Here is a 72,089-nt window from a genome sequence, read left to right as displayed (position 1 = left end):
GCCCCACTGCCCGAATTTGAGCCTGGGTGAGCAAATACTGGGAACCTGATTCTCACAAAGACCAGACCCCACACCCACACAGGATGGCTCCAGCCCCATTGCCTGAATATGAGCCTGGGCACGCAGACACTGGGAATCTGTTTCCTGCAGAGACCAGACTCCATGCCCACACAGGGTGGCAGTGCCACCTGACTTTGATTCTGGGCAAGCACACACTGAAGTCTGTTTTTCACAGTGAAGGAGTGGACCTCCTGCTGACACAGGGCGGCTGTGCAACCTGGTCCCCCAAGCAGACCATGGACCCCAACTCTATGAGTGAAAGGCAGCACTGAATACCAGTGATTTAACTCTGTTTATCATCACGTGCGCCTGGGATCCCTGATTCCCAGTACATGCATACTAAGAGCCAGTGGCTCCAACTCTGAGTGCATGCACACACAGGGACCCTGATTCTCAGTGCAAGGCCGCACCAAGCAACAGAGACTCTGATACTCAATTCTCGGTGCAGGCACAGGGGAACTCTGACTCCTGGCATGCACTAGGGGACTCTGATTTTCAGCACACACCAGTGGGGTCTCTTTATCAGCGCAGTGCAGGTGGGGTTCCTGATTCATGTGCATGCACGATGCTGCACTGAGTGCCAGTGAATCTGATCCTGGGCAAGCGTGGCTCCCATCAACCCATGGCAGCCACATGTCTTGGTATCAGAGCTCTTCAGTGACACTTGGGTGTCACAAAGCTCCCAATGTACACAGCCCAGGTCCCCTCAGCTCAGTGATTGAACCTTCTGGTGATAGTTAGAATGGGGAGACAACAAAACAATCCTCAGAGGAAAGAAAAAGAGTAATTGCCAAGAAAGGAAATAAGCCAAAACCGGTTTGGCTCAGTGGATGGAGCGTCGGCCTGCAGACTCAAGGGTCCCACGTTCGATTCCGGTCAAGGGCATGTACATTGGTTGCGGGCACATCCCAAGTGGGGGGTGTGCAAGAGGCAGCTGATCGATGTTTCTCTCTCATCGATGTTTCTAACTCTCTATCCCTCTCTCTTCCTCTCTGTGAAAAATCAATAAAATATATTTTTAAAAAGCATTTGAAAAAAAAAAAGAAAGGAAATAAGTGAAACTGAGGCATGCAACATGTCAGAAAAAGAATTCAGAGTAATGGTCTTACAGTTCATACACCGATGGATGAGAAAACTAACAATGTATGCAAAAATCAGGAAGAAATCAGAAGTGATATATCTATAATCAAAAACACCATGGAAGGTCTCAACAGTAGACTAGAAGAAGCAGAGGACCAAATAAGTGAGTTAGAAAATAAGGTAGAGAAACAAGCCCAATCTGAACAGCAATTGGAGAAAAATAAATAAAACACAGGAGAAGCGCCTAAGGGAGTTTGGGACAACACAAAACGAAGTAACATATGTATAAAAGGGCTGCCAGAAGTATAAGAAGAGCAGCAAGGATTAGAAAATCTATTTGAAGAAATAATTACAGAAAACTTCCCTGATATGGGGAAGAAAAAGTCACACAATCCCAGAGAGTCCCAAGTGAGATGAATCCCAAAATACCCACACCAAGACACATCATAATTACAATGGAAATGTTAACAGCAAAGAGGGAATCTTAAAGGCTGCAAGAGAGTCAGAGAGTTACCTGCAAAGGATCTCCCATCAGATTATCAAAGATTTCTCAACAGAAACACATCAAGCTAGAAGGGAATGGAAGGAAGTACACAAAGTGATGCAAAGCAAAGGACTGAGTCCAAGCATACTCTATCCAGCAAAACTATCAATCAAAATTGAAGGAGAAATCAGGAGCTTTGCAGATAAAAAAAGGCTAAGGGAGTTTATCACTACCAAGCCAGCAATGCAAGAAATGCTAAAGGGAATGCTGTAAAAAGAAGAAATAGAAAAGGAGGAAGAAACACAAGCACAAAGTACAGAAATGGCTACAAACAAGTGCCTATCAATAATAACATTAAACATGAATGGATTAAATGTTCCAATAAAAAGACATTGAGTGACTAAATGGGTAAGAAAACATGACCCATATATATGCCGTCTACAAGAGACCAACCTCAGAACAAGGGACTCCCACAGACTGAAAGTGAAGGGATGGAAAAATATCAATCAGGCAAATGAAAATGAAAAAAAAAGCTGGGGTAGCAATACTTATATCTGACAAAATAGACCTCAAAGTGAAGACGATAACAAGAGACAAGAAAGGCCATTTCCTAATTCTACAAGGATCTATACAACAAGAAGATATAACTCTGATAAACATTTATGCACCCAAATACATAAAAAAACCTTCTGGAAGATATCAGGGGAGACATTGACAGCAACACAATCATAGTAGGAAACTTTAATACCCCATTAACATCACTGGATAAATCCTCTAGAAAAAAATAGCAAAGAAATATCAATCCTAAAGGACTCACTAGATCAGATGGAATTTATTGACATCTTTAGCACATTCCACATCAAAATTACAGAATATACATTCTTCTCAAGTGCACATGGGACATTTTCAAAGATAGAACACATATTGGGACACAGGCAAAGTCTTGAAAATTCAAGAGGATTGAAATCATATCAAGCATCTCCTCATATTACAATGGCATAAAATTAGAAATCAACTACAGTAAAAACAAACACAAAAATTCAAACACTTGGAGGCTGAATAACATACTATTAAACAATGATTGGGTTACCAAAGAGATCAAAGAAGAAATTAAAAACATCCTGGAAAATAATGACAATGAAAGTACAACAATCCAAAATCTATGGGACACAGTGCAAGCAGTTGTGAGAGGGAAGTTTATAGCTCTACAGGCCTACTTCAAAAAACAGGAAAAAAATTGTAATAAATCATCTAACTCTAGAACTTGAAGAATGAGAAAGAGAGCAACAATAAAAGCCCAGAGTGAGCAGAAGGAAGGAGATAATAAAGATCAGAACAGAAATAAATGACATAGAGACAAAAAAAATGTACAAAAGATCAATGAAACAAAGACCTGGTTCTTTGAAAGGATAAACAAGATTGATGAAACTCTAGAAAGGCTCACCAAGAAGCAACGAGAGAGGACCTAAATAATCAAAATTAGAAATAAAAGAGGCAAAATAACAACAGACCCCACAGAAATACCAAAAGATTATTAAAAAATACTATGAACAACTCTATTCCTAAAACCTAGACAACCTAGAGGAAATGGACATATTCCTAGAAAAATATAACCTTCCAAAACTCAATCAGGAAGAAGCTAAAATTCTCAATAGGCTGATAACTATGGAAGAAATTGAAGCAGTCCTCAAAAAGCTTCCAGCAAACAAAAGTCCGGAGCCAGATGGCTTCACAGGGAAGTTTTCCCAAACATTCAAAGAACTAAAACTTATCCTCCTCAGACTATTCCAAAAAATTCAAGAGGAAGGAATACTTCCAAGCTCATTCTATGAAGCCAGCATTACCCTAATACCAAAACCAGATAAAGACAACACAATGAAAGAATTACAGGCTAATATCCCTCATGAACATAGATGCCAAAATCGTCAACAAAATTCTAGCAAATCAGATCCAGAATTACATCAGGAAGATCATACACCATGACCAAGTAGGATTTATCCTGGGGATGCAAGATATCAGCAAATCAATAAACGTGATACAACACAAATAAATTGAGAGATAAAAATCACATAGTCATATCAATTGATGCAGAAAAAGCATTTAATAAAATTCAACACCCTTTATTGATAAAAACCCTGAGAAAAATGGGAATACAGAGATCATACCTCAACATATAAAAGCTTTATACCACAAACCTACAGCCAACATCATATTCACTGTGCAAAAACTAAAACCATTTCAACTAAGAACAGGAATGAGACAGGGATTCCCACTTTCACCACTCCAGTTTGACATAGTACTGGAAGTGCTAGCCATAGCAATTAGACAAGAAGAAGAAATAAAAGGTATCCAAATTGGAAAAGGTGTAAAACTGTCATTATTTGCAGATGACATGATACTGTACATAGAAAAACAGAAAGACTCCATAAAAAATATTAGACTTAAATGAATTCGGCAATGTAGTAGGATACAAAATTAACAGCAAGAAATCTATGACATTTTTATACACCAATAGTGAACTTACAGAAAAATCTTACACCTATGAATGAAGACAGTGGCGGGGGGGTAAGGGCATGGGGTGGGGTGGGGAATCAGGTGGAGGGGAGCTATTGGGGGGGGGGAAGGAACACCTGTAATAATCTGAACAATAAAGATTTATTTAAAAAATAAATAAATAAAAAGACAATCCCACTGAAACCAGTTTGGCTCAGTGGATGGAGCGTCGGCCTGTGGACTGAAGGGTCCCAGGTTCGATTCCGGTCAAGAGCATGTACCTTGGTTGCGGGCACATGCCCAGTCGGGGGTGTGCAGGAGGCAGCTGTTTGATGTTCCTCTCTCATCGATGTTTCTAGCTCTCTATTCCTCTCTGTAAAAAATCAATAAAATATATATTTTTTAAAAATCCCATTTACCATAGCACCAAAAAAAAAAAAATTAGGATACCTAGGAATAAACTTTACAAAGGAGGTAAAATACCTGTACTCAGAAAACTACAAGACACTGAAAAAAGAGATAGAGGAAGACATAAACAGATGGAAGAACATACCGTGTTCATGAATTGGTAGAATCAACATCATTAAAATGTCCATACTACCCAAAGCTATGTATAAGTTCAATGCACTCCCCATTAAAATACCAATGGAATATTTCACAGACCTAGAACAAACTCTCCAAAAATCCATCTGGAATTAAAAAAGTCCCTGAAAAGCTGCAGCAATCCTGAGAAAGAAGAACAAAGTAGAAAAGATCTCAATACCAGATATCAAGCTGTATTACAAAGCCACTATTCTCAAAATTGCCTGGTACTGGCACAAGAACAGATATATAGACCAATGGAATAGAATAGAGAACCCAGAATTTGACCAAAACCACTATATTCAATTAATGTTTTAGAAAGGAGGCATGAATATACAATGGAGTCAAGACAGTCTCTTCAATAAATGGTGTTAGGGAAATTGGACAGATATATGCAAAAAAATGAAACTAGACCACAAACTTACACCATACATAAAAATAAACTCAAAATGGATAAAGAACTTAAACATAAGACGGGAAACCATAAAAATATTAGAGGAATCCACAGCAGCAAAATCTGAGACATATGCCGAAGGAATATCTTCACCGATACAGCTCCTAGGACAATGGAAACTAAAGAGAAAATAAACAAATGGGACTACATCAAAATAAAAAGCTTCTGTATAGCAAAAGAAACCATCAACAAAACAATAGGAATGCCTACTGCATGGCAGAACATATTTGCTAATGTCATCACTGATAACGGTTTAATCTCCAACATTTACAGGGAACTCATACAACTTAACATAAGGAAGATAAACAACCCAGTCAAAAAATGGGCAACAGACCTAAATAGATACTTTTCGAATGAGGACATAAGGAAGGCCAAGAGACATATGAAAACATGCTCAAAGTCACCAATCATCTGAGAGATGCAAATCAAAATGTCAATGAGGTACCATCTCACACCTGTCAGAATGGCTGTTATCAACAAATCAACAAATGTTAAGTGCTGGCAAGGATGCGGAGAAAAAGGAACCCTTGTGCATTACTGGTGGGAATGCAGACTGGTGCAGCCACTGTGGAGAACAGTATGGAGTTTCCTCAAAATACTAAAAATGGAACTCCCATTTGACCCAGCAATCCCACTCCTAGGAATATATCCCAAGAAACTAGAAACACCAATCAGAAAGGATATATGCACCCCTGTGTTCATAGAAGCACAATTTGCAGTAACTAAGATTTGGAAACAGCCTAAGTGCACATCAGCAGATCAGTGGATTTAAAAACTTTGGTACATCTACAAAATGGAATACTACTCTGTGGTTACAAAGAAGGAATTCTTACCATTTGCAACAGCATAGATGGAACTGGAGAGCATTATGTTAAGCAAAATAAGCCCATCATAGAAAGATAAATATCACATCATCTCACTCATTTGTGGAATATAATGAACAACATAAACTGATGGACAAAAAACAGAGACAGAGAAGCATCTATCAGACAGTCAAACCTCAGAGGGAAAGTAGAGGAGGGTGGGGGTAAGGGAGAGAGATCAACCAAGAGACTTTTATGCATGCATAGTAGCCTAACCAATGGACACAGACACCAGGGGGGTGAGGGCATGAGTGGGGGTGGAGGGGCAATGGGGGGATAAGGGCACATATGTAATACCTTAATTAATAAATAAAAAATGAAAAAAATAAAAAATAAATTAAAAAAAACCCGAATTGATAAAAAAAAAATGCCAAGGGCAAAAGACAAATATAGAATCTTATAATCAGCAATTGAAAAAGAGTTACTCACTTACACGGGATTTCCCATACAACTGTCAGCTGATTTCTCAACAGAAATTATGCAGGTCAGAAGGGAGTGGCAGGAAATATCCAAAGTGATGAATAGCGAGATCCTACAACCAAGATTACTCTACCCAGCAAAGCTATCCTTTAGAATTGAAGGTCAGATAAAGAGTTTTACAGACAAGAAAAAGCTAAAGGAGTTCATCACTACCAAACCAGTATTATAAGAAATGCTGAAGGGTATTCTTTAAGAAGAGAAAGAAGAAGAAAGAGGTAAAGATAAAAAATATGAACAACAAAGTGACAACAAATACATATCTATCAAGTGAATATAAAAATCAAATGAATAAAAAATCTGATGAACAGAATAAGCTGGTGAATGGAATAGAATCAGGTTAATGGAAATGGAACAGAATGACAATTCTCAGAGGGAAGGGCATGTGGGGGATGCTGGAAGATATTAGACTAAGATCTTATATGCATGTATGCATTACCTATGGACACAGACAATAGGGTGTCAAGGGCCTGGGGTGGGTTGGAACCAGGTGGAGGAGAGCTATGGGGGAGGAGGGGGGAAGAGGGACATCTGTAATAATCTCAACTATAAAATTAATTTTAAAAAATCAATGGAAAAATATCTTTTGGTGATGATTAACAAAAAACTAAAATAAAAATAAGGTGACACTCTGCCCTTAAGCTCCAAATGATAGTTTACTGGGTAGCAAGCCAACCACTTACTATTTTTGCAGAAAGGTTTTGTTTTTATTTTTAAGGCAAATAAGTATCATGCCATATTGTCCAATATGCCAGAGATTTGGTACTTGTTGAATGTATACTCTGTGGCAGGGCACTATGCTGCCTCCTTTACCTATGGCATCTCACTTAATCCTCAATGCATATTTGTGAGGTGGGCATTATTAACCCTGTTGGAGAGGGCAGAAACAAAACTACAGCTCAGAAAGATTAGGAGAATTGCTTAATGTCACATAGCCAGTAAGAGTTTTATCTGACTTCAAAGTCATAATCAATAGATTGTCAACTGTTGAGAAAAATCTACACTAATAAAAGAGAAAGATGTAAATTGACCATACCTTCGTGACGTCCACCAGCCAATCAGGAGTGAGTATGCAAATTAACCCAACAAAGATGGCGGGTTAATTTGCATACATAGGTGCTGAAGGGGGGTAGGGGTTGGGACACTTGCGTTGTCGCCATGGCATTCAGCACTGCCCCAGCCACTCTGGGCTTCAGGGCCGTGTCAGAAGGCGGAGAGGCGGCTCTAGGCAGAGCAAAGGCAGTGCCAGCAGCCAGGGGAAGGAAGGCCCATTCTTGCACGAATCTTCGTGAATCGGGACTCTAGTCTAATAAATAAAATAAAAATTGTTGAGTGAAAATAGAAGGATGTAGAAATTCCATCAACATTTCTTTGACTGCTACTCCTTCAGTAACAAATAGCTGACTCCTGATGAGTCATCTAAAAGCTCAGTCCTGCCCAGATTGAGAGTGGAAGATTCTCTCTTTGCCTCAAGAGCTATAACAGGGCTTGGCTCCAAAGTCAGTTGACTCTAGCCCAATGTGTTTCAGATCATCTGAGCTCTCTCCAGCAACAATCAGCCACATCCCCAAATAGAGGTTATAACTACAAGATAAATAATTGAACCAATTTGAAGGAGATGAATATTGGCTATTTTCTTGAGTTTCCTCAGTAACATGCTCAACTATGCCCACTCTGACCTTTCTGTGAGTTCACACTCTGTTGGCAGGTGCATGATTGGTGGGTGACAGAGATGACCAGTGGGAAGTAGGAGTGAAGCCTCTTCTCCCCTTTATGCCCACCAAAATACACTAATGTGTTTCTGAGTCCAAAGGGGTGATTAAATACTACTACACAGTTACTACTCTTTTTTTTTTGTCCCAAAGAAGCTGAAGACTTTAAAATTAGTAGTGGATTATTCTTCCTACTGCCTTGTAAGTAGTGGTTATGGTGGCTGTAATAATATCCCCATCTCCCTTTCCTAAGAATTAAGTCCAAAATAGGGTGAGGATTTTGGGTCTTAGCTCAGTTACCCTCAAGTACTGGGGAAGGTGAGGGCTAGGGTAGGGTATTAAATTTGTAACCTGGATGAGGAGGCAAGAAAAATTATAGTAAACAGCTCAAGAAACAAAGGAAAGGGGATTTTCTGTCAAATTTAGGAAAGCTCACTCCAATATATGCTGGAAGATAATTCCAGCATGTCATAATAAATGCAAGAAGTCCTCAAAAGGTTGAAGGGCTTCTATATTCAGCAGGGCTGAATCATATTGTTGCCTGCTGGAATGGCTGAAAGCATTTCCCGAAACCTGTTGCCAGACAGCTGAGGGCATTTCAATCTACATGTTATTACCTGCTGATGGCCAAACAGCTAAACAGCCTAGGGTAGTTCCTCCAATCTGACAATGCCTACTGTATACCAAATCTTGCCTTTGATATGTATATCTGCTTTGCCTTAGGGCAATTTGTGTTAAGAAAAATCTAGGGGTCCAGAGATTCAGAGAACTTGGTTGCTATAGCTAAGTCTTCTCAGGCTCCCCAAAATGCCTTCCAAATTTATATTTCATATCTAGTCTCTTAATTAATTTACACACAACCCCTTCTGCAGATTCCTGAACCCTTCTAGATGCTGAGAAACACTCCAGCAAATATCCTCTCCCTTAATTAAATGAGCAATTTAAAAAATGAGTCAACAGTAAAAATGATGGAATATCAGTTCAGCCCTATGCCCAGAACACTCAGTGTAAGATCCAAGGGAGATGTCTGTTGAATAGTGGTCGACTCTCATTTCTAGATATTTCTAAAGATAATATGTGGGTCCATTTGGGTCCATTAATCACCCAGTATCAGATAAACTCAGGCAGTGCCTATATGATGTGAAAACGTATAGGAATTGTTTCTAATTACCCCCAAAAATGAACTTAATAGAAATGAAAACATTTGAACAGCACTTCAATATCTATTAGTTTCTTTTATCTTCACAATAACTCTAAGATATACAGAGTAGTGACGCTAATTTGGATTTTACTAATGGAAAACTGAGGCCCAAAGAGACCTAACTTGCCTGCTATTTCCAGAGAGGTGATGGTAGGGCTCAGACTAGGATCCATATCTCCTGACTTCTGTGAAGATAACTGCTATAATCTCTTAGCTGAATGTATCTATGCTATTACCAACCTTAGCTGACATTTCTGGGCTTTATTACCTGTACTTTAACCTAAGTTACCTGCTTTCTGCTCCTTGTAATCTTTTTGGCATTCCATTGGTCCACCTGAATTACAATACTTACCAATCCCAAGCTCATCTACAGGGGCTTTTGATTCTATTTTTCCCCTGTCTTTTTGTCACTGATAATCTCAGTGGCATTTTCATCCCCATGTAATAATCAGAGATTGCTTTCAAGGAGGTTGTGGAATGCAGCAGTTAAGCATATATGCTGTGGAATCTGACTACCAGGGTTTAGCTCCTGGCCCTTCCACTGACTCCTCATATGACCTCAGGCAAGTCACATAACCCCTCTTAGTTTCAGTCTACTCATCTGTAAAATAAAAGGAATAACAATACTTACTTTATAGGGTTTTTGTATCACATGATTTAAGCCAAAATCCTTATCACAGTATTGTACATAATAGAATAAAAGATTTGACTCTTGAGCCAGGGAAAACTAGGTATAAAGGCCTACTTCTACCACTTATGACTGTGAGCAAGATATTTAACCTCTCTGTGTATCAGTTTGCTCAGCAGTAAAATCATATCTAATAAAGAGGGAATATGCTAATTGAACCTTACGCTGTTGCAAAAATGGCAGAGCCCACAGCCAATAAGGAGGGAATATGCTAATTGACTGCCACACCCTCAAAGATGGCAGTGCCCAGTCCCTTCAGACCCCCAGCTGCCCAGGGCCAGTCTGAGGTGCAGGCAAGCCTCATATGGCAGCTTCCCAGCCACCCAGGGCCACCAGAGGCTCAGCTAACCAGGGCTGGCCGAGGCTTGCGCTTCTGGTAGTGGCAGCACCAGAGGTGTGATGAGGTATCGCCTTTCCCTGATGGCCAGGTCACCTCCCGCTCCTGAGGGCTCCCAGACTGTGAGAGGGGGCAGGCCTGGCTGAGGGACCCCCCTCCAGTGCATGAATTTTCATGCACTGGGCCTCTAATGGGGATAATAATAGTCCCTATCTGCATAGGGCTATTGGGACTTTTTAAGAGAAAATATGTCTAAAGTATTTGGCACATATTCAGTTATCAATAAATTGTAATGATTATAACTATTTATACTTTTAGCCTCAGTGCTTGACATGATGCATGACACATCATAGATGCTCAGTAAATATTTACTAAATGGGACTGAATGGCTTAGCACTTGCAATAGGAGGGACAAAGTAAGCAAAATATCATCCCTCCAGAGACTGAACAGGAGTGGACAAGATGACCAGTAAGCTGAATGAGGATTAATGATGTTGAATGCTTGTGGAAGTACTTATTTCCCCTAGAGGGGACATGTTTTTTGGAATAAATATCAAGCTTCACTCATCTCATAGAGAGGGTTTGGGTGTCTAGCATTTTGTCTTTATTTTGAAGTCAGTGATAGAAGACTCTGGGTGTGGTTGCTTGGTTTTAGTAAATTGATTTGAATTTTTTTCTGAGATAATTCCCAACTAATCAGATCTTGTTGAGATAAAAATAGAATTACATGGAGAGAAAACACATCCCTCACAGACTTCAGTGTGTTACAATGAAAATGGTTCTTTGAATTTGTGGGTAAAGGAAGAAGTTAAACCAAAGCCAATCATGATCCTGGGTCCCTGCCCTCACCAGCTACCACTCTCCTCAACTAAAGGTCTTCTAGGAAATGGGGTCAGCACTGACTTCCCTCAGTGTTATTCAAATCCTTAGTTCTGATTCAGTGATATCTCCAGGATCCCTGCATCCACAGGTAGAAAGAGTGAGCATTGAAAAAGTCTTTTGAAATACAGCTCTGCAACCTCCCAGTCCCTGGGCTGTCAGAAAGTACATACAAGTATGTCCAAGTATTGTCACACCATTATATATCGTTGCTCTGTGCAGACCAACAACTTGCGCCTTGGCAATTCAGAAGTTTGTCTCCCAAGCCACAACACTCCCAATATTTTCCCTCTTCTCCAACCCTATTATTCAAGTGCTCAGGTAACCCTGCCCAGTTTTGAAACCCAATCATCCCCTCCTGGTCACAATTTCGAACCTCACTTTTCTGAATCTCACTCTGCATTTCTGGATGACTGACTAAACTGATAAACTCATTTCTGCATAGGTGTCAACAGCAGATAATGGCCCCACCAATAACTATCACACTTTGAACATCAGCCTTCAATAATGCCTTAAAGAAGATCATTGCAGAAAGATTTTAGACACCAGAGAGTTCTGTAGAATTGCATATTCTACAGCACACCAGCCTTATGGTCATCATCCTGGAGGATCCAGGCCTAGGCTTGTGAACTCCAGACACATCAGACTCTCTCCTGCCTGTAGGCCAAAGGCTGAGTTCATGGGTTGGTATTAGCTGTTTGTTTGACGGCCACTTCATTGCTTCATCAGCCCACAGAGACTGGCTGCCACTCAAAAGGCTGCAGTGCCTGGGAAGTGAGTTTTGATACACTGGTACTATAGGACATGAGCCCCATCTCAATCCTGACTTTATCACTTCTGCTTACTCACATCCCTGACAACCACAAAAATGAGGCAGGAGGGGTGAATGGATATCAGGCAAGTCTTCCATTTAGAACTTATCTGGGTAAAGGACAACTAAGGACATAGTTCCTGCATGAGTTAGCAGCCCTGACCAAAGCCAGGGCGAGGCTGAGAGTCACCAAAGACAAGCTCAAATGCTGCCCTTCGTGTCAGGTGAGTGGAGAAATGGTATTCAAATTTGATAAAGGAAAAGCTATGCTATAGGGTGTGCCTTTCATATCAAATAAGTTAGGATGCAAAGCCATGAGTGTCATTTGTTAGTGTAGGGCAAACACAGGAAAAAATAATAGCCATCATTTATTGGGCATTTAATATGTGCCTGGACCCCCTAACTTAACAGGGGCCTGAACCCTCACCCCTTCTGAAGGAAGTCTCCTGCCCTAATAGCTGCTTAACATCCCATGCCCAGCTCAAATTGGGACCCGGGTAACAGACAGACTTGGCCGAAAGCAGCTTCCCTCTCACTGCAACAAGAATTGTTTGAGTTGTCTTGAACCCATGGTGAGGGGAAGTGGGTTTTTGATATCTAAATCCAGCTTACCACCAGGAATGCTCAGGGCCTACTCAAGAAGGCAAATAACCCTTTCCACTAATATTTACAGAGTGAAATAAGATTGTTAGAGTAATAAATTTGACAGTGAAATAGTAGTCAAGTTTTCAGGCTAATTTAAATTGGCTAATTGAAGCAAGCGAATATTCTAAAAAAATTAATAGTACTGGACAAAAAACAATTCCTAAAGTGTTAACTAAAATTTTTATTGGTAGTCCATCTCATGATAAAATTGCATAACAGGTAATGAACCTAAAGCAGTCATATTATAGTGCAAAAAATAAAATTTAAAAGCTATCAGGACTACATTAAAATTTTTTCAAAAGCCTCCTAATATTTAAATCAAAAAAGGGGGGATAGTAGAAGAATATCATGTAAGGAAAAATATCCTGTAAGTAAATTACATCTAGAAAATTTGTACTTTAGAAAATTAATTGTAATGCTAACAGTAAGACACCCATGAAAAACGCACATGGTGTCCAAACAAGCCAGAGGAAAATCATTTGGGCAAAAAATGAAAAAGGATCCCAAGTCAAATTTATAGAAAATATTCCTTTATTAACTTTTGGTCGAGAATATGTTTGTATATTTTGAGAAAACAACTCCGAGACCATGTGGATTCCAGCAACAGAGAGGAATCGATAGGATACTCCAGCCATGAAGACAGAAAAGAAGCAGTCCAGAGATGGAAGACGCTGACGTTGCCTTGCCATACTAGCAGTCAGCAGCTGTGCGTCACTGCAGGTTGCCCAGGACCAAACCAGAGACAGTCGGACCTGCATTACCACCATTTGTCCACCATCCAGAACTGAAATATCATTGCTGACATGTGCACATAAGGAACTGTTTGACATTGAAATTGGGTCGCAAAAGAACTGTTGGCCCAGAAAGAAACTCACTACAGACTGATTCATTTGCCTTTTAGCATAACCATTATTGCTTGTCTCATTTTTGGTTCTTATAAGTGTATTTCTAGTTGCACATGATCTCACTCATCTAGGGGAAATAATGAACAACATAGACTGATGAACAAGAACAGACCCAGAAACAAGGAGGAATGGATCAGACTGTCAGGCCTCAGAGGAAGGGTAGGGGAGGGTGGGAATATAGGGGAGAGATCAACCAAAGGACTTGTGTGGATGCATATGAGCCTAACCAGTGGTTAAGGACAACAGGGGGGTGGGGGCATTTGTGGGGAGGGGTGTGGGATGGGAATGGGGGGATGAGGACAAATATGTGATACCTTAATCAATAAAAAAATTTAAAAAAAATATGTGCCTGGCACTTCCCATAAATTACTACTAATCTTTACAGTGATTCTACAGGGTTGTTCTTATCCCCATTGTACAGTCATGGAGACTGAAGCTTAAAGAGGTGATTTCCTCTATATACAGATGATCAGTATTAGAGCTGTGGTTTGGGTTTTTCTATGTCTAGATCCAAAACCCATACTCTTTTCACTGTGCCCCACTGTTTTCCTGCACCACGCTACCCTATTTTAAGAAGGGTGGATCTGCTTAAAGTGCACACTTCTAATAGTTGTGTCTTTCCATTACCCATCCCAAGGCGATGTGTAAAAGTTGTGTCTTTCCATTACCCATCCCAAAGCGATGTGTAAAAGTACACATCTATTGGTAGTGAAAAAGTGATACAGGGGAGGCTTTGGGGAAGAAATTGCTGCTTACCTGGTCCTTGAAAATGTTAACATAATTTTCACAGATAAAGCTGAAAGGAAATGATATTCCTGAAACTGGCTATATTGTGCATAAGTGCATGAAAAATACAGGGGTTAAAAGCACGGACTTTGGAATGAGAAAAGCTAAGTTCAAATCCCTGCTCTGTCACCTACTAGCTGCATTCAATGCCACTATTTTACTGCCAACTTTATACTCACACCCTCTCACATTCACCCTTCCAGTGTGTAGATGTCAGCTTGACCTGGCTTGCAAGAACTAAATGTGCACATGTCTTCCCAACTCTGAGTTCAGTGATTTCACATATGTAGTTGGAAATAAATCATGGTGGGAATATTTACACCTGGAAATAGGCAAATGTTACAGATTAGAATTCTTTTCTTTCTTTTAGAGAGATGGGTGTCAAACATTTATCAGCACACCATTGTACAAACTCTCTATGGATGGAACCAGGACATTTACTTCCCCCCCAAAAAAAGCTCCACGTTAATTATGCAGCCTTGCAATTCACAAATCTTCCTGGGTCAGTGGATTTCAAACAGGTATGCATCAGAATCATTGAAGGGGAGGTTGCTAATATGTGTGCTAATATGTGCTATTAGTCAGGAGCGGAGCCCAGGAATCTTTATAGTTATAAGATTCACACACCCCCATCCCCAACCAAGATTCTGTTGGAGTTGATCTAGAGCATTTTGTCTCACCTCAAGTATACAGATACTGTAGGTAATGGAAGCAGAGCAAAATGCAAGGCTCTCTGTCATGCCAATCACAGCCATCTGAGAAATAAACAGAATCACTCGAATTTCTCACCCAAGTTTTCATGGGGAAAGCAATTGATTAAGCAGTTGGATAGAAACCTTTTATCCTAATGAAGGTGGCAAAAAAGAGCACAAGAACAAAATGCACAAAGTAAAAGAGCTTACCATTTAGGCAGGGTGATTTCTCCCTGCCACCCCCTCCCTGAATCATGCACTATATGCATGAATAATGTGCCAGAGAAAATTACTGGAAAAACAAGAGTTTAGGAGAGATCGAAGTCTAGTCTTGGAGAAGAGGTAGGCTTGGAAGGTGGGATTGAGATGAAAATTTAAAAAGCAGATAAGTATAGTAGGTAAACAGATAGGTCCTGGAATCAAACTGCCTCAGTTTAAATCTCTGTCCTGCCACTTATTAACGCTGTGACCTCAGGCAAGTTATTTATTAAATCTATGCTACACATTACTTATCCTATAAAATGAGGCTATCTAACCTAATAATAAACAAACATGTAAATTGACCATACCACCGCTATGCCCACAGCCAATCAGGAGTGAGTATGCAAATTTACCTGACAAAGATGGTGGGTTAATTTGCATATGCAGGCATGGAGTAGCAGGATGCCTGCTATGAGGGGGAGGGGGGACGGTGGAGGGAGCTACAGGAGCAGTGCTCCAACTGGGAGCGAGGACTTGCAGGCTCCTGGGCAGCCAGGAGCGAAGCCAGGGGAAGGAAGGCCTATTCTTGCACGAATATCGTGCAACAGGCCTCTAGTTATTAATAACTACCTCCTGGGATTGTCATGAAGATTACATAAATTAATATTTGTAAAGCATTTAGAGCAGTACCTGGCACATAAGAAACACTATGTATGTTTGTTAAATAAATAAATGGCCAGTCCAAAAGGGCTATGAACCAGAAATTGTTTTCTTTGCTAAATTAGACTCTGCCTACTTGCTTAATGAAAATAAAATTGGGGGATGGAGACTACAACATTACCTCCACCAAACTATCACCTACCTGGGAATGGAAACCACTCTGATTGTTTTATGTGACCAATGTGAGAGCTAGCTTGCATTGAGGTGACATATGAATGAGTGGGAAGCATAAACATCCCTGCTGTGAGTGGCTGATGTAATTTTCTGAATCTGAAAGGTTTGTAATTATTTGTATTATTCATACAAATAGCGCAATTCTCTAAGCTCATTTGATGCTACCCAAACCACAGAGTTGCATTATTTCTCTTTGTGGACTATGTCTCTACTGGCATGATTCTCAGTCAGACTGACTGTCTTTCCCTGATTCCCCATAAGTCTCTGTCTGCACCAATTCTGGCTGTGACAACAGGCACCAATTCTGGGCTCCACAATTTCAGAACATGTGGAGAACCAGTGGGGGAGGGGGCAAGGAGAATAGATAGCTTATTAACACATATTAAAAACTAATGTCTAAAAGGAAAAAAAATAAAGGAAATGGAACAGTTTTATCAGGAAAGACCAAAGAATGACTTGTCTGTGGTTTCCAGGAATTATAAGGCATCACTTATAATTTATCACATGAAAAGGAAGATAAAATTGTAAATTTCTATTAAGAAAAAATGAGCACTAAGTTACACTATCAGTAACTTAAATCAGATATAAATAACTTTCTGAGAGAAAATAGTAATGTACACTATTGTGAATTATAGGGTATGGCAGAGAGAGGCTGAAAGACCTTACTCAAGCAGAATTTCAAACTTGCGACAGGGTCTGCTGGAATAGTCCCAATGTAGTTCCTACTAAGAGGTAGAAAATGAACTAAATGTCACCTCAAGATCTCTTCCTATAAGATTAATAACATAAACATCAATGGAAATAGCCTGAAGCTATCCACAGACATCCCTAGGGACATAAGGATGCAGAACTGGGGGCTGTAACCTCTGACATAGATTACACAGAATATACTCTCTCACAAGGGAGGCACAGGTAGCAAGCACCTTAGCCCATATACAGTTTATCCTTTTGTCTTTAAACTGTCTCATTTAAGATAGTGAGGTCCAAGTTAGATTAAATTACAGCAAGGAAATAGGATTCTTTTAAGTAGGTAATATAAAACATGTCTAAGGAAACTCAATAATTGCATTAGCTCTGCCATGCTGTCAGGGAATAATCTATATTGTATTAGGTGGTGGAACGAAGCCAAAAAGCAATTTAAAATGCAAAACAAAACCAATTGTGCTAGCCAATCAGTCATTGGTTAAAAATTAATTTAAAAGCTGGAAGATTTTAAATTCATAATTCCAGTTGCCCTTTACCAACAGCGATGAGAACTGAATACAATTAACAAATGGCAGCTTGAATAGGCAGAAAAAATCCTAGTAATGATAATCTCATCTCCTGACCCTTCTTCCTTTTTCCCACACACAGATCAGGCTGTTTGCAAAATTTCAGCCCAAGGAGCGGTGTTCATCATTCTGTGTATGCTTCAGTCACTGCTGAGAATTGTCAATAATTCTGTTTTCATAATATATCAACATTTGTATCATAATATGTTAAATCTGGACTTAATGAGAGTTAAAACATTATTGAAGATTTCCCTCCCTAGTTGATCTAGCAGGACTTCAGAACATATTTCCTAACCCCAGTTGTAAGAGAACCCATTTTAATAGGTGGGGTGAAAAGAGAGATGGAAATTTCTGGAGAGATGGTAAAAAGCTTAATGTTTGTTTCCAAGACAACACAGGGAGATTAATAACCTTCATATCAATGTTTTTAAGTCACAACTTCAGACTTCATGGGTCTAGTGAGCTTACATAAAATCAAGAAAAAAATAAGTCATTGACTCTCAGGTTCATGTTGTTTGGATAAGACTGACTTCATCCCCTGATTTCATAGAAAAGCAAGTATCCCAGGTCTGGACAACAAGAGTAAACCTTAAGATATTAATTGAAATTACTACTACGGTTAACACGCTAGTAAAATGTAAGTCTAGAGCTGTCCATGCCCATCTTCCTCAGCATTTGAGAAAAACTTGGCCGAGAACAACACCGACATAGAGAAAACCAGAACCCAGAGATAGAAACATATTACTCATGATCTGGGTGGAACACCTTGATCCAACTATACTTGATACCAAATATATCTCTGGACTGTTTAGTTATATGAGTCAATTTTTCTTCCAAAACAACTTTGAGGATTTTTTTTTTGTTACACACAACTGAAATACTCCTGATTAATATACAACCAAACCATTATATCTGTTATTTGGAGAGCACCTTGGAGTCCCTTTGAATCCAATGAATTGAATGATTACTTACTTTACTATTAATAGTGTCACCATTGCCTCAATTGGGCCATGTCTTCAACTTGACTAGAGTTGTTTTAAAAATATATATTACACTATGAGCTCATAAGGAGAAATACTTTTTAATCAGCAATACAATGTAGACTATAGAAAAACAATTGGACCTTATTCTTAAAGAAGTCATTATTTTATAGGATTACTTAAAAATTAATTATGTTCTAGGAAAAGGGGGCAGAATCCCTTTGAAGAGAAATATTAGTGTCAAGAGCCAGACTATAAAACTACTATGAGTTTTTAATGAGTAACTATAACTGATAATATAGAGAGAAGATTATTGATTTGACAGAGCAGGTGGAGGTGGGGATAGAAATATTGGAATAATATGGAACCAAGATTCTGGGGAAACAAACAGAGTAGGAGGCGATGGAGTAAAGCCAGAGGAAGAGAGGGGGAGAAGATGTGGAGAAAGAAGAATTTTTCTATCTTAAGCAATTCTTAGGATTAAGTTTCCAATAGTCTAACCAGAGCTACATGCAGCAAAAAAGGCAGGGATCATTCATGCACCACATTACAAAAAAATGTGGAGGATATGTCTAAATATATGTAAATTTGCTTATCTATAAATTTTGTACATGCTCCATTGTGATTCACTAATATCTCAAGGCAAAATGTACACTTAGGATAAGATATGATCATTATGATAATCAACAGTTTTTTTGAATACTCTTAATAATTTTATGTTGCTTTTGGACACTGCTTTTCCAAATGTATTAGATCACCACTGTTTTATGATAAATCAATAGCTGATGAAAAGTTCATGCCACAAATAAGAAAGGTGCCAGTTCTTTTTTTGTTGTTGCTCATTTGTGCTTATGTTATAAGTATGATCTTCAATTCACAGTTGCTTTGAAGAAATATTTATTAAGCCACATATTCATTTTGTGGGGGTTTATTTAATTAAAATAAGTTAATATGATTCATAAATTATCTGAGTCGGACATATATAAATTACAATGTTTTGAATGCAAATCAATAACTTTCTAGTTGTGGAATTATTACCCTTTCTTCAGGATACCCTGTAAATCTTAGATGGCATGAGACTATCTAATATAGATACTAAATATTTAATATTCACCTTCAATATTAAATATCAGTACATCCTAATTCCTTTCATTTAATGAAAGTTAATATATCACTAGAATTTCTAATATTTTCTTTCAGCACACCATTTGGAAGACCACTGCTCTAGCACACTCCTCAGCACAACATACAGACATGTACTGCCATAAAAGGCCTAAGCCATATTTAGTTTATTATCCACTAACATGGTAGCAAGATCTACCCTGCCTACTTCTTTTTTTTGAATCCTCACCTGAGTATATTCTCCCCATTGATTTTTAGAGAGTAGAAGGAAGGGAGGGGAGGAGAGAGAGAAAAACATTGATGTGAGATAGACACATTGATTGGTTGCCTTCCACATGTGCTTGGACTGGGGCCAAGGATAGAACCTGACACCAGGTATGTGCCCTTGACCGGGAATCGAATTCATGACCCTTTGGTGTACAGGCTTATGCTTCAACCACTGAGTACACCATCCAGGGCTCCTGCTTACTTCTTAAACAGAAAATCACCATGTAGTAGCTCCTACAATGAATTTTAAAATGAAAACTGATTTTCTGTCCTTATTTGTTGATAACAGAATTAAAATGCAAAAGCTGGTAGAAGCAACATGAATTTCAGACACTGTCAACCATAACCAGCTACACCTATAGCAATTTCCAGGCACTCAGATCTTCACCCCAGAGCTGGTAACCAAATAGCTAGTAACACAGGTAGTTACTTAAATTGCAGGTAGAATATCTAATCAGAAACCAATATTTACATTGAATTTTTATTATAAACCAAGAACTAGAATCATACTACACCCAGATATATCTGTGAAAGTATGATAGAGACCAACCACTAGTGGAAAATTTGCTAAGGATTTAAATGGTTTAAACTACTTTGTTCTTTTTTTAAAAAAAAATATATATTTTATTGATTTTTTACAGAGAGGAAGGGAGAGGGATAGAGAGCCAGAAACATCGATGAGAGAGAAACATCGATCAGCTGCCTCCTGCACAACCCCCACTGGGGATGTGCCCGCAACCAAGGTACATGCCCTTGACCGGAATCGAACCTGGGACCCTTCATTCCGCAGGCCGACGCTCTATCCACTGAGCTAAACCGGTTTCGGCTAAACTACTTTGTTCTTTAACTGAGGGATACTGAATTTGGGTGCAGATGGACTGGGAATACCAGTTGCCAGTAGGCAGGCAGTAGAAAATAGGGGAAGAAATAAAAAACAACAGTGTTCCAGAGTCAGACCCTTCGGGTAGCTTGATCCTAGACTAGATCTTGACCTTCACACTCTGGTCATGTGACAGCTGCCTTCTTTGCTCAGATGGAAAAACATGAAAAGCAGCTTGACTTCTCTACCAGCTAGCAACACATAGCCTGACTATTTGGCATCTTGGTAGATGGCTCAATGAAGACCAGCATCCCAGAGAGAGGGAAACTAAAACATTGAGAGGTTAGTTCATCTCAACCAAGGAAAAGACACACAGCCAGAGGTTGTGTCCCTTGCTTATAAACATTTTGTTGTTCACTTTGCTTCGTACCAAAGTCACCAGCTTTCATAAATGTTTTAAACTCTTGATGAGCTACTGGGCAAAGATGTGTGATTGGCAATATTTGTTTCATCCCTCATTTCCCTTATACATTTCCAGATACTTCTTATTCTTCCAATCCTTAGCCTAGATGTTGTTCCCAAAAGGTTATTTTAGCTAGTGTCAATTAACCCTCAATAAGATTTTTTGTGGAGGAGGTAGAAAGATGGCGGCTCACAGGATGGAGGTGATGAAGAGGATGTGAGTGAGTGAGAGGGTGAAAGGAGAGTGTGTGGATGTGTGTGAGTGAGTGAGGGGACAGTTAAATCTGACAGGAGTAGCAGGGGCTGGCAGACCAGACTCTCCTGGACAGGGAGCACCTACCATCGCTGCAGACACTCCCAGGGCTATGGGACTTGGGCATGGAGCCCATGCAATCTTTAAGGGGAGAGAGGCCTTGTCTAGGAACTCATCAACAACACCACCCAGATAGCCCTTGAACACTGCCTGCGACCTGGCAGCCACTCCAGCCAAAATCCTGCTGCCCCACCCGCAAAACCTCGGACCCTAGGACTTCCACCTCTAAGGGTGCACTGATCCCACAGCAGTAAGTGCAACTTCCCCCCTCCCCAGCGGCAGACCTCTAGGACAACACAGCCACGCATTTCCAGAGTGTAGGCCTCCAGGACCCACCACCCCACAGGCAGCTCTTGGGAGCCACTGCGGGCCACCACTGGGTGTGATATTGTACAGACAGTGGCGCACTGCCCCACAGTAAAAATTCTGAAATCACTCTTCCTGAATAACTGCCCACAGACACCATCGCACAACTTCAGCATCAGGGCCCCTCAGGGTGCAACAATCACACTGCCATAGACATGCTTTACCAGCAGGCAGGGTTCAGGAGTGCACCATGCCACAGGCAGGTCTTGGGAGCCACTGCAAGACCCCGCTGGGAGCAATTTTGTGTAAACGGGATGCACTGCACCACAGTAGAAATTTTTAATTCACTCTTCCTGAATAACTGCCCACAGACACCATTGCACAACTATAGCACCAGGGCTGCTCAGAGTACCTCAGAGCTCAATGCCACAAACACACCATGGGTACCCCTGTAAACCGCACCTGGGAGTATGTGTATCCAACCATGGGTACAGCAGCAAAAACTGAGTCTTCTCACCCCACAGCTGCAGAACTCTGGACACTAGAGTTGCATGTTTCCAGCGTGCGGGCCTCCTGAACACACCACTCAACAGGCAGCTCTTGGGTGCCACTGTGAGCCCCCGCTGGGAGCACTCTTATCCAAATAAGGGTGCACTGCCCCAGCAGTAGAAATTCTGAATACCCTCGTGCTGGATACCTGTCCACAGACACCTTGATTGCTTGGCTTCAGCCAGGACCCTTCAGAGTGCATCAGTGCGCTGCATTGGCAAACACACTGTGGGTGCCCCTGTGAGCTGCCACTGGGTGTGTGTGTATCTAACCAAGGTGGCAGCAGCAAAAACGGAATCTTCTCACCCTACAGCTACAGAACTCTGGACACCACAGTTGACCTTTCCAGAGCGCAGGCCACCTGAGCCCCACCACCCTGACAGACGGCTCCTGGGTACCTCCGTGAGCCCCCACTGGGCATGCACAATTTCAACGAAGGACACAAGGCAGCAAAAATTGGGACATCCCCCTCTCTGGCTGCTGACATCTGGACACCGCAGTTGCTCCTTTCCAGCTCGCAGGCCTACATCAAGAAAACCCAAATAGCTCAAGCAGACAGCTACAATAGATTACCAAGCCCAGGAGAGCTGATAGATCACACCAGCAGCACCATCCCCAAAAGAACATGGGTAGCAAAGCAGAAAGATCTAGGACAGAGAAACAATTTAAAAGTTACAGTAAAACATGGGGAGACAAGAAAGCAATCCCCAAAGGAAATAAAAAGAGGAATCACCAGAAAGGGAGTTAAATGAAATTGAGGCTAGCAGCTTATCAGAGAAAGAATTCAGAGCAATGGTTATAAGGATGCACAAATGGCTGGATGACAAATACATGCAACTCAATGAGAATTATAAGTAACTGAATGAGAATGTCACCAACATGAAAAGGAACCAAGAGGAAATGAAGAATGACATAGCTGCAATAAAGAACACAATGGAAGGCTTAAACAGTAGACTATAAGAAGCTGAGGACCGCATCAGCGAGCTAGAAGACAAGGTAGGAAAAAACACACAAACACAGCAGCAACTGAAAAGAAGATTTAAAAAGCAACAGGAGAGCCTAAGGGAGCTTTGGGACAACACAAAATGAACCAACATCCACATAATAGGGGTACCAGAAGGAGAGGAAGAGAAGGAAGGAATAGAAAACCTGTTTGTAGAAATAATGACAAAAAACTTCCCCAATATTGGCAAGAATAAAAAACTACGCAAGTCCAAGAAGCACATAGAGTCCTACCAAATAAGATGAACCCAAAAAGACCAACACCAAGACAAATCATAATTAAGTTGGCAAACATCAACAACAAAGTAAAAATCTTAAAAGCTGCCAGAGAGAGACAGAAAGTTACATACAAGGGATCTCCCATTAGAATATGGACTTTCTCAACAGAAAATCACCAGGCCAGAAGAGAATGGAATGAAATATATAAAGTGATGCAAACCAAGGGACTATATCCAAGAATACTATACCCAGCAAGGCTATCATTCAAAATTGAAGGTAGAATCAGGAGCTTCACAAACAAAAAAAGGGCTAAGAGAGTTTATTACCACAAAGCCAGCAATGCAAGACTTGCAAAAGGGACTGCTGTAAACAGAAGAAACAGAAAGGCAAGAAGAAACAAAAATATTAAGAACAAAAATAACGACAAACAAGTACTAATCAATAATAACATTAAACGTAAATGGATTAAATGCACCAATAAAAAGACATAGGGTAGCTGAATGGATAAGAAAACATGACCCACCGAAACCGGTTTGGCTCAGTGGATAGAGCATCGGCCTGCGGACTCAAGGGTCCCAGGTTCGATTCCGGTCGGGGGCATGTGCCTTGGTTGCGGGCACGTCCCCGGTGGGGGTTGTGCAGGAGGCAGCTGATCGATGGTTCTCTCTCATCGATGTTTCTGGCTCTCTGTCCCTCTCTCTTCCTCTCTGTAAAAAATCAATAAAATATATTAAATAAATAAATAAATAAATAAATAAATAAATAAATAAATAAAATAAAAAGTAAAATACCTATGTTTGCCCAGCACTTGACACTTTGCAAAAAAAATGTTAAAAAAAAGAAAAAAAGAAAACATGACCCATATATTTGCTGTCTTCAAGAGACCCACCTCAGAACAAAGAATTCACACAGACTGATAGGGAAGGGATGGAAAAAAATTTTTCAGGCAAATGGAAATGAGAAAAAGGTGGGGTTGCAATATTTATATCTGACAAAATAGACCTCAAAGTAAAGGCCATAACAAGAGATAAGGAAGGCCACTGCATAATACTAAAGGGAGCAATTCAAGAAGAAGATATAACTCTGGTAAACATAGTATATGCACCCAATACAGGAGCACCCAAATACATAAAACAACTTCTGGAAGATATCAAGGGACAGATCGATAGCAATACAGTCATAGTAGGGGACATTAATACACCATTGACACCACTGGATAAATCCTCTAAACAAAAAATCAGCAAGGAAACAGCAATTCTAAATGACTCACTAGATCAGATGGACTTAATTGACATCTTCAGAATATTTCACCCCAAAGTTACAGAATATACATTCTTCTCCAGTGCACATGGGACATTTTCAAAGATAGACCACATATTAGGACACAGGCAAAGTCTCTTCAAATTCAAGAGGATAGAAATCATAACAAGCATCTTCTCAGATCACAATGGCATAAAACTAGAAATCAACTACAATAAAAAACATGAAAAAAAATCAAACAATTGGAGGCTAAATATCATGCTATTAAATAATAATTGGATTACCAAAGAGATCAAAGAAGAAATAAAAAGCATCCTGGAAACAAATGACAATGAAAACACAACAATCCAAAATCTATGGGACAAAATTAAAGCAGTCCTGAGAGGGAAGTTCATATCTCCACAGACCTACCTCAAAAAGCAAGAAAAAATGGTAATAAATTATCTAACCCTGCCACTTACAGAATTAGAAAGAGAGCAACAAGAAAATCCCACAGTATCTAGAAGGAAGGAGATAATAAAGATCAGAGCAAAAATAAATGACATAGAGAGAAAAAAAAAACAATACAAAAGATAAATGAAACCAAGAACTGGTTCTTTGAAAGGATAAACAAGATTGATGAACCTCTAGCCAGGCTCACCAAGAAACAAAGAGAGAGGACCCAAATTAACAAAATCAGAAATGAAAGAGGTGAAGTAACAACTGACCCCACTGATATACAAAGGATTGTAAAAAAAATACTACAAACACCTCTACTCCAACAAACTGGACAACCTTGATGAAATGGACACATTTCTAGAAAAAATACAAGCTTCCAAAACTCAATCAGGAATAATGAAAAACCTGAATAGGCTGATAACTACTGATGAAATTGAAACAGTAATCAAAATGCTTCCAGCAAACAAAAGCCCTGGATCAAATGGCTTCACAGGAGAGTTTTACCAAACATTCAAAGAAGAAATAAAACCAATTCTTCTTAGACTATTCCAAAAAATTCAAGTAGAAGGCACACTTCCAAGCTCTTTCTATGAAGCCAGCATTACCCTAATCCCAAAACCAGATAAAGACACCACAAAGAAAGAGACTTACAGGCCAATATACCTGATGAACATAGATGCTAAAATCCTCAACAAAATTCTAGCAAACCGGATCCAGCATTACATTAGAAAGATCTTATACCATGACCAAGTGGCATTTTTTCCAGTGATGCAAGGCTGGTACAATATCTGCAAATAAATAAATGTGATACATCATATAAACAAATTGAGGGACAAAAATCACATAATCATATAAATTGATGCAGAAAAGGCATTTGACAAAGTCCACCACCCTTTTCTGATAAAAACGCTCAGCAAAGTGGAAATAGAAGGATCATACCTCAACATAATAAAAGCCTTATATTACAAACCTACAGCCAACATCATACTCAATGGGCAAAAACTAAAACCATTTCCCTTAAGAACAGGAACAAGACAGGGATGCCCGCTTACACCACTCCTGTTCAACATAGTACTGGAAGTGCTAGCCAATGCAATCAGATAAGAAGAAGAAATAAATGACATCCAAATTGGAAAAGAAGAAGTAAAATTGTTATTATTCACAGATGACATGATACTGTACATAGAAAACCATAATGACTCCATCAAAAAATTATTAGACTTGCCCTGACTTGTTTGGCTCAATGGATAGAGTGTCGGCCTGCAGACTGAATGGTCCCAGGTTCGATTCTGGTCAAGGGCATGTACCTTGGTTGAGGGCACATCCCCAGTGGGGAGTGTGCAGGAGGCAGCTGATCGATGTTCCTCTTTCATTGATGTTTCTAACTCTCTATACCTCTCCCTTCCTCTCTGAAAAAATCAATAAAAGATATTTTAAAAATTATTAGATCCCCTGTCAGCCTGTTTGCCCCTAACTGCTCCCCTGCAGGGCTGGTCACCCCTAACTGCCATCCCCTGCAGGCCTGGTCACCCCTAACTGCCCTCCCTTGCAGGCCTGCCCCCCCACCAACTGCTCTCCCCTGCAGGCCTCGGTCCCCCCCAACTGCCCTTCCCTGCAGGCCCCTTCGCTCCCAACTTCCCTCCTCTGCCGGCCTGGTCACCCCTAACTGCCCTCCCCTGCAGGCTTGATCGTCCCCAACTGCCCTCTCTTGCAGGCCTGGTCCCTCCCAACTGCCCTTCCCTGCTGGCCTGATTGCCCACAACTGCCATCCCTTGCAGACCTGGTCCCTCCCAACTGCCCTCCCTTGCTGGCCATCTTGTGGCAGCCATCTTATGTCCACATGGGGTTAGTCATCTTTGACCACATGGGGGCAGCCATCTTGTGTGTTGGAGTGATGGTCAATTTGCATATTATTCTTTATTAGATAGGATAGAGGCATGGTGCACGGGTGGGGGCCAGCTGGTTTGCCCTGAAGGGTGTCCCAGATAAGGGTGGGGGCTCCCTTGGGGTGTGGGGAAGCCTGGGTGAGGGGCCTGTGGTGGTTTGCAGGCTGGCCATGCCACCCTGCGACCCAAGCAGAGGCCCTTGTATCTGAGATTTATTTATCTTCTATAATTGAAACTTTGTAGCCTTGAGCAGTGCCAAGCCTCCTGTTTGCTCTGTGACCACAGCCATTTTTGTTGGGATTTATTTATCTTCTTTAATTGAAACTTTGTAGCCTTGAGTGGAGGCCTGGGCCTGCCAGGGTGTGCAGGAATCTTGGCTTCCTCCATCACCCGGGAAACCCAAGCCTCCTGCTCGTTCTGTGCCTGCAGCCATCTTGGTTGGGTTAATTTGCATACTCGCTCCTGATTGGCTGGTGGGTGTAGCACATGTACAGTCTCTTTTATTAGATAGGATACTATTGGCAGAAAATATTATGGGCATATTCTTTTCTCCTTAGCCAACATTTGGTTGTTTCTTTTGTGCATTATCACATTTGATACAACAATCTTATGTGGCCTGCTGTCATGATTTCCCTCACTAACAGATGAATAAATTAAAATCCAAAGAGGTTAAAGAATTGGATGATAGCATACAGGTAGTACTTGGCAGAGCTGACATTGGAACCCAACTGCTCTCTGGAGTTGGAGTTCTTAAAACTGCATTTTACTGCCTATTGGAAGTAGAGACACATGAAAGAGGTGAGAGTGTTGTTGACATCAAGTCACTTATAATGAAAAAAGGCAAGATCCTCTTAGCTTCAGGCCTCCTCTGTTCCCTACCTTCTATATTCATGTGTCCCACAAACTTAGGGCATCCTCAGGGCTATTACTTTTGAAGAACTCTTGAACACTGCCTACTGCCTCTATTTCAGACCCCTGCAGGAGGACAGGTGGGCAAGAGACCTCTGCACTCTTAGTACTCAGCTTCCCTGGGATCATAGGCAATGAAAATTTTGTATCTATTCTCCTCTCTCTCTCCTCATCTCATTCTCTAATCTCCTTTCCCTTAGGGTAGCATTGACCAGTGCTAACCTCTGGCCAAGAAATGTCAATTTTTCTAATGTTTAATGAGAGCTAATGATTTCAAGGGTAATAAAGTTCTGGAGGATCCCTGTTGTCAGGAATGGATCATTAACTCTTCACACAACTAGTGAATGACTGCAGGATTAAATTTCTCATTAAGTATGCTGAGGCCAAAGACTTTGAAACAAACAACAAGATGCATTCAATTTATGAATAGATGTCAATGGGCTGCCCCACTGCCACTGGGGGAAATGAGCCAATTTCTCATCCTACAGATGCTGGAGAGGATTTCTTATTCCTTTTGTACTAAAATAAACATTCCTAAGGAGACAATTTTTATTTCAGAGCCCTCTAAATCAATCATACCTTCCATCTTCACAAGTCCATTAAAAATAGGGGCCATCTATCATTGTAGGAAAGCTTTGCATGGCAAAGCCAGGGAAATAGGGGAAAGCAAGATTATAGATCGCAAATTTAACCAATAATATTGAAAAAGCTTTCTTATAAGTTCCTACAACCATAATTTATAGATGAATTAGGTAATGAGCTAGTGCAGCCAAAATATACTTATAGTGCCCATACATAAATCCCTAAAAATTCTTCCTTTAGAGATAGATTTGTTATTGGGGGCTTAAGAGATAGATTCATTCTTGGGAACTTAAGGTTTTCCAACTATTAAAATACAAATATCCTACAGTTAGAGGAATGGCGATTATAAAAGCATGATGTTCTAAAGCATTCATGAAACCACTTCTGTTGCTTAATTGTATTTCTAGTGTGTAATGTGTTTTAATAAATTGGATGAGGCTAAGAGGCCTGCTATTTCAAACTTACCCTGAGCTCACCAATCTTTCTGCAGTATCCCTGACAGATAGGACCCCAAGAGATGACTGGTAATTCTACTTTCCAAGGAAGCCCACTGTGCTGCAAGTGCTTCAAACTGAGTCCAGATTCACTTCCTTAGAACCTCTATTCCTTGGCCTTGGTGCTACTTCCTGGACCTACAATCTGGCATTAAAGCAAATAACATCCTGTCCTCAGCCCTCAACATAAAGGAAAACAATGTTGACAGATGTGAAACTTCCTTTTTATGTGTTGGCAACTAATTTGAAAGCCTTTAAAGATAGTCAGTAGTGAGAAATTGGAACCCTTATTCATTACTGGTAGGAATGTAAAATAGTAAAGCCACTGTGGAAAATAGTATGGCAGTTTTAAAAATTTAGCATAGAATTACCATATGGTCCAGCAATTCCACTTCTGGGTGTATACCCCATAGATTTTAAAGCAGGATTCAAACAGATTTGCACACCCATGTTCATAGCAGCATTATTCAAAATAGCCAAAAGGTAAAAACAACTCAAATGTCCATCAACAGATTAGTGGATAAACATATATGGTATATCCATACAATGGAATACTACTCAGCTTTAAACAGGAAAATACCTACACATGCTACTACATGGATTAACTTTGAAAAAACATTATGCCAAGTGAAATGTCAGACACAAAAGGATAACTATTTTTCTATTCCACTTATATGAGGTACCAAGAGTAATCAAATTCATAAATACAGATATAAGAATTATAATTACCAGGGGTAGGGAGCAAAGATGAATGGGGAGGTATTTTTTAATGGGTACTGAGTTTCAATTGAGGAAGATCAGAAAGTTCTGGAAATGGGTGGTGAAAATAGTTGGACAACAATGTGAAGATCCTTAATACCATTAAAGTATACACTTTAAAATGACTAAAGTGATTCATTTTATTACGTATACTAGAGGCCTAGTGCACGAAATTCATGCACAGGAGGGGGGTTGTCCCTCAGCCCAGCCTGTACCCTCTCCAATATGGGACCCCTCAAAGGATGTCTGACTGCCCTCTCACAATCCAGGACTGCTGGCTCCCAACTGCTTGCCTGACTGCCTTCCTAATTGCCCCTAACCGCTTCTGCCTGCCAGCCTGATCACCCCCTAACCACTCTGCTGCCAGCCTGTTTGCCCCCAACTTCCCTCCTCTGCTGGCCTGGTCACCCCTAACTGCCCGCTCCTGCAGAGTTGATCACCTCCAACTGCCCTCCCTTGCAGGCCTGGTCCTTCTCAACTGTCCTCCCTTGCAGGCCAGGTGCCTCTCAACTGCCCTCTCCTCCTGGCCATCTTGTGGTGGCCATCCTGTGTCCACATGGGGGCAGGATCTTTGACCACATGGGGGCAGCTATATTGTGTGTTGCAGTGATGATCAATCTGCATATTACTCTTTTATTAGATAGGATAGAGGCCTGGTGCATGGGTGAGGGCCAGCTGGTTTGCCCTGAAGTGTGTCCCGGATTAGGTGGGGGTTCCCTTGGGGCGTGAGGCGGCCTGAGCGAGGGGCCTGTGGTGGTTTGCAGGCTGGCCATGCCCCCTGGAAACCCAAGCTGAGGCCCTGGTATCTGGAAATTATTTTCCTTCTACAATTGAAACTTTGTAGCCTGGAGCAGAGCCAAGCCTGGGACTCCCTCCAGGCTGGCAGCCATTTCTGTTGGGGTTATAATTGAAACTTTGTTGCCTTAAGCGGGTGGGCACGGCCAAGGTGTGTGGAAAGCTTTGCTTCCCCTGTTGCCGGTGGCAACCCTGGCCTGCTCTCTCAAGCTCCATTCTGCCGCCATTTGTTTGAATTTTTTTACCTTCTATAATTGAAACTTTGTGGCTTCAGTGGAGGCTTAGGCCTGGCAAGGGCAGGCAGAAAGCTTGGCTTCCTCTGTTACCTAGGAAACCTTGCTCTCTGTGGCTGTAGCCATCTTGGTTTGGGTTAATTTTCATGCTCGCTCTGATTGGATGGTGGGCATGGCTTGTGGGTGTGTCAGAGGTATGGTCAATTTGCATATTTGTCCATTATTAGGTAGAATTTTACCACAATTTGCAAAAAATCCTGGTAAAATATGAAAAGTCTGGAGCTTAATTAATAGTAAATTAAAATAGCACTTGGTTGTACAAACAAAACATGCCTGTATGACACCAAGAACTGGATCTTGGTCTTTGGCCTGCACTACATGCAACAGACTTTGTCACTTCCATTGATCTGGAGCACAGACTTTAATAAGCACAGACTTAATCTCATATTCTAAGACAATGTCACTTTTTGAATACTTATAACATGAAAGGCATTGTTCCAAGAACCATTCACTTATTAACTCATTTAATCCTTTACAACCTTTTGAAGCAAAGAATGTTATTAACCTTATTTTACTGAGGAAGAAGCTGAAGCATGCCAACAGGGCTTTTAAAACATTTAATACATAATAATCTTGAAGCCCACTAAAAACCTCAGACTTTTTTTTTTCTTTTCCATTAACTAATGCCCAGTCACTTCTTCCCCGCTGCTGTGATAATTCTGTTTTCTATTTTACTGGTTATTTCTCCCAACATGGAATAAAGACAAAAGTGAGCTTATCAGCTTTTCCATTAGGACAAATATACTGGAGAAAACAAATATTGCTAGTCACATAACATACTAATATATCCACTCCAGAGTCATTTGGTGCCTAAAGCCAACAATGTGGGTGTCGGTTTAGCCAGTTCAAGCCACATGGTAAGCCAACTTAGTCATTTATACATCAATGTAATTATAAGTTGCAGCTCCTATGTAAATAGCTTTTATTAGGGAGAGATAATCTTGGTTAAATTTGGGAAGGAAAACATCCACTGATCAAGTGAGCAACACTGAAAAGTTACTAGAGAAATACTGAACAATGAATATCTTGCTAGCTATTCTGACACAGACCCTCCCTGCCAATATGTTTGCATTTCAGCTTTGCCACTGGCAACTCTCTCAAAACCTTAGTTGTGTCCTCTCCCAGTGCTAGGTTATGAGATTATGGCAATAGTACTCAAAACCTCAGCCTCAGTGTCTAAAAAGAAGAAAACCAAGACAGCAAGAGATCAGAAAAGCATTTTAGGAAAAGAATGTCCAAAGGACCTAGGATATTAGTTTGGAGAAGAGAAGGTTTAGTGTCACTAGTCCTTGTTAACAATAGAATAGCAGTAGCAATGGTTGTACTGAGTGCCAAGAACTGACCTATGCATTGCCTATGCATCAACTCCTTTTTATTGTTGACACTATTACAGATGTTCCCCATTTCCCCCTCTTTGCCCATCACCTTTTTAAATTTACACACACACACACACACACACACACACACACACACACACACACACACAAACTATAAAGAACGTATATTGTTACCCCTAGTTTACAGGTAAGATAATGTTAGGCTAAGAGAGGGTAAGTTTGCACAGTGAGTTAGTAGTAAAACTTACCACACTACCTGATTACACTCTCAGTGTTTACCCCTATCACCAAACCCTGTTTGCTTCTTCCATAGCAATTCCTACAATTTGTATTTATTTTATTTTTTGCTCATCCACTAACGAGGTTATAAACTCTAAAGAGTCAAAAACCATACCTAGTTTTTTCCCCACATTATATCTCCACTGTTTAGCACAGTGCCTGTATAGTACTTAGCACTCAATAAACACTTATGGGAGGGAGGGAAGCCAAGAAGAAAGGAGAAACTAAAACTCGGGTAGATCTAACTCCAAAGCTTGTGCTCTTAATCATCAAATTGCATCACTGCTGAATTGTCATAGGCTACCAGCACCAAATTTGGCAAACACTCTGGTTTAGTCATATACAAATTTCACAAAAAATCCAGATCCATGTGCTGTGTGAAAGCAGCCAATTCAACAGCAGACAGACCTCCTAAAACAGTCTATTAAACTATGTCTTACTCTGTTGGTCACCTCCATGGTCATTTCCTATGCGGCACTGTTCTAACTGGGATAAACATTCTAACAGTGCATCCTGGGTTGAGGGTCACACAAACAGGTTTATAATTTTCTTCAGAAGCAAATATTCCAGTGCACTTTCCCTGCATTTCAGCAGCACTGATACAAGAATCATTTATTTCACCCTCTGTCCCTCTGTTTTAATTAGTCCTCTTTTTAAGCTCCTCAGTGGCTTTGCTATGAAAAACCATTAAAATTTAAATAATTTTTTCCTGATTAAATACCCTCTCTGCACTTCCAAACCTTCAGTTGTCTATTTATGACTGTGAGCTTCATTTTACTAAGTTCTATTTCTAGGCCACTAATATCATCTCATGCAGAGAGAGATGTATTCAGCTTTCCATGTGGTGTCATTTTCTGAAAAAGGTGAAGTCTCATCTCCAATGCCTTACTATTCTTTTTTTAAAAGAGAGTTTGAGAACACATAAACCAACTGTTTTTGAAGGAATTCTTTATGTTTTTGTCATTGCTATTACTGTATTCTAATGGTGAAGGGAATATATATTCCACGGCATAGTGGAAATAGTTCTCAAAGAAAAATAGCTCTCTTTCAGAGAAACTTGTTTTCTAGGACTTGGTGAAATACAAGCTAAAATGCAAATATTTTTCCCTCAAGTTCTCACAGGAGCTGAAAAATCTAAGACCTGCTACCAAAAACATTTTCCACCTTGGATATGATGCCCTGAAAACCATCTTAAAATTTCAGTTGGAACTTTAATGAATGCAAATCAACTGACTAGGTCACTTGTTTGTGTTGCTGTCTTTGTGGAGTCCCCACAGCCTTAGGAGAGCTCAGCTTGTATCTGGGATGAAAAGGTAAAGGGGTTTCTGATCTTCAGGAACGTAATTACATGAATTTTGGATAAGATACAATGAAAATGCAGTAGTGTACAAGAAACTAAAATATTACCTCTGTATGTCAACATCTTCAATGTTCTTGTTATCTCTGAACTAAGTCATACAGAACCTGTTATGACTTCATGTTGTCACACAATCCAAGTTATGTTATACTCTGTAGCTTAGGAATGATAAAAGCTATCATTAAATAAGCATTTTTTCAGGCACTGTGCCATGTGTTTTCATTTATTCAGTTTTTCAGTCTTCACAACAACCCTATGATGTAGGTACTATTTCTATACTCATTTTATACATGCGGATACTGAAGTACAGAGAAGTAAATAGTTTGCCCTATGATCACAGAGCTGAAATACAACACAGGTCTGCTGACTCCGAACACCATATGCTTAGCCACTATCTTATACTGACCTTTGGATAAGACAATGAATACAGATTGAAGAGAGATAGATGAAAAAGTTTCAGAACATGAAATGATTGTGATGCTGTTTTTACAGTAAAGCAAACTCTAAGAATATAAATACTCTAAGCCAGCTTTAAAATAAAACTGAAACATTATCCTAATGTCTAGGAAATGACTTTTAGAAAAAAAGAATGCGGGTAACATGAGAATTTCCAGAACAGGCAAATCTACAGAGATAGAAGTAGCTTAGTGAGAGGGGGGGATGAAGAGTAACTGCTAACAAAGTTTGTGTTTCTTTATGGGATGATAAAAATGTTCTGGAATTAGATAATGCGAATGGTAACACAACTTTCTCAATATACTGAAATCACTGAAATATATGTTTTAAAATAGCAAATTTTATAGTATGTGAATTATATCTCAATAAAGCTGTTACTTTTTTAAAATGAGGTGACAATGAAATCAGAAGGCTTTGGAACATGTTGGCAGAAATTTGCTTCAGAAATAGAGATCTGAAAGAACTGGAAGTTCAAGCTTGTGAGCTACCTCTTTGGAGACACCAAGAACTTTATTCCCAAGCTTGCCAGGACACCTAGAAGACAGTAGCACTGCCTAACTACCCTGAAGTGCCTCCTTCCAGGCATTTGTATATGGGGTGGAAGTGGGTGGGGAAAGGGTATAGAGTTACATTGAACCTTCTTTCTTCTTTTATTTTTATTTTAAATCTTTATTGTTGAAAGTATTACATATGTTCTCTTTTCCCCCCAATTGACTCTTTATAGCCTGCCCTCACACCCTCTCCCTCCCCAGGCCTCCACCACTCTATTGTCTGTGTCCATGGATTATGCATATATGCATACAAGTTCTTTGGTTGATCTCTTCCCACCCACCCATCCACACCTTCCCTCTGAGATTCCACAGTCTGTTCTATGTTTCTGGATCTATGTTGCTCAAACAGACACTGGGGTGGTGGGGGCTTGCCCGGGGTGGGAATGGCTGGTGTTGGGGTCAATTGAGGAAAAAGGAGACATATGTAAAACTTTAGACAATAAAAAAATTATAAAAAAGAGTTTATTTTGTTTATTGGATTCCACATATGAGTGAGATCATGTGATACTTGTCTTTCTCTGACTGACTTATTTTGCTTAGCATAATACTCTCCAGGTTCCTCCATGCTGTCTCAAAGGGTAAGATATCCTTCTTTTCTACAGTTGCATAGTATTCCATGGTGTAAATCTACCACAGATTTTTTATCCACTCATCTAGTGATGGGCTCCTGGGCTGCTTCCAGATCTCACCTATTGCAAATTGTGCTGCCATGAACATAGGGATGCATACTTTCTTTCTGATTGTTGTTTTGGGTTTCTTATGATATATTCCTAGAAGTGGGATCACTGGGTCAAATGAACCTTCTTTCTTTAGGTGCATTTTCATAAACAGGTTGGTCAATTTCTAACCCAGTCCTATTTGTGGAGAGCTAATTGGTGCATCAATCTGAAGGTTTATGTTGCCATCACTAGGAACACAGTATGAGTGTCCCATGAAGTGATAACAATAAATGATTGAGGATCTAGATAGACCACAATACACTCCTTCAGTTTCTGATATAATGGTGGAGGTTGGGTACATATCAAGGTTGTTGAAAGAGGCTAAAAAATAGACCTTTATCTCAAGGACTTCTATAGGCAGTTGACCTATGCTCCTTAGGTCAGTTTCTGGCCTAAAACAAGGTAGCGTATCTATGATTGTGTTTTCACATACACACCCATAATTTAACCTGTTTTTAAGCATCTGAAAAGGTTTCTTTATCTAGCAAGACAGATATTGAAACTGAATTTCTCCCTTAGTTGAGGCCATAGGTACATGATAGCTACATTGGCTTTTGCAGTCTCTACAAATGGTCCCTGCTATTGGCTATCATTCTAGTTCATGGAAATAATATTAGTGAAGATGTCAAGGATTTTACTTTTTTAATTGATTCCTAAAAGAATACAGATAAACTGTTGCCAAATCACCTCCTGTCCTCATACCTATTCACTATCGTAGGGACATAATCCTGCATACAGAACAATATCTGGGTTTGCTTGATGATGGTGAGGTCTGTCAGGTCAAGCACATCTTCTGAACTGGCCATTCCCAATAGGTTCTATTTTCCAGCACTACAGAAGTCATAACTTGTATTAGTACCAATGATTTACAAAGAAACAAGAGGAACACAAACATCTTCTCTACACAAACAATTACTCAGTGACCTTCACAGCTGAACTCCTTTTCAACTAATAGCAGTTTGGAATTAAGCCCCATCCATTAATATCCAGGTAACTTTTCTCTGTTATTACAGTAGATGCTTTGATTTAATTTTCACTTTAGTGCCACAAGTCCCTGTTTTGAGCAACTGAACAATGTAATGGTCTAATATCTGTCAAATGGGATATATTCTCAGACCATGGATATCAATGGAGACAATTTGCATAGGGTCTCTGATTTCCATCACTACTGTCCACTATATATTTAGAATGAGCATGAGCTAGAGGAGTTGTGCCCAGTGTTTGACCCTACATTTCATTCCATTAAGTCTCTAATTCAATAGTTCAAGCCATGTTTAGAGCCCCAGGATTCTATCTGTGGTGGGTCTTAGGGGGCCTTTAGAGAAGCTTCAAGGGATAAGAATGACTAGGCAGGCTATATCCCCTGCTTCACCAAAGCAATTTCATTTTTATCTGTCAGATTTATTTGGTTCAACAGAAACTTTACTTGAAAAATATGATGCTACTGATGGAAAATACTAATTTTATAAGCCATTACACAATCAATCCAGACATGATTGACCATGAACATGGATGGAGTATCCAAGTAGTGAAATTGGAGTGTCAAGAAAAATTCCTTATTCAAAAGTACATGGTTAAGTTTGCCATCCATTAATTTCTCACATCAATTTTTAAGCATTTTTTCATATGGCCATAAGTACAAACAAGAAAATAGAACAAGGTAATGAAATGGCAATGAAATAGCATTGCTGAAGTGATGAATAAAGAAACTATATCAGATAGGATGGGAGGTCATGAAAGACCCCCAGGATGTGAAATTTGATGTGAGATGGTATAGAGAGAAAGACAATTAAGCTGAAACTCAGTGAATTGGTGCATTATATGTAAAGTGACTCAAGTTGACATCTGAGAGATAGTTCATGCAGCCACCAAAGGAGTTTAAGCATGGACTGATCAACATTTTCAAAAGATTAGTCCAGGGGCTGGTTATGAAGGAGGGCAAGAGAGGAATTATAAAAAGCATTAAGGAGACTATTACAGTAGTTCAGTTGATTGATGATGGTGACTAATTAGAATGGTAATAGTAAAGATTGAGAAAAGTAGATATATGTGGAATATATTTACAGAGATAAAGTTGAAAGTATTTGTTGATGGATTGAATGCGAATTGTGAGAGATAAAGAGAAATCAAGAATAATTCTTGTGTTTTAGGGTTAAGCATTTGGGATAATAGTAGTACCATTACTATCTGGGGATTTGGACCTCTTTATGCAGTAGTGTAAAGAACAGAGAGGTTTGACCAGGGCAGAGGAGAGAAGTAGAGGACAGAATCAAGTAAATTATTTTTGAGCATATTTTGTTTGTGATACCTATTAGACATCCAAGAAATATCAAGAAGTCAAATGAATAGAGGTGTCTGGAGTATTAAGGAGATACCAATTTGTATGTCATCAGCATAGAGATTATATGAAAGCTATAAAAGTAAATTATATCATCTATGTAATGTCTATAAAGAAGGCAGACCACATTTAAGCACTGAGGAATTCCCAATTTTAGAAGCCAAAGAAAAGGGAGAGCCAACAAAGTAACAGGAAAAAAGTACTCTATCAGGAAGGAGAAAAAACAGGAAAGTGTGGTATCATTAAAGTCTAGATAGAAAGTGTTTAAAAAAGGATGGTGTGTTCACCTGTGTTAAACGTTTCTGCGAAATAGAGTAAGGTAAAGACAGAAAAGTGATTATGTAATTTTAGGCTTAGGCTAATAAGTAGGAAGATTTGGGGAGAAGTAATTCATTAGTCTTCCTGCCATTTTTGAAATCCCATTACTCGGCTGGCTACGCAGTCCATTTAAACAGTCCACAGTACTCTGAACAACTTTAATCATCTGCTTTACCTTTGACACAAATCCTTATATATCTTGAAGTCCTTGTCACATAGTCAGTATTCAACAAATGTTGGGTGGATGGGTGAATGGATAAATGGATGAATGGATGGAGGGATGAATGAGTAAATTGGTGAGTGAAGGGATGAGTAAATGGATGAATGGATATCATGGATATGTTATATATAAGTATAAATCTTCACAGAAGTACTGAATAATAAAGGATAAAAGGACCTGAATGATCTTTTAGTGCAATCATCATCTTTCATAAATTTAGAAACTGAGCACAGAAAATGGAACATGGTCTGGTAAACTCTCTAGTCAGTGACAAAATCAGGACCATAATCTAGGTCACCCAATTCCAAGTCATTCATTTACTCTTTCATACATTCATTCAGCCAATATTTATTGGAATCCTACTGTTAGGGTAGGTACTTAGTTACTTATTAATAAAGGAAGAGAGCAAACGGAACCAGTTATTAAGTGTGATTAACTAGGAAGCTGAAGCATTCACAGACTCCCCAAGGGACAGCCCTATCAGTCTCCAAATGGAGGATAATCCCCAAGCAGGCAGGAAAAACTGGTTTTCCAATCTACCAGGGGAAAACAAGCCTGTTAGCTTGGATTACCAGAGAGGGAGGTAAAACAGTAAGGGGGAAATTCATCTCCTGAGGCATGTACAATAGAAGCCAAGATAGTGCAGGAGGAGATCCTTCCACTATGAGGCATGCCCATGAGGAGTCAAAATGGCAATATAAAAGGGAAGAATCTAGCCTGGGGAAAAGATCAGATAAGATAAGGGCATGGAACCCCAGAAGATTCAGAAAAGGGATTGGTTAGGAAGAGGGTCCAGCACAAGCCTGTGAAGAATTAGGAAGAAGATTGTTTAGTTTGGAAGAAAGCTACACCTTCCCAAACCCAAAGAAATACACTGAGTGGCCAGATTATTATGACCACCCCATCAATACTTCGTTGGGCCACCTTTTGCCTTCAATACTGCAGCGATTCTTCTTGGCATTGACTCCACGAGATGTTGAAAGGTAATGCGAGGAATCTGACACCATGCCTGATGAATAGCACTGTCCAGTTCTGTGAGATTTGACGGTTGTGGAATCAGCTGCCTGATGGCTCTTTTAACTTCGTCCCACAAATGCTCAATTGGATTGAGATCTGGTTATTGTTGGGGCCACCTAAGCAAGGTAAAGTCTCCCTCATGTTCTTGAAACCACTCCTGCACAATATGAGCACTGTGGCATGGCGCATTGTTTTATTGGAAGAAGCCATCTCCATTGGGATACACCATTAACATGATAGGATGAACTTGATCAGCAACGATACTTAGGTATGTTGTGCTATTCAGACGTTGTTCCACATGAATTAAAGGGCCCAAATCATGCCAGGAAAACATGCCCCAATCCATAACACTGCCCCTACCAGCTTGAAGGGTTGTACTCATGCATGTGGGGTGCATGCTTTCATGCTGTTTCTGTGAAATTCTCACTCTGCCATCTGCATGATGCAACTGGAAACGTGATTCATCGGATCACATGACTTTTTCCAATGCTCGACTGTCCAATCCTTGTGTTCCTGTGCAAATTGGAGATGTTTTATCTTGGTAACTGCAGACAGCAAAGGTGTTCGAACAGGTCTTCGGCTTCCATATCCCATACGATGCAGTGCACGGCTAATTTGCCTACAAATGTCAGGTGGTCATAATAATTTGGCCACTCAGTGTATAATTAAAGCTTAACAAAGGCTGGAGGCTCTTTTGTTCCTGCATTCTCTCCATATAGTAACCATGAGGGCTGAAGTGCAGTACCGATTTGGCCAGAGTGCAGCCAGGAGCAGAGACTATGCTGAAACTACTGGAATCCAGGGTGATGGCTATATAGTTCTGGATCCTGACCTTCCTGGTGGGAAGTTGTGTTTACCAGGGCCAGGACTTCTGCAGTGAGACAGAGCTGATCCACCTGGTCATGGATGAGGGCAGTCCTTTTATTCACTCCAATAAATCTTACCACTATGTCTCAAGTCCTCCTATGTGTGGGGTCCCTGAAATGCATTTCTTGTGACTACTACATGCCAGACACCATTCTAGGTTTTGGGGATACATTAGTAAACAATTTAGACAAAAATTTCTGCCATCATGGAACTGATATACTAGTGGGGAAAGAGAAACAATAAACAAGATCAGTAAATATAATACAGCCAAGGAGTTCTACTTTGAGTTATGTTTAAGATATCTAATACCTAATTCCATGTTGAGACTGGGCAAAAAAAAAATCAACAAAGTTTCTAATATTCTCTTAAGCAAAACTACTTTAGGCTTTTTTTCTATAATACCCTAGGATTCCAAGGAAGCTACAGAAGCTAAGAATGGTGAGGATTGGGGAAGAGAATAGAAGGCAAGAGAAGGGTTTCCAATAGCCATTATAATTTATCAGTCTTTAAAGTTAATGAAGAATGTAGATATGCTGTATCCAAGTCCATTGCTTTTTACATGGCATACATGTGCCTTCTAAAGGGAAAATGTCAGAAATCAAGAATATTTTAATGAAAAGGAAGTATTAGGAAAGAACACATGCAATCTTCCAAAAGAACAGGCCAGAATGAGGCATTTGGGGGAAAAAGAAGCTATTACTCAAAGACAGAAACAGCAACCAGTAGAGCATGAAGGCCACATTTATGGGGAAAGGGTTCCCCCTATTTTTTTAAAATATATTTTATTGATTTTTTACAGAGAGGAAGAGAGATGGATAGAGAGTTAGAAACATCGATCAGCTGCCTCTTGCACACCCCCTACTGGGGATGTGCCCGCAACCAAGGTACATGCCCTTGACCGGAATCGAACCTGGGACCCTTGAGTCCGCAGGCTAATGCTCTATCCACTGAGCCAAACCAGTTTCGGCATGGGATCCCCCTATTTTTGTAGAAGGTAAAGGTTAATGCACAGACACTGTAGCCACAGCACTGAGTTACCCATCATTAAATATCATATCAGGGATGAACTACATGCAGGCAGTTGATCCTAAAAATGGAAGAGAGGTCCTTCCATAAGATACAGCTATTTCATTGCCAATGCATCTTGAGGTGCTTCTAAACCACTCTGATTTGCTAGATCTAAGAAGAGAGAAGCAAATTGGTATATGTAAATTAGGAATCCTGATGAGAGAAGACAAATTAGTTGTAAAATGTTAATAACATTCATAAATTTCCCACATGAAGGGAAATATCAGGAGGGACTCCTGTAGCATATAATCTGTGAAAATGAATTCCTAATGAAACTTCACCAACTTTAACTCTCAAGAAAAAAATGGAATCAAGCTTTGTTAAAAAATGGGTTTCCTGAGGAGTTTTTCTAAGGCTAAGGATTAAACAATATCCTCTGGGGATTTGGGGCTCTTTGATAGTCCTTTTGGTAAGGAAAAGATTCAACTGGATTTTCCACTGGACCAAGATGAAATAAATTAAAAGGAAAATATAGTTCCAAACTGAGCCAATACCCCAAATCTGAAAGAGATCTCTTTTGCTCCAATCATGATCAACTGAAAAATGTTTAATCAACATTCACAGATAACCCACTGCATGCCAAGAACCCTTTAGCATTTTGTAATTATAGAAAGAAATATAGATTAGGTAACTTGTCTTTAAGAGTTCACACACTAGCTATAAAAATAAACTATGACTAATAAAAAGAATTCAGAAAAAACAACTGATCAGGAGGCCAGGAGACCTGGGGTTTAGTTCTGGCTCTAACCTTAAATTACTATGTAACCATGGGCAGGCTCTTTCTCCTCTATGGGCCTCAGTTTTCCCATGTGTAAACTGAAGAGGTTGGATTAAATCCTTAAGTGCCTTTCTAACTCAGGCATCTACTTAAAAATAACAAGTGCATATATGAAATTGGGGGGGGGGGTATTGAATGAGAATTTAGTTTTTTTGAACATGAGAATTTAGTTTTTTTGAACATGAGTTTCTTTTCTATCCTAAGATATCTTCCTAAAGCTTTGGGGTCACTGTAAAATCAGGGCCATACACGTTTAATGCCAGGGCTAGATAACATTTACTCTCCAAGGTTCAGTAAATGCAGTAAAAAATAGTGACTTGTGCCCTTGACGGTGTGGCTCAGTTAGTTGAGCCTAGTCCCATGAATGAAAAAATAAAATAAAATAAATAAATAAATAAATAAATAAATAAATAAATAAAATAGGTGACTCATTTTAAGAGCTTCACAGAAACTATAGAGGACAATTCCAAAGTCAGCTTCAAATTTTCTAGATTTTCCTTTCTCATCATCTGCTGTCCAAATGCAGTTGGATTGAAAGATTACTATCAGTGCCATTAATTTGGCAGAGAGCCCACTATCTGCCTGAGAATGAAGGCAGTGTTTGGTGCTCATGAATAAGGCTATAAATTGGTATACTCTACAATATTGCTGAGGGGACAAAGCCAACTGCAAGCCAAAAAGGCCATAGGTAGATTTGATGTCAGGAGAAGACAATTAAATGGTAAGTGGTAAATGGAGATGATCTTTTATAGAGATTGCAAGTACAGGGTTTAGAGCCATTGAGTGCTAGGCTCAACTCTAGCTCCAACACTTCAAGCAAGGTGTTTAACCATTTTTGGAGCTTCAGTTACTTCGTGTGTAAAATGAAGATCATAGTAATATTAACTACAAAGGCACTATTATAAAGATTAATTAAGATATTGTGTATAAAGTGTGGGGCATGTACCTGACACCTAGTAGAAACTTAATAAATAACAACTGCTATCATCATCATCATTAATTTCTCTCCATACTGGAAGTAAAGACATTCTTAAATTATTCACATAAAAGTTACTTATCAGAAATCATTGACATTAAATGTTAAAAAGTCATCAAAGACTATTTCCTACGGTTTCAAATCCAAACTCTTTTGTTCAGCATTTAATGCCTTCCAAAATTTGGCCTCATCTGGCCATTTCCACTTCATTAGTCTTTGAAGCAATTTACTTACAATCCCAGGCATGCTCAAATACCCTACAAATCCTAACCATGGATTGCAATATATTGGGGGTTTTATCTCTTCCAGTGGGTGGGTTGGCTTGAATTGTTCACCTTCATGCATGGTATCCAATGAGCCTGTAGTGATCCATGCCCTCATGTCTCTGTGTCATGTCTGTTCCTTAACCCATGGTGATTCCATCAAGATGACTGAACTTCTGCCCATTTTCTGGTGGAAATGATGCCTATCTTGTGTGTATGCCTAAATCTAACAAGTTCCTTCTCAGGAAGCTGGCTTCTGTATTATGGTACCCTCAGCTATAGTTGGGGTTCTTATTACAACACACTGATATTTGAGAACCCGGAAGCCACCTCACACCAGACTTTGAGTGTTGTCTGTCTAGATTTTGTTGACTCCATGCCAAACAAACCACAGTACATTTCTCAGAGTACCATATTGGACTGATGATGTTTAAGTCAAGGTCACAAAAAGAAATAAATGACACACTCAGTGAGATTAATTGAGGAAAAGTTAATGAAAGAGGCTATTCAGAAGGTGTGCAAAAGGCTAAGAGAAACCTACAATGGATGATGAAGTACCCTAAAGCTGACAATAACAGAGGAGCCTTTACCACTCTTAGTCTTAAAGGGACAAGTGGAAAAAACAGTTACTAGAACCCAGAAAGAAACCCATAGTTGTGACTATAGTAGATTACCCCCACCCCCCAAAAAAAACATTGTGGCCTTTCAAGGATGAATTTGGTCATTGACAACCAACATTAACTTAAAGAAATAAATATTCTAACCTCCACCTCCTTCCATCTGCTGCTGTCTTCCATTAGCTGTACAAATTGAGAAGCCAAATAACCTAGTTGTTACACCCATAAAGGTCATCCTCCTGAGGCACATAGAAGAATCCAGAAGGACTGAACTTAGAGGAACAGATAGAAAATATTCAACACAGGTGGATACTTCTCTGGGATACTACACTAACAGGAGGATCAGTTCTGCTATCACCAGCCCTGCTCTACCCAAAAACTACTTGTGCTACTGAGGTTCTTGTCCCTCCAATGTCTACTTCCATATCCCTCAGCTGCAAGTTATGCTGGAGACTAGATGTGATATATCTATCTATATTATCTCATAGTATAATACTTGCTGACATATTGTTTTCCAAGTTTTACAGTTTCTCCATATTGTCTCCTTTCTGTCTACCTTTCTATTCATTCAACAAGATTTCATGAGTTTCCACCATATATCACTGAGCTAGGTGGTGGGTTACAATGGTACACAAAAATTATACACATTCACTCCTCTCATGGCACTTGCAATCTAGAACAAGAGAAAAACACTAATAATGGAACCACACTTGTAAATATAAGAGCTAATGTCTAGTAATTGCTTATAAAATGTCAGGCATTGTATGGTCACTTTGTATTTTGTCAAATTAGTTTTAATCTAAAGCTATGATTCCCTGCATTACTTTCCCTGTATGGTTCCAATTTAGAGTTGGCCAGAAGAGAAAATCACATGACATTTGAAAAGTAAAAGTGAAAAAACAGCCATTTTTAACATTCAAGGTCATTGTGGGACCAGGTGCTGTCTCAGTTCATGATCATGGTTGCTAATTTACTGGCCCATCCCATTGCCAGCCAGACTCACAGCTCCTCCAGAAAGTCCTCCTTGAGATTCTGGAATTCTGGGCTAAGTACATGTGCAGCTCTGTTGTGAAGGGCACCAGCTTCTCCTACAGGTTACATGCATCATTATGGCTGGAGGTAGTGAAAGACAGGCACAGTTTTCAGACTGTCATTATTGGATCCAGTTTACCCTCTTAGGTTTCAATTTGTCTTTCTTCTCCCCCAGTTCCCCTGCTGATTTTAAGCTGAACACCAAATGCTAAAATATGCTTTATGAAAACGACTTAATTAGCTCCCATGATTACTTAATGGATAACCCTCATAACAAAACCCTTTATTCTCTATTACCTATAGGGGTTCTACTTCTATGATTGAACCTTAACTGAGACTAAGGTGGGTATTATTAGTATCCCCATTTTAAATATTGAGGATACTAAGACTCAAGAGAAATTAAGCAGCTTGCCCAAAGTCACACAGGTAATAAATGAGGGAAGCCAAGTTTTAAACTCAAGAAGTTTGGCTTAAGAATGTGTGTGTGTGTTTGTATTTGTGTGTGAGATTAACCACCATATTATCTGCTTCTAAAACCTCAGTTTGAAACTATTCACAGAGAGGTAAATAAGTACTATGAGAAAAGAACACAATTCTATGACAGCACAGCATATTTAAATAGGAGCCTGAATGAGATTATCCTACATATAAAAGGCCAGAGGCGTCACAACTGAAACGACCAGAGACCAGACAACCACGGCCCCTCGAAGGCTGGCCCCACCCCCAAACAAGTGGTTAGGGGCAATCAGACAGACAGGCAGAGTAGTTAGGGGTGATCAGGTAGGCAGACCAGTGGTTAGGGGTGATCAGGTAGGCAGACAAGTAGTTAGGGGCGATCAGGAAGACAGGCCAGTGGTTAGGGGAGATCAGATAGGCAGATGGCCCCTTGCCTGGCTGGCCCTGCCCCCAAGCAAGCAGTTAGGGGTAATCAGGTAGGCAGGGAGAGTGGTTAGGGGTGATCAGGTAGGCAGACCAGTGGTTAGGGGAGATCAGGTAGGCAGATAGCCCCTCATTTGGCTGGCTTTGCCCCCAAGCAAGTGGTTAGGGGTGATCAGGCAGGCATGCAGAGTGGTTAGGGGTGATCAGGTAGGCAGGCCAGCGGTTAGGGGAGATCAGGTAGGCAGACGGCCCTTCGCAGGGCTGGCCCTGCCCCCAGCAAAGAAAGAGGGAGGCCCAGGCCAGCCAAGCCATTGCACCTCAACCAGTTGCCTGCAGAGGGAGGCCACTGGTGGTAGGGGAGTGGGGGCAGCGCTGCACAGATGGCAAGCAGTGGCAGTGGTGGGGGTGGGGCCAGCTGCCTGCAGCCGGGATAAGGAAAGCCCTGATAGGCCCTGATCTCAGGCCAGATCTAGGGACCCTACCCAAGGGGTCCTGGATTGTGAGAGGGTGCAGGCTGGGATGAGGGACACCCCCTGCCCCCGAGTGCATGAATTTTCATGCACCAGGCCTCTAGTATGTCTATATAAATCCTATTTATCTACTAGAGGCCCAGTGCACGAATTCGTGCACAGGTGGGGTCCAGTTGGCTCGCCCCGATTGGGGCCGATCGGGCCAGGCTGGCCGGGGGGAAGGGATCTGGTAGGTTGGCAGGCTGACCCCACCCCCTGGTCGAACTCCTGGTCGAACTCCCAGTCAAGGGGACAATTTGCATATTAGCCTTTTATTATATAGGATATGCCTAGAAAAAATATATTTTGAACAGTATAACTCAAGGAAGAGGAAAGACTGACCTGACTAAATTTGGGCAAAGGTGACAAAAAAGCAGGACCCCTTCCTTTCCCCCTGACACCAATATTAGGATACAGAAGCTATCTACTGCACAAAAGAGAAATCAGCCTACCAAGATTATAACCATGCACAAGTTGTTTGCAGTGTTGAACATTTATGAGAGGATAGTACAAAGTGCACTAGATTAGGAATCAAGAAAATTGCCTTATAATCCTAGATCTACTACTGATTTGTTGTATAACTCTGTACAAGTGACTTTATCCCTCTGAGACTCGGTTTCCCCTTTTGTAAGATGACATGACTGGACTCTATGCTCTCTAACACTGCTGGTTCTAGGATTCTGTAATCAGTGGCCGATGAAATTATAGTCTGTCCAGGTTTCCAGCTCACTTAAGAAAACACCTGGGTAATGAGCTGCAGACTCCTGGGTGATTATTTGCAAACTTTTAATAGAAAACAAGATAACTAACATTTAGGTAGTTTTAATGGAATTCCTGATGAGTAAGCAGGAATAACTGGGCCAGTTTACCTGGTCATAAACTAGTTTTGCAATCACTGGCTATAGACAATAAGCCATTTCCCTCACCAATATCTCAAATGAATTATTGTGTTGCAATAAAAAAACGATGAACACATTCATTTTGGGCAGGTGATCTCTTCATCCAAAAATCTCCAGGGAAAATTTTATCAAATAGCAGAATGTGAAAGAAAAGCATGATTCTAGACAACCACATGACCTTCTGCTCAAAGAATGATAAATATTTTCTGCCTTGGCCAGGAAGAAAAATAATGAACTAGAACTGATTTGCTTTCTTCTTTTGGAAGAAAGTAGGAGTGAGGGCATTAGAAATTTCATTTTAGAGTCTGGATTCAAATCTTTGTATTTCTTGATATGTGCAAGTTAAGAAACATAAAATATGTGTCCTGTTCAATAATGTTTGTTTCTCTACAGTTTGATCTGAATACATTTTTCTAATTAAATTTTAAAATAATAGAGTTGCTTTCTGAGGACAGCCATGGATTCTGAAGCCACCACTGGAGCTGGAGCTGACGTATCCCCTCCTTTTCCACTTCTGTTGCAACCAATAAAGGCCATTCGTAAAATTAATTAATTAATTAATAGATTTAAGTAAGTGAGAAGTTCAGATATCATGACTATGGTCATAATTCCAGCACCCATTTCTTAAAGAAAGATAACAGCTATAGAGTTAACATTATACCCTGAAGCATCTGGATCAGATAACTAAAGATGTGAGGGGTAAAATCTTCTTTTTATCATTAAAGAAAATGAGGTGATTTAAAGACATTGCTCTTAGGTCCATGAAGACCATGGTCCTAAAAGTATATGGATGCAATGAGATCGCATTGCTTTATAAGGTATACTAACTAGTCCTTTGAGAAAAATGAACTTAGCTTATTTAATTAGCATGGATTGTTTTTTTAAGAAAAAAGAGGCTTAATTGATTGTTTATAAATGCCCCTATTTAAAAAGTGTGAATTTATGTTTGGAGAAAAAGTCTATCTCATTTCACAGGAAGCAATTTTATTTCCTTTTTTCGTCTAGTTGCTCCTTTTGTTCTGGCGTTTGTTCAATTCATTCATTCAAATATTTATGAAGCATGGGTTTTATGTCAAGAACTGTGTTAGGTATTTTCATATCTCTTTGGCTTTTAAGAACTGTGTTTATATATTGAGCCACCAGGGTTGGGACTTCAATGACAATTTTAAGACTTTCACTTTGCTTTGGAATTTCCTTCCTTTCTGGTTTTCCTCCAACTCACTCCTTTAATCCAGATTCTAGGCTACCTGGAAAGGGGATGTGGCATGCAAGATAACATAAGTGCAAGTCACAGTTGGCATATAAGGTAATGTTTCCAAACATCAAGATGTTTTAGTGACCATATATAGCAATTTACACCACTCTCAATCAGAGGAAAGATATTCACCTTTTCTTCAGACTCCTTGATAATTCTGATCAATACCTGGGGACAGAAGTCTGCCACATCCAAAAAAGGATAAACTAAATCAGAGAGCAAATGCATTTGCCCTAGTATTAGCACTTGTATTTAGCATACCTTACTAGTGCTGGTTTGCTGCTACATTGAAATTTTTCATCTTCTAAATCAGACTCACCTAGTTCTGAGACAGTATTCCCACCTATCATCATCATTCTCTTACCCTGCTTTTTTTTCATAGCATTTACCACTTACTAAAATATTGTCTATTTATCTGTTTGCAATCTGTATAAGTTCCAAGAAGACAAGGAATTCTATCTGTTTTGTTTATTCAGTGCCTACAATAGTGTTTGGTACATAGTTAAGCACTCAAATCAATGCACTTGAATGTAAATCATGACACCATAAAAATCCTAGAAGAGCCGAAACCGGTTTGGCTTAGTGGATAGAGCGTTGGCCTGTGGACTGAAAGGTCCCGGGTTCAATTCCGGTCAAGGGCATGTACCTTGGTTGCGGGCACGTCCCCAGTGAGGGCTGTGCAGGAGGCAGCTGATCGATGTATGTCTCTCATCGATGTTTCTAGCTCTCTATCTCTCTCCCTTCCTCTCTGTAAAAAAAAAAAATCCTAGAAGAAACCATAGGCAGCAAAATCTCAGACATCTCTTGTAGCAATGTGTTTGCCAAAACATCTCTTAGGGCAAGGGAAACTAAGAAGAAAATAAATAAAAGGGACTACACCAAAATAGAAAGCTTCTACACAGCAAAAGAACCTATCAACAAAATGAAAAGGGAGCCCTCTGCATGGTAGAACATACACATCTGATAAGGTGTTAATTTCCAAAATATATAAGGAATTCATACAACTTAACAAAAGGAAGACAAACAATCTAGTTAAAAATGGGCAAAAGCACCTGGCTGGTGTCGCTCAGTACTTGAGTGTCTATCTATGAACCAGGAGGTAACAGTTCGACTACCAGTTGGATTCCTGGTCAGGGTACAAGCCGGGGTTACAGATTCAAACCCCAGTAGAGGGTGTGTAGGAGGCAGCTGTTCAATGATTCACTCTCATCATTGATGTTTCTACCTCTCTGTCCCTCTCCTCTCCTTTCCTCTCTGATATATATATGCAAAGTACCTAAATAGAAATTTCTCCAAAGTGGACAATACAGACGGCCAAGAGACAGGAAAAAAAAATGCTCAAAGTCCCTAATCATCAGAAAGATGCAAATTAAAACAACAATGAGATATCACCTCACACCTGCCAGAATGGCTGTTATTAACAAATCAACAAATGACAAGTACTGGCAAGGCTGTGGAGAAAAGGGAGCCCTAGTACACTGCTGGTAGGAAAGCAGATTGGTGCAGCCACTATGGAAAACAGTATGGAGTCTCCTCAAAAAATTAAAAATGGGACTGTCTTTTGACCAGTGATCCCACTTCTAGGAATATATCCTAAGGAACCCAAAACACTAATCAGAAAGAATAAATGTGCCTCTATGTTAATTGCAGCACAATTTACAGTAGCTAAGATCTGGAAATAGCCCAAGTGCCATCAGTAGATGAGTGGATAAAAAAGCTGTGGTAGATTTACACCATGGAATACTATGCAGCTGTACCAAAAAAGGATATCTTACCCTTTGAGACAGCATGGAGGAACCTGGAGAGTATTATGCTAAATGAAATGAGCCAGTCAGAGAAAGATAAGTATCACATGATCTCACTCGTATATGGAATCTAATGAACAAAATAAAATGGTGAACAAAATAGATCCAGAGACATAGAAGCATGGAACAGACTGACGAATCTCAGAGGGAAGATGGGGGTGGGTGGTGGGTGGGGAGAGATTTACTGAGGAATTTATATGCATGTATGCATAACCCATGGTCACAGAAAATAGTGTGGTGTAGGCCTGGGAGGGGTGGGTACAGGGTGAAGGGGGTCAACTGGAAAAACAAGAGACTTCTGTAATACTTTCAGTAATAAAGATAAATTAAAACAAATAAATAAGAAGAGTAAAAAAATAATTCATTTAATAAATTAATAAATGAATGATGCTTGACTATTCCTTTTTGCCTTAGGTGACTCTTTGGACTTGAATCTCCATCTGTCTCAGATCTGTCACATCAATCTAATTTTCCTGTTCCTTGAGCATCAATCCTTTGTTTGCCTTACCTGATAAAACTGGATTCTGATTGGTGAACTGGACTCACATTTAACCCAGAGGAAAAAAATAGCTAAATCAAAGCATTTTTCATGCAAAATGCCCCATTCACAAAGCTACTCATTTATTCATTTTTGCTTAAAGATGTGTTTTGTTTGTTTTGTTTTTGTATTACTGTATTCCTGGGTACTTAAAATTGTTTTAACCTAAATATAAGAGGCAGAAACATAACTATCCACCACAGCCCTTCCAGGGCCTCATTTTTCACATGGGCTCTGTTTAGCCTTAACTTATCACCCTTTCTAGGCAGTATTTGAATTTTAATATGGAACACTTTAATGCCCTAGGCCTAACTCACAAAAGTGAAGAATTATGGGCCACATTAATTAGGGAGCAAGAGAAACTGGGTACTTTGTAACCTCTTATCTCTATCTGGTCCAGTCTTCTACTAGCATACTGGGTGGGTCATGCTTGAAGAAGTGTTTAGAAAACATTAAATACTGTTCCTCAAGAAGGAATCAATCCAACCAATCACTATTTTCTTTGCCAACTGTTATAGCTTATTGTCCATTAGGCCAAGAATCCAAGAGTATTCTTTTGTCTATTGACACTTCAAGAGTCTCTTCACATTCTCTTTGCTCTCACTGTATGTTAAGGATATATTTTCTAAGAAGTGTGGAGTCAGAGAGCAATATGATGAGAATTACATTCCTATTCCTTCTGGAAGTATCCTTGGTATGTCATTCTAAGGAAGCAATGATGAATTGGAGTTGGGGTGGGGGGCGGGGTTGTATCTTACATATCCTATCACAGATGAGATTGCCTAACAATAAAGTGGGATGTTTGAGGATAGGATATCAATTAAGCTGAAAAGTGTGTTTTTTTCCCCTAAACTATGTATTTTTGGAATGATTTTAGATTCATAGGGGAGTTGAAGAATACTACAGAGTTCCATGTACAACTTCACCCAGTTTCCCCTAATGTTAACATCCTGTCTATCCATAGTACATTTGTCAAAAATAAAAAATTAACATTGGTGCTGTCCTATTAGCTAAAGTATTGGATTTAACCAGTTCTCCACTAGTGTTCTCTTATTTTTTCAGGGTTCAATCTAGGATCCCATGTTGCAATTAACAGATAGCTTTTTGGTATAATGAGAGAAGATCTAATCAAAAGGCCAAGCCTAAGCCCAGCTCACTGGGGGAAAGCTGCTCACCTGGGCCTTTAAAAAAAAAACAACTGTAAATCCTGGTTAGTCAGCACTGCATGGTGCAGCCAATGGGAGCTTGGCTAAATACTAGTAGCAAAATGTAAAAGGATGTTGCATAGTGAAGAACATCTTTCAGATAACATGAGGAAAAAGAAAGAAAACAACAGCAGTTGCCAATTAGAGATTAGGTGGAAAAGGGGGGAATTTGAAAGTCATTTCCCAGAGATTCCAAAATCACTTAGCTGAGTTTCTGTACATGCGTCAAGAAGAAGAAACCACCAAGAATTCAGTAGGACTCCATAATGAATACAGTAGCAGGGAGGGGTATGCTTAGGCATGAAAAGAATTATGGTCAGGCATTCAGGCTGACACATAATGAATCCCCTACCTCCAACTATATCAAGAATGACAAAACTGTATTATAAAGTAACCATGTTAGGGTTAATAAATCAAAGTGTGCCAAATACATGGAATGTTATAAATCAGAGGTTAGCAAACTATAACCCTTTAAGCCAAATCTTGCCTGTTGCCAATTTTTTGTAAATAAAGTTATATTGGAACACACAGCCACTTCCATCTGTTCACATATGGTCTAAGACTGCTTTTGCATTACAGAGACAGAACTTGAATAGTTGAAACAGAGACCCTTTGGCCCTCAAAGCTGAAAATATTTACTATCTGGCCCATTATAGAAAAAGTAATTTAGATTTAATCAACAGGTAGAGAAATAAGAGCCCGAGTGACCTCTACCAAGTGGAAATTGTTCAACCGTCAGCCAAAGTGTGCAACCTATGTCAGAGGTCTGGAGCATGACCAGTGGCATGCCCAGTAATGGGTGAGGCTTCCTTGGAAACTCTAGGGACAAAGACTGCTGAGCCTGGATTCTACCCCAGACTCAAGCTGCTGGAATCTCTAATTAACAGTAGATCACTGAGCCACAGAAAGGCTAGAAAAGCATGGTTGTGGGAAGGGGAAAATCACTCCTGTCCAGTGTTGAGAGACCTTTGCAGGATACAGTAATGTTGAGAAACAAAAATAAGGAAACCTCATGGGTATAAACTACTAATATATTTTAATGCTTTATTTTGACAAGGTTGTATCTTCAGGGTGACTTTAAAACATTAGTTTTTCATCAGATAAGAGAATATTTTTATCACTCAAGTCCTTATATAACACTTAGAGCAGGGCCCTCTGGGATTACAAAGAGAAGTGAAACCCTTATGATTTTAGTGAGGAATAAAAGACACTCATCTGTCCACCTATAATAAAAGTACAATAAAGTATCAAAATGTCTAAATGCTCTAATTTAGTCCCAATCCCCTCTTATCCTAGGACTGCTCTGTAATTTCTTCCCTATATCATCCTTTCAACTTTTTCAATTGTTATCTCTGGAACCACAATTTCAATGTAAGCAAACTCAAAGTCAAGCTCAACTTCTTCAAAAAATACTTCTTTGCTTAACTGCAGTCTGCCTCTACCACAGGCCCCAGCTTCCCCTGGAGCTCAAGAACGGATTGCTCATTTCTCTATAGTATAGTCTATACCTCTGAAATCATACAACCATAATTTCTTTTATTGTCTTCATTTTAGAGGTGAGAAAACTGAGGTTAAGAGAGGCCAAGCAACTTGCCCAAGGTCACATAGCCAGTAAGTTGCAGGTGTGTAACTCAGCTTGGAATAATTGGAGCACTACACTCCTTACCACCACACTACATACACTTTCAGATCTTCTACAATTCTCCACCATGGCTTGTTGCTAAAAGTGAAACATCAGAAAAGCAATAGACTTTTAAAAATTATTTTCGGATCAGATGTTTTCCTAGAGTACTTGATGCAACTGCCTAATGTTTCTGTAGGGGCAGCAGGGAATTCACAAACTCACTTTATGTTCTGGCAGCACCTGTTACCAACTCACTCTTTTTTCTTGGAGCCAAAACATTATCATTAGCAATCTAATTACAGTCTGTAGGCCAATTTTTGTCTGATAGAACATCTGCCAGAAGCTGTGTGGAAGTTGGAACCATGAGAGTTCAAAAGAGATATAAGCAGAAGAGCTATATGAAAGAAAAAAAGTTCAGAAGAATGCTGTAAACTAGCATTTCTTTCTAATCAGTCTACCCCAGCACTCTGGTGTGATCCAAATGAGTTACAGGTTTGCCACTATACTGATGACATATAGATCCTTCAGCGTCAAGGTCCCAATGCTGAGTGCTACAAGTCTCACTTTGTATACCAGGGTTTCATAGAAATATTTTATATTTATGCATAATTGCAGTGCAAAGTTTGGAAAGCACTAACATTGAAGATAGCTATAGTGATATTCTGGCCACCAAAGGCACCATGTCGTGTCTTATCCTATATAATAAAGAGGCAATATGCAAATTGACCATCATTCCAACACACAAGATGGCCAGCAGGGGAGGGCAGTTGTGGGCGATCAGGCTGGCAGGGAAGGGTAGTTGGGGGCAACCAGGCCTGTAGGGGAGGACAGTTGGGGGTGACCAGGCCTTCAGGGGAGGGCAGTTGGGGGGTCCAGGCCTGAAGGGGAGGGCAATTGGGCGGACCCAGTCCTGCAGGGGAGGGCAGTTGGGGGTGACCAAGCCAGCAAGGGAGGGCAGTTGGGGGGAACCAGCCTTGCAGGGGAGGGCAGTTGGGGAGGGAACAGGCCTGCAGGGTAGGGCAGTAGGGGGGACCATCCCTACAGGGGAGGGCAGTTGGGGGGGGGGACCAGGCCTACAGGGGAGGGCAGTTGGGGGGGACCAGGCCTGCAGGGGAGGGTAGTTGGGGGGGGACCAGGCCTGCAGGAGAGGGCAGCTGGGGGTGACCAGGCCAGCAGGGGAGGGCAGTTAGGGGTAACCAAGCCTGCAGGGGAGGGCAGTTAGGGGTGACAAGGATGGCAAGGGAGGGCAGTTAGGGGCAATCGGGCCAGCAGGGGAGCAGTTAGGTGTTGATCAGGCTAGCAGCGGAGTGGTTAGGGGGTAATCAGGCTGGCAGGCAGAAGAGGTTAGGGGCAATCAGGCAGGTAGGCAGGTGAGCGTTTGGGAGCCAGCAGTCCTGGGTTGTGAGAGGGATATCTGGTGGGATTCAGCCTAAATGGGCAGTCGGACATCCCTCAAGGAGTCCCAGATTGGAGAGGGTGCAGGCTGGGCTGAGGGACACCACCCCATCCCCCGTGCATGAATTTCATGTACCGGGTCTCTAGTACCTCATATAAAACACTTTATTTTCTTCTGGTCTGCTATGACATCAGAGGCTAAGGATGCCACTATGAGGGTTTCAGGAGACTACGGTATGAGAGGAACTGTGAAAGGGAATCAGAATCTACCCAGAGTGGGGGGGAACTGATGGCACTCAAGGTGAACTTGTGTCTACATTAGAAGAATACCAGCTCTCTTGATAAATATTTTGCTCAGTATGTAAGATAGATGTATATGTGGAAATGTGCCTATTCACAAATAGGTGAACATTTCTGCAATACTTGTATCAGTCAGATCAGCCCTGATTAAATATGTACTGATATCTTGGGGATTACCCAAATACAGATGAGATGATAGAGAAATAGATATATAGGTAAACAGAAATAGTCTTGGAAGGCTAGATACCAAAAGTTTTTGCTTTGTGTCTTTAGGCCAGTGATGGGCAACCTTTTGAGCTTGGTGTGTCAAACTTGGCCGAAAAAACTGAGCATAACTCGGGTAGTGTGTCACTTTGAGGAAAAAACATTATTTCGCAAATGTTTCATCCTCAGGAGCAGCAAATGTTTCATCCTCGGCATGCGGCCACCTCAGCGGCCGCGTGTCATCAGAAATGGCTACGCGTGTCAGTGCTGACACGTGTGACATAGGTTCGCCATCACTGCTTTAGGCCTTTCTGCATTATCTTATTTATTTTAATATTGAATATGCATTTTCCTATAATAGACAATAATAGCAATAAAGCTATTTCCATTTTGGAAAATGCCACCACAATAAATAAAGTACCGCATGACCTTGGATACATCTAAACCTCACTTAAATTGTTTCCCTATAAAGCAAGGATAATATCAGTGCCCTACAGGTTGTTATAAAAATCAAAAGAAAGAGTAGCAGAACATAGTAGGAATTCAAACATTTAGAAATGTATGCAGTGTCACTCACAAAGCAAATGTTACCCAGGCTTTTTATATCTGGAGAATAAGGCTAAATAAGTAGGAAAATATTTAACAAAAACAAACATTTTTAAAAGCCCTCCAAAAGGAGAGTGTTAGTGATATAAATATGAGGTTATTTCTGAAAAATATAGAAATAAAAACAAAAGAAGCCCTCAATTTCAGGATCAGACTGCTTAGCCTTTGTGTCTCTAGAGGTCAGGAACAAGCAACAGATAAAGCAAGATAAGTAGAATGAGGAACCTTATTCCCAAGAAGGAAACTTACCCAAATTCTACTAACACCCTTTGCTATGCCATTGTTTACTCCTATTTTGCCTTAGTTTTCCTTTCCTTAGTGATATGAAGAATCAAGAAATTTACTTGGCTCCCTAAGTATGTCACTGGAAGATATATTATGTTAGAGGTAAATCTAACACACAGATGAAAATATGTACTTTTGTCAGTGACCATAATGAAATTAGACTCTAAATGAACCCAGGATTTGGCTTGAGTCCATCTGTCCTACTGAGTCCACAAACCTTTGATCTGTGATATATATTTTTTTGAAGGGAGTTTTTGTTGTATCGCATTACTTCCTGTCAGGCACACAAAGATAAAGGCTTTCAGTGTGCTTATCTTTAAGCAGAAGAAAACAAGTAAGAGAACAGAATAGGAAATACCTGCCAAGACAAAAGGAGAGGATGAGCAGCCATGGCAGAAGGGGAATGGACTCAGAAAGTCAAAATAAAAAAAATAATCAAAATTATTTATGTAGTAGTTACTGTGCATCAGGCCCTGTTCTTAATACTTCCTATACATCAACTCACTTAATCTTCACACAACCTCATGAGGTAGGTTCCTTTACTATCCAATTTACAGTTAAAGAAACTGAAATACAGACTCACTCAGGTAATCCAGCTAGTTAGTAAGTGGTAGAACCAGACAGCATGATCCAGAGTTTTTGCTTGTAAATGCAGCACTATGTTGCCTCTCTAAGAAACAAAGCACTTTCAAACACAGGCTACAGTTAACCTGAGTAAAAGAGAAATCCCCTAAGTGCTCTTTCTCTGTTTATCCAGTCAGTTTTCCTTTTTGGACATACATCTTTATCACCACTTACTCACCTTCTCTAGCCTACACTTAGTGACACTTGGGATCTTCAAAAAGACACTTCAGCAGGACATTATGTTCAGCAGCTCCTGAAGATTAACCTCTTACCTTCTTCCTGGTGTTCCATTTATCTGAGCTCACTGGAACTTGTCCCTTCATAGTTGTCTATATTATAAAAAACTAGAGGCCCGGTGCACGAAATTCGTGCACGGAGGGGGGTTGTCCCTTAGCCCAGCCTGTATCCTCTCCAATATGGGACCCCTCAAGGGATGTCCGACTGCCCATTTAGGCCTGATCCCGGTGGGCAGTCGGATCCCTAAAAAGGCAGTCGGACATCCCTCTCACAATCCAGGACTGCTGGCTCCCAACTGCTTGCCTGCCTGCCTTCCTGATTGCCCCTAATCGCTTCTGCCTGCCTGCCTGATCACCCCCTAACCACTCTGCTGCCAGCCTGTTTGCCCCCAACTTCCCTCCTCTGCCGGCCTGGTCACCCCTAACTGCCCTCTCCTGCAGAGTTGATCACCTCCAACTGCCCTCCCTTGCAGGCTTGGTCCCTCTCAACTGCCCTCCCTTGCAGGCCGGGTGCCTCCCAACTGCCCTCTCCTGCTGGCCATCTTGTGGTGGCCATCTTGTGTCCACATGGGGGCAGGATCTTTGACCACATGGGGGCAGCTATATTGTGTGTTGCAGTGATGATCAATCTGCATATTACTCTTTTATTAGATAGGATAGAGACCTGGTACAGGGGTGGGGGCCATCTGGTTTGCCCTAAAGGGCGTCCCTGATCAGGTGGGGGTTCCCTTGGGGTGTGGGGTGGCCTGAGCGAGGGGCCTGTGGTGGTTTGCAGGCCGGCCATGCCCCCTGGCAACCCAAGCGGAGGCCCTGGTATCTGGAATTTATTTTCTTTCTACAACTGAAATTTTGTAGCCTGGAGCGGAGCCAAGCCTGGGGCTCCCTCCGAGGCCAGCAGCCATTTGTGTTGGGGTTATAATTGAAACTTTGTTGCCTTAAGCGGGTGGGCCCGGCCAGGGTGTGCAGAAAGCTTTGCTTCCCCTGTTGCCGCCGGCAACCCTGGCCTGCTCTCTCAAGCTCCATTCTGCCGCCATTTGTTTGAATTTGTTTACCTTCTATAATTGAAACTTTGTAGCTTGAGTGGAGGCTTAGGCCTGGCAAGGGCAGGCAGAAAGCTTGGCTTCCTCTGTTACCTAGGAAACCTTGCTCTCTGTGGCTGTAGCCATCTTGGTTTGGGTTAATTTGCATACTCGCTCTGATTGGATGGTGGGTGTGACTTGTGGGCATGGCTTGTGGGTGTGTCAGAGGTATGGTCAATTTGCATATTTGTCTATTATTAGATAGGATGCTCTGTTTCCTGCAATTTTACTACTCTCCTTCCTCTTGCCAATTCAGGTCATTAAAAAACATAATCTTTATAGAAAATGAGAAAGAAAACAGAAAGAATTAAATAGCCAAAGAACATACTGCACTCTATTTTTACCTTCCCAATTAGTGGACCCAATGGCTACACTGGCAATTAGAGTGTTTTCATTGGACAGAGCCTCTGAAAGACATTGCTGAATAATACAGATCCATAAGCCATGACTAATCAGCACTTTTGTCAAGAACACTATATTAATTACTGTTTAAAGCTTTTAAGAAAGGACAGATTTTTTGGATGAAAAAGGTTTCAACAAGTCAATTATTCCTCATGTTGCAAATCTTAATCTCCTTCCTCTTAAAGAGTGCTGTATTTTATATGAATTGGTTTTAATGAACATATGTTCCATTTCTAATGAAAATGTTCTCCATTAATAGTATTTGAGTAGAAAGAAAAGTACTACAATATTGATACTCCTTGACAGAAAGGAAACCTGAGGCCCCTTACAATGTACCCACACGACCCGACCATCTTAAGGCTAGAAGAGCACAGTTACAGTGACAGATCATTCACTGTGTTCTCAGCAAGGCCTTTCTTGGTTGTTACCTGACTATGTAGAAAGAGTGATCTAAATACAAAACTAAAATAATAAAAAGTACAAAAAAATAAACTAGAGTCAACAATATTAAAAATAAAAGAGGGGGCCCTGGCCAGTTTGGCTTAGTAGTGGATAGAGCGTAGTCCTGCAGAATGAAGGGTTCTGGGTTCGATTCCAGTTAAGGGCATATGCCCGGGTTGTGGGCTCGATCCCCAATAGGGGCCGTGCAGGAGGCAGCCAATCAATGATTCTCTCTCATCATTGATGTTTCTATCTCTCTCTCCCTTCTCTGAAATCAATAAAAATATATTTAAAACATAAATAAATAAATAAATAAATAAATAAATAAATAAATAAATAAAATAAAAGAGGGGGAGGGAGGAACCAAGCTGGCGGCATAAGTGAACACCTGAACTTGTTGCCTCGCACAACCACATCAAAAATACAACTAAAAGACAAAACGGACATCATCCAAACCACGGGAAGGCTGGCTGAGTGGAAGTTATACAACTAGAAGGAAAGAGAAAAGTGCACTGAGACTGGGAGGAGATGCAGAGGTGCGGAAGTGTGGAGGTACAGAGGGACGCGAGAAACGGGCTGGCAACTGGGTGCGCTGTTGTTGTTTTTTCAATCGGGAGGGAGATACAAGCTCCCAACTGCTCTGAACTCCAGTTCCAGGAGAGACTCTGGGGACCCAGACTCATACGGGGAGAAACTGGGCTGTCTGGCATTGGGCTGGAACACAAAGGCGGCTTTCTCTCAGAGGGGCTTGCAAAGATCATTGTTCCTGCACAGTGCTGCAGGACACAGAGACCCGGGGACCTCTCTGGGGCAGGGCTGACTGGCAGCCATTGCTGTTTGCTCCACCTTGGCGATTCCTTGAGACCCCGCCCCACCCAATTTACAACCCCACCCAAACTGTGTGCATCAGCTTTTGCATGTGAATGGCCTGTCCTTTCTCTGCCTAAAACCTGTCAAACTACAGCTGAGTCAGAGAGTCCCAGAGCTTCCAAAAGAAGGCCCAAGGCCTGGCAGCAGCACCCTGCCTTGCTTCAGAGATGGGCCTCGTCTGGGCATTTCCAAACCCTATACAAAGAGAATGAATCTGCAGATGCCTCTGTAGCTCCTGCTGGGCAGCCCCAGACAGTGGCTGACCTTGCATCTCCTTGCAGATCCAAGAGCCAGTGTACCCAGTGGTCAGAGTGAGACCATACAGGATTATAACTCTTCACATCCATAAGAGATACACTCAGGGGGAAGACTCAGTGAGTGCCAAAGCCCCGCTGAAGCAAGTCCTGCCCCATAAGGGTGTCTCCAGCACAGAAATTCTCCCATTGTAGACACAACTGGTCCTCACAGCCAATTGGCCTGGAGGTCAATTCCTCCCAGTGACACCAACAGCAATCAAGTCTCAGCTACAACAAGACTGTGTACACAGCCCACAAAGGGGTGCACCAAGAGTGTCCACCTCAGGTAATTAAGAAGGCTGAGCCACTAGGCCCTATAGGACACCTAGCACACAAAGCCACTTTATCAACACGGGGAAGCAGCCAAAATTCGGAAACAAAGAAACAGGGCACAAATGAAAGAAATAGAGGAAAGCAAACTACTGGATATAGAGTTCACAGCCACTGTTATAAGGTTACTCAAGAATATTCTAGTAACCTCCAAGAAATTTAGTGAGACCCTTAAGGATATGAAAAAGCACCAATCAGAAATTAAGCATACACTGACTGAAATAAAGAATAATATACAGAGATCCAACAGCAGACTAGAGGATCCCAAGAATCAAGTCAAAGATTTGAAATACGAAGAAGCAAAAAACACCCAACCAGAAAAGCAAAAAGAAAAAATAATCCAAAAATATGAAGATAGTGTAAGGAGCCTCTGGGACAACTTCAAGCATACCAACATCCAAATTATGGAGGTGCCAGAAGAAGAGAGAGAGAGCAAGGTATTGAAAACCTATTTGAAGAAATAATGACAGAAAACTTCCCTTACCTGGTGAAAGAAATAGACTTACAAGTCCAAGAAGCACAGAGAACTCCAAACAAAAGGAATCCAAAGAGTACCACACCAAGACACATCATAATTAAAATGCCAAGGGCAAAAGACAAAGAGAGAATATTAAAAGCAGCAAGAGAAAACAGTTACCTACAAGGGAGTACCCATATGATTGTCAGCTGCTTTCTCAAAAGAAACTATGCAGGCTAGAAGGGAATGGCAAGAAATATTCAAAGTGATGAATAGCAAGAACCTACAACCAAGGTTACTCTACCCAGCAAAGCTATCATTTAGAATTGAAGGTCAGGTAAAGAGCTTCACAGATAAGAAAAAGCTAAAGGAGTTCATCACCACCAAACCAGTATTATGTTATGAAATGCTGAAGGGTATTCTTTAAGAAGAGGAAGAAGAATAAAAAGGTAAAGATAAAAATTATGAACAACAAAGTGACAACAAATACATATTTATCAACAAGTGAATCTAAAAGTCAAGTAAATAAAAAATCTGATGAACAGAATAAACTGGTGAATATAATAGCATCAGGGGCATAGAAAGGGAGTGGACTGACAATTCTCGGGGGAACGGTGGTATGGGGGTGCGGGAAGAGATTGGACAAAAATCTTACACCTATGGATGAGGACAGTGCGGGGGGTAAGGGCATGAATCATGGTGGGATGGGAACTGAGTGGAGGGGAGCTATGTGGGAAAAAAAGAGGAACAACTGTAATAATCTGAATATTCTTCAATTTCTTTCTTATAAATTTCTGAGTACAGATCTTTTACATGTACCCTTCTCCCCATCAACTGCTGTGAGAAGTATCTGAGGCTGCTATGTGAGGCTGCTTGGAGTCATTAGAAATCACAAAGGCTGTGGTGTTAGACTGCCTGGGTTTCATCCCAGATCTACCACTTACTCTGAACATGAGTTTCCTTAGCTACTAAATTAATCCAGTTTTACTGATGAGACAGCTGAGTTTTCAAAAGGATAGTGAGTCTCAGGGAAGTTCAGTAATTTGCCCAAGGTCAAAAGCTAGAAACATGACAGAGCCAATATTCAATATAGGATTTCTGTCTGGATTCCACACACTTATGTTCTTTCTACAATTCCATGCTGTGTGCTTTGTACAGTTCCCCACGTGGTATAATTGCTCAACAAATAATCAATGACATCTACTGCATGACTCCCAACCAAGAATAGAACACAGCAAAAATATGCTCTATGCATCCTAAAGCACCGGAATATGAAGAATAGATCAAGAAAAGTGCAAAGTGCATGCCAAGTGCTTAGTATTCATCATTTAGCATCAGCAGCAGACGTCAATGTTAAGGCAATTCTATTTTCAGATGCTGCTAAATAAATTCATCTCTTTTCCCTGGCACAACACTAATAGTAATAAATTATCCTGGCTTTTCAAGATGAAATTCTATCTCCTTAGTATCTTCGGGAGCAGAAAATATTGAGCAAAATTGAAGAAAACAAAATAGCAGTAGGAATCCTGAATAAACTACATTTAGAGGAAACTTGTCTACTTTACACGGCAAAGATGATAAAGTGAATCCACAAATTTCTGAGATGGAGTTAAAGACAATTAACCATAATTTCCTGGTGACTTAATGCTAAAGACACATTTTTCCCCTGAGATTTACCCTCTCCCATTTAATTTTATCTAAAGAACAATCTCAGTTTAATCAGGGCAGGACAGGCCTGATAAGATATATTGTGTAGTAGAAGTACTGTGGGCAGGAGGTTCTAAACCAAATTCTATCACTAAAGATGTCAGGCAAATAATTTTGCTTTTCCTTAATGAGAAAATGTGCAAGGCTAACGTCTTTTTAACTGGAAAAGGATATCTCACAGTTTTTATAACTAACCATGCAAACACTGTCTCTACAACATTTATACCAAACACCAATCTACCAAAGAGAACAAAGAAAGAAATGGAAAGGAGAGTTTTCCTAGATATTGCAAGCATAAAACCCACCTCTTTGGATGGTAGTTTGTTGCCTCAGAAAGATTTTCTTCAGTCAGGATTGATTCAAAGTAAAACAAATGTTTCATACAGGTTTAATGTTTTTGTTATTATTGTTAAAACAGATTGATTTGGTTAGCCATGGACAATATACCAGTATTCCCTGTGATGTCTAAAATTTATTTCCAAAACCCTCTTTTGTAAACAACAAATGTAATTATGTTTAATTAAGAAAAATAAAAGTTATTTCTAAAAATCTATCCTGTTGAAGCCAATTATAAAAGTAGTTGGTTCCAAGGGCATTACTATGAGAAGTCATGGTATACAAATGGGAAAAAAGATATTGATCAGAAAGGAGAAGGGGCATTTCAATGGATTTTTCCTCAAAGCAAAAGAGAAAGAAAGAACAGCAATTTGGCAATGCAGTCCTGGCAAGCACAAGGCCTGCTGGTGCTCAGAGGCTCTCCCTCACTCTGCGTTCTTCCGCCTATATAAAGGAGAGAAATAAAAGGTGAAATGTGCAGGAAATGCATTTGACAACAAGCTGTGTAATGATTCCTAGGCTGAAGTACACTAGTTGACAACTGTGAACCTCAAAGTGGCTTTTGATACTCAACTGTTATAAGATTCTAGTATTGAAGTTCCAATAGTCTTTCATGTGAATTAAAGATAGAACTCAGGATAGAGTCTAAATCTAGTCAATGTCTGGGGCAAATATTAGGGTATATTAAGCTGCAACTATGGTTAAGAATTGATAAGAAAGTTACCATATTGTATCTACATGTTTTGTTTCCTCAAAGCTTGCTCTCTGAAATTATCTACTTTATGTTTAGTTATTTTAAGATCTATGGGTACAGATAAGACATATATATATATATATATATATATATATATATATGTGTATGTATATATGTATGTATGTATATACATATATATATGTATATATATGTATATATGTATATATATGTATATATATATACATACATACATATATATAGTAAAGGAGAACAACAAATAATAGCTGTAATTGAACCTCAGACAACATATTACTATTGTACAAATGTTATCAACCAAGGTATATACTAACTACCTAATGCAAGAGTATCCAAATTGCAGGATCAGATATAGAGGGATGGATAACCTTTTCAATATTCTAATTTTCAAGCTTCAGGTGACAATAAGAATGTCATATTCACACTTTGTATGCCTCTCAATCTAAAATGTAAAGTTCAATTGAACTGATAGAAAGGTTGCACTATATGCTATAATAAAATTTAAAATGATTGAAAGTGAAGAACTTCTGCTTATTTTGTTTCCCTCAATATTGACTAGGATGATGCTATGCTCATGATAGACATCAATTATATAAATAGTAAGTGATTGGAGGTATTGGCAGGGAACATAAGATTTTTTGCTTGACCGCATGGTTCATGCCTATCTTCTCTTTAGAACCTGTTTTCTTCCCATCTAAACTATTAATTGAACATTAAGAGGAGACCAGGAATTTTCAATTGAATAATTGGACAGAGCTTTTTAAACTGGAGATAGGAATCACATGTTTTCCACTTAAGCAACAACAAGAGCAATACAACCACAATATTTTACAGTTTACCAAGCTCCTTTATGTACATAAGAACCTATAAAGGGGAGTTCCCTTTGTATTAAAATGTCTTATATAGAACATGCTTTTTAAAATTCCCTTATTTATCCTTTCTTTTCTCCTTCCACAGAGTTAACATTACAAACCTTTCTCTCTTTTCTCATTCCTTAGTATGCATTCAAAGTCCAACATAATCTATTCCTAACATAACTCTCCAAGCTCTCCCACTCTCTCCCCCTTCCGAAATGCACACACAAGACACACATAGCCATGCACCTATCAGTTCCTGTAACATATTTCTCTATCCCTCTACCTTTTAAGTCAATAACCAATTATCCAGTTCAAAAGTTCACCTTCCACAAAGCTGTCTCCTAAACTATGCCTCAGTGCATCATCCTTACCCAAGCTGAAAACATTTACATAGATAGTGCTTGCCATATAGGAAGCCCTCAAGTGTGACTTTTTCTCTAATTCCCATAGCACTTTGTAGATACTTTTACCACAGCACTTACCACATTGTATTATAAGGAGCTGTGTACATCCATGCTTTTGGAAGGTATTTATCTCTGTATCCCCAGTGCCAGGCACACTGCCTGCCACATAGGTAAATGCTTGTGGAATGAATGAATGAATGAATGAATGAATGAGATGATTAGATGACATTGCCAAGGTAAACTATTAAGATGCTAGCAGGAGCAGGTTTAGAACTGAAGTCTACCTTCCTCAGTGGACTGTGACTTCCTTAAAGGCACAAACCTTTCAGCACTTAGCCAAGTAGAGGCACACAATGAATACTTAATATATGTTTTAATGAAATGGTCAACTCAATAAATACAAATCAACACCTAACAATTTATAGACCTCTGCTCCAGGTTATCCCATACCAATAGGCAAGATGTATTGAAGTTCTGTCCTAACCCCCCAAGATCTATACCTTCTACTTGGGGACACAAGACCAAATCAAAAGCACATGCATCCTTAAAAGGCAGGATGGCACAGGAAAGATTACAGTAAAGCAACAGAGTATGTGAGAAGGAAAGGGTCTATAAAAGCTGAGATGTGGAGGCTTCATGGAAGTGGCCCTCTATCTGGACCCTGGAGGACAGGACATATTTATATAGACATAGAAAATGGGAGGAGAAAGAGCATTGCAGATGTGGAGTACAGTGATATCACAAGGTGGTATCATTGAGGTGAGCATTCTGAGTGGAGTATATTTGGGGTAGTGGAGAAAGAAGCCACATGGAAGCAGATTATTATGGGTCTCAAATTATAAGCTTGGGAGTCTGCACTTGCCTGGAGACAATGGAGAGTTACTAGAGGTTTGTGTGGTGAGGAATAAAGTGATTAAATATTTGCTTTACTTTGTCCAGTCAATTATTAAATACCCTGTGTAAAACTGAGCTTTTGGATTCATTTAAATCTAAACACATTGGCAGAAAGAGAGGTAATTTTAAGTTTTCCTGTATGGATCTCTTTGAAATATGGAATTAGGACTTAACATGACAATATTTGGGAAGATGAGTATCACATCTCAGCTCAGCCACTGAACTCTACAGTAATGCTGGCTAAGCCACTGAACCTCTCTGGGACTTAATTTCATGCTTTCAGACATGTCTACCCTGCATTTGAGCTCCAGTTCTGACTTACAATGATGCTGAAATAATAGATGAGCAAAATATTCTATTCCTGCCTATAACTAAAATTGCCTGTGATGGTTATAGTGAAGCCACTTCATGTCTATGCTTTAAAAATCTCATTAGAAGATGTTACAAATCAATGTGACAAAGGAAAATGCACTAATATAAAAATGAGCCCTAACCAGTTTGGCTCAGTGGATAGAGCGTCGGCCTGCGGACTGAAAGGTCCCAGGTTCAATTCTGGTCAAGGGCATGTACCTTGGTTGTGAGCACATCTCCAGTAGGAGGTGTGCAGGAGGCAGCTGATCAATGTTTCTCTCTCATTGATATTTCTAACTCTCTATCCCTTGCCCTTCCTCTCTGTAAAAAAATCAATAAAATATATTTAAAAATGGGCAAAGGATACAAATTGCCAATTCATAGAAAAAATACAAGTGACCAATAAACATATGGTAAAATAAAAATCTCAGTGGTAGTCAAAGGATGCAAATTAAGAATAAAACAGCAAAGCAAGAATAAGACAACATTTTTTTCTAACAAATCATTAAATATTTAAAAGATAGATAATATCCAGTGTAACAAGAGTTCCCAGAAACAGTCTTTGTCTTATACACTGGGTAGAGCGTATATATGTGCAAACTTTTTGAAAGTCATTCTGGATATACATTGAAAAGACCTTCAAAATATGAATACTCTTTGACCCAGTGTTTTCATTTCTAGGAATTTATCCTCAGGAAATTATCAGAGAATGACACAAAGATTTATCCACAGAAAGATTAATTATATAATCTACCTAATAAAAGAGTAACATGCTAATTGACCATACCTTCGCGATGCCCACCAGCCAATCAGGAGTGAGTATGCAAATTAACCCAACAAAGATGGTGGGTTAATTTGTATATGCAGGTGCCGAGCGGCTGGGGGCAGGGTGGGGCACAGGCATTCCACACCACCTCAGCCACTCTGGGACGCTGGGCATCATGTGAAGGTGGAAAGGCGGCTCAGGCCAGAGCGAAGGCGGTGCTGGCAGCCAGGGGAAGGAAGGCCCAATCTTGCATGAATCTTTGTACATTGCACCTCTAGTTAATTATAATAGCAAAAATAACTGCAAACAATGTAAATGTCCAACAATTGAAGAATGGTTTAATTATATCTTAGTATGTCCATAATAGATATTACGCAGCCATTAAAAATGTTTAGAGAAATATATGATGACATGGAAAGATGGCTATCATATATCACTAATTGAGAAAATATATACAATCTGATCATGTTTGGTAAAAAATCAAATCGTGTGTGTATATATGTGTGTATGTGTATCTATGTATACATGTATGTGTGTACATATATGAACATATATATATATATATATATACAAACCTATATTTAATGACTTTCAATTATAAATATATAATGAAGTAAAATTTTTGTTATTATAATATACACTGAGTGGCCAGATTATTATGATCTCTGAATGCATAATAATCTAGCCACTCAGTGTATATCCTATATAATAAAAGGCTAATATACAAATTGTCCCCTTGACCAGCAGGCAGGCAGGCCAACCGCCCATGTCCCCTCCTCCTAGCCAGGCTGGACCCCACTCATGCATGAATTCATGCACTGAGCCTCTAATATATATATATATATATATATATATATATATATATATATATATATGCATACACACACACACACACTGAGTAGCCAGATTATTATGCATTCAGAGATCATAATAATCTGGCCACTCAGTGTATACATGAGTGAAGATTAAGAAGGATACATACTAACGTATTAGTAGTCATCTCTCTCAATGGTGGGATAGCAAATATTTTTATCATCTTCTTTTTGCTTGTCTGTATTCTACATTTAAAAACATTATTTTATATATACTTAAAACTTTTAAAAATCACATTGTGTGTCTATTAACTATTTATTACAAACTACTTGTTTTTTAAAGGATATTAGTTCCTTTAGAAGAGTTTCTAGTCTAGGCTGAAATTACTATCACTTTTGGAACCAAATAATATTCACATTGTCCTTCAAGGCAACCACCTAGGAGTCAGTGGGTCAGGACAGGTGGGGCCAGGTTAGTGTAGTAAACGCAAGAGAGGTTACAAGTGCAGTAGAGCCACAGGCAGGCAGGAACAGGGTGCAGGGAAGTCAATAAGGTCCCTGATCCAGAAAAAACAGGCTACCAACAAAACGTTAGCAGAAGAACCTAGCAAAGGTCAGTTTCCACAGTGCCAGACTGAGCTGAAGTGAAAAGTTAGGAGAACCAGGGCCAGGGCTTCAAATCAGGTAAAAAGAAATAAGTGAAGAATAGAGACTAGTCAGAGGACACGACAACAGCTCAGAAAGCAGCCTAGAAAAGCCTGAGTGTTGAGACTTACTGTTTTGTGTTTGAGTAGCCCTCCTTGCATAAACAGAAAGAGATTGCCAGGTGTGCACTGCTTGTCTGAGGAATACAGCACTCGCCAGTATAGGCATGTGAGGTCATTGCTGCCTAGGCATATACATAGCACCTTTCTATCATACCCACCTGAACTAGACCAGCTAAAGTATTGCTCAAACTGAGGGTGGAGAGAAGAGTAGAACAGCTAAGAAGCCTAGGGTGGAGGTGGGGAGATTACAGTTTTCCCAAGACGGACTACTGCTATGTAACTTTTCTTTCTTTCAACATATGCCTCAATAAACAAACAAAGAAAAAAGCATTCCAATCTCACAGAATATCAGAGTGAGAACTATATAGAACTATACTATATAGAACTATACAATTCCAATCTCACAGAATATCAGAGTGAGAACTATATAGATCATTTAGCCCAACCTCTTTTGATTTATAATGAGAAACTTCAAAAGATAAAGAGAAACAAAGGATATGCTTAAAGCTTCACTTAAAACAATGCAATACAATATGAATCAAAAAATACAGGGAGAAAATAATCAAGTTCATTCAAAAGCCCATATCCTGCATTCTGGGTCAAAATATATTTTTAAATATTTCTGTGAGAAATTGAGGTTAGTATAGTAAAGCTGATATTCTGAGGTATCTTATTTAGCATTGAATGATTAAAGCATAGAGAAAAGTACAGAAAAAAAGTAACAGACAACCATGTGCCCACTGCCCAGTTATCATAATTTTTAATACCCTGAAGGTTATGCTCTAGTTCTTTTTAAGAAACACAGCTCTACATATACAGTTGAAATTCTCTTTGTATGCTTCCTCAGTATCACTTCCATTCTCACCTGGACCCACAAGAGGTGGATCCATGCTCTTAAATAGTTATAGTTACTCAAAAAGATTTAATTTTACTTTTCCTCTTCCTATGTGCTTGTACAATCAATGATATCATTTTGTGTGTTTTAAACTTTTATGTAAATGGTCATGCACAGCACATATCATCCTGCAACTTCCTGTTTTCACTCAACATGTTTTGTGATGTGTTGATACACGTAGGCTACTTCATTCTATTTATCCATTCTTCTATTAAGAAAAATTGAAGTTTCACTCTTACAGAAATGCCATACACATTCTTGTAAATATCTTCTTGTATACATATATGATAATTTTAGTTTACTCTAAGTTTATATACATAAAAGTAAAATGATGGTAATTGGGTGTTGAAGAGATTCCAATAAATAACATCTCCCTCACTCAGGCTATCAATCAATCCAGAGGATTGATTGTTGTTTCAAAAATAAGAAAGATTATTGTTAACAAATAAAGCTGACATTAGAGAAGTTGTTTATATTTGCAGCCAGGTATACTTTTTAATTCTAAAAGGAAATTTACACCCACCTCCGTCACAAGCAATAGTAAAACTTAAAACATAGGGGAGTACAAGAGGAAAAGTGCTCAGCCTCACCCAAGCCTCCCAGTAGGAAGTTAATGACGGAAGGGCTCACAGAATTAGCTCCTCCCAAACTCACCAATAAAAATCAGTCACTTCTTCCCCCTGAAGTGCAGTGAATGAAGGGGCAGAGAGAGGCCAGAAGTAATACATTAGTGGAACTCCATCAATGTAGAAGTGAGGAAGAAGCATGCAAGATCATACCAATATATAAAAACCCAGGATCCGTAACGACCGACCAAAGCCTCGACCAAAGACCGGAATTCAGTCCTGCAGTCAGGGCGCAGCAACCCAGCACTGACTGCTGAGGGGGCTGCAGATCAGGCCTGGAGAGAGGCCCAAAGAGAGAGGCAGGGTCTGACCTGCAGCCTCCGTGGCAGCTGTTGATCAACCATTCCCTCTCTCTTTCTCTCTGGGCTCTGCCAGCAGCCACGCCTCTGTTTCTCTCCGGGCCTCCGCAGGGGCCCCCGATCAGCCCTGCCTCTCTGATCAGGCCTGGAGATAGGCCCAGAGATGCTGACTGGCATAGAATCCAACCAATCAGAACCAAATCTGGGTCAACTGTGAAAAGCCAATGGCTGCTTAGGAGGCAGAGCTTTTGACTCTGACTGGCATAGACACTGACCAATCAGAACCAAATCTGGGTTAACTGTGAGGAGCCAATGGCTGCCTAGGAGGCAGAGCTTTAGACGCTGATGGCATAGAAACCACCCAATCAGAAACAAATTGGCCGAAAGGGGAGGGCAGTTGGGGGAGAGATGAGGCCAGCAGGGGAGGGCAGTTAGGTGTGATCAGGCAGGCAGAGGCAGTTGGGGGTGAGATCAGGCCGGCAGGCGAGAGCAGTTGGGGGCAATCAGGCAGGCAAGCAGGTGAGTGGTTAGGAGCCAGCAGTCCCAGATTGTGAGAGGGATGTCCCCCAAGGCAGTGGTCGGCAAACTCATTAGTCAACAGATCCAAATATCAACAGTACAACGATTGAAATTTCTTTTGAGAGCCAAATTTTTTAAAGTTAAACTTCTTCTAATGCCACTTCTTCAAAATAGACTCGCCCAGGCTGCAGTATTTTGTGGAAGAGCTACACTCAAGGGGACAAAGAGCTGCATGCGTCTCGCGAGCCACAGTTTGCCAACCACAGCCCCAAGGGGTCCCTGATTGGAGAGGGTGCAGGCTGGGCTGAGGTAATATCCCCCTCCGTGCATGAATTTCATGCACCAGGCCTCTAGTATAATATGAACATCTTCAGGTTGACTAGACATTGGCAAATTGCTCACCAAAAATGTCTATGCCAATTTGCACTCCCTTGGAACCATTTCCCCACATTCACAACATTTGGAATAGTCAGGTTTTTTAAATTTGCCATTGTAACAGATGAAGAGTGGTATCTGAAAATGTTTGAATTTGCATTTCCCACTTAACATGTTTCTTAACCATTCTGGTTTCCTCTTCTGTGAATTGCCTGCCTATATACATTTCCAATTTTTCAAATTGGGTTGTTAGCCCTTTTCTTATAATGTGTAATATTCTTAAAATGTTCTGGATCATTTTTGCCAGCTAAATGTACTGTAAACATCTCACATCCTGTGAGCTGTCTT

The sequence above is a fragment of the Cnephaeus nilssonii genome (assembly GCF_951640355.1).
Source record: "Cnephaeus nilssonii genome assembly, chromosome: X".
Lineage (NCBI taxonomy): Eukaryota > Metazoa > Chordata > Mammalia > Chiroptera > Vespertilionidae > Cnephaeus > Cnephaeus nilssonii.
Note: the sequence above shows the minus strand (reverse complement) of the source record.